The 62,988-nt window shown below is 47.2% G+C and overlaps 1 protein-coding gene across 1 annotated transcript; it reads right to left on the reverse strand.

Annotated features, from left to right (window-relative positions):
* Positions 1 to 33,890: 33,890 nt before the first annotated feature.
* On the reverse strand, positions 33,891 to 60,697 carry LOC135809284 (uncharacterized). Its single transcript, XM_065322607.1, has 26 exons — positions 60,496 to 60,697; positions 57,604 to 57,763; positions 57,092 to 57,158; positions 56,438 to 56,513; positions 55,509 to 55,604; positions 55,207 to 55,282; positions 52,670 to 52,747; positions 52,026 to 52,131; positions 51,321 to 51,387; positions 50,594 to 50,660; positions 50,168 to 50,254; positions 46,822 to 46,923; positions 46,001 to 46,103; positions 44,607 to 44,660; positions 44,103 to 44,170; positions 43,690 to 43,730; positions 43,241 to 43,316; positions 42,677 to 42,744; positions 41,719 to 41,775; positions 41,227 to 41,287; positions 39,890 to 39,954; positions 39,373 to 39,436; positions 37,712 to 37,807; positions 36,982 to 37,059; positions 36,346 to 36,378; positions 33,891 to 34,863 (listed from the first exon to the last, which is right to left on the reverse strand). Exons 1-26 carry the CDS (start codon positions 60,559 to 60,561, stop codon positions 34,793 to 34,795), a joined length of 1,983 nt encoding a protein of 660 aa, XP_065178679.1. The 5' UTR covers positions 60,562 to 60,697; the 3' UTR covers positions 33,891 to 34,792.
* Positions 60,698 to 62,988: the final 2,291 nt, after the last annotated feature.

Genomic DNA, 62,988 nt, shown 5'->3' on the forward strand with positions numbered 1-62,988 from the left:
CTTTTGCATTTTCTTTCGAAAACTGAACTCTTATCCGATCAGCTTTGCGTACACACTCTTCGGGAGCAGATACTTGCGATGAAAAAATCCTGTTTGTACAAGAGTATAAACTATGCTATAGCATTATCCTGCATAGTATACGATACGAATGTGGATGTACTACGTAAACTGCGTTCCTACTTACCTCGTAGCAATGTATCATGGTTGAGGTTCAGTCGAATCATGAAACCTCTTCCTCAGCATTTTCCACTCCTATATGTACTGCATCTCATGGAGTCGACCAGGATGGTGTCTTCTTCTCAACTGTCCACGTTGCGTACGAATTTGCTGATTTTATCTCCATCTGATACATCTCTTATGGCATCATTGATTGATGCCTATTGTTGGGAAACCTATTCACTTGATCACGTGATTCAGAACTTGCACACGTTTGACTCTGATCTTATTTCCATACTGTATCAGTTCACTAAAGTGGCGGTATCATGTAAGGAATCTTTAAGATGAGATATGATTTTGGTGGGCATGCCGCTGATTGGACAAAATGCTTTTGGCGGGTTTGATGCTGGTTGGTCAAATGTTTTTGGTGGGCTCAATGCTGAGTGGTCAAATGTTTTTGGCGGGCTTGATGGTGATTGGTTGACCTAGCTGACACATATGTTATCACTTCAACCCGCCTCCGTCTCTGCCTTGTATAAATACGGGTGGTTGTCCTGTAGTCGAGTCATTCGTTCATCGAATACAGTGCTGATGAGTTGTTCTCCCTTCGCTTCCTTGAAGATGGATAACCTATACGAGCGGCGGGTGAGGAAGAATTCCGCTCTTCCTGTTGACCCTCCTCAAGTTGTGCTCTCTTCGAAGGCAGTACCGGCTAAGCGTCGCTATGTGTCACCTGCTCCTACCAAGCTCCACAAAGAGATTGTGGTAGATGGGTTTCAGGAGGACATGCAACTGTCCTACAAGTCATCAGGTAGATCCTTCTACAAGCCTGGTTATAAGATGTACTTCCCTTCAGGAGCTCTACCAGCCTGTTGTAGTACGGCAACAGCTCGCAAAGATGCTCAAGGACAGGTTTACATCGAACTGAATGAGTCCACTGAGTTCATCATTACGAACTTGATCAAGACTTGTCCATCGCTCCGTGACACTCTCCGAAGAGGACGTGTGGAGAAGATCAAGACCAACTTCTACCCATCACGTTCGTCCTACGGTCAATGTCGGGTGTACATCAACGGTGAAAGCAAGCTAGTCCCGACCAGCTGGTTCGAACTGGATGTGGAACAAGATGTTTTCATCTACCCCGGGGCAGTCTCCCTCGACATTGACGAGCAAGCGTTGAAGGTACGTCTTGCTGTTGCTCCAATTGTCTGCATCAACGTGGACCCCAGATGTTTTCATCGTTCTCTGGACGCACACATGACACTTTCTACCACGGAAATGAAACAGCTAACTGAGAGCTTCATATCATTATGCAGTGTCGCCGTCCGACATGACGATCAGCTGGTAGAGACCTTCCAATAAGTCTTTAATGAACTGCATTCTTTATCAGACAGTTGATCATTCATTCTTATCCTATCCTATTTGACTGTATACTACTTCCTGCTGCAATATATCATTATAGTCAAAACTTCTAGAAAACAAGTATGGGTGGTGTTGTGTCGAGTAATACATCCACGGAAGAGTGCTGCCTTGCCTCTTCTGATTCTAGCATCCCCACTGATACTAGTAGGGTATGGGCTGCAGGATGTGAAAAGAATGGAGTTGGAAAAGATGAGCCAGGGTGATTTCATGTGCGCACCATCAAGGAATGCGTCAATCATGACAAGGTTCCATCATGAATGTGAAGACTTCGAGACTCGTCATGCCTTTGACATGGACCATTTATTCGTTCCAGATTCACCGTTGTTTCACGAGTCTGCTAAAAAAGTTGCTATCTGCTAAAAAAGTTGCAATGAAAAAAAATAAAAAAAAATAAAATAAAATGAAAAAATCCAAGCGCGTTTTGTACAGTCATACCTCAAAATAAGAAGATTAAGTTCCAGTATGAAGCTACCAAGTCCGATTTGAACAAGGTGGCGGGGCTCGAGTCTCTCAAGTGCCGGTGGCAATTCATGTTATTATTATTTTATTTATTTTACTAGGGTGTTTCCCACAGACCATGTGTTTGGTTACGCTGCACAAGCAGCGCAGTACTTTATCCCTTCCACTAATTGTTATCGGCCAATCAGCATACTCTCACCACCTCACATCCAATCAGCATACCCCACGTCACACTAACGTTACACAAACTTGTCTCATATTTGCGAAAAAATGGTACTGGATCATAGCAACATCCTCCTGCATAATGAACAAAATAACGATTAAAACACAACAACCGACAACAACCGACAACAACCAAAAACAACCAACAACAGCCAACAACAACCAACAACAACCGACACCAACCAACAACAACCAAAAACAACCAACAACAGCCAACAACAACCAACAACAACCGACAACAACCGACAACAACCGACAACAACATCCAACAACCAACAACAACTGACAACAACCAACTACAACCAACAACAACAACAAACAACAACCAACAACCGACAACAACAAACAATAACAACCAACAACAGCCAACAACAACCAACAACAGCCAACAACAACAACAACCAACAACAACCGACAACAACCGACAACAACCGACAACAACCGACAACAACATCCAACAACCAACAACAACTGACAACAACCAACTACAACCAACAACAGCACACAACAACATCCAACAACCGACAACAACAAACAACAACAACCAACAACAGCCAACAACAACCAACAACAACCAACAACAACGGACAACAACCGACAACAACCAACAACAACCAACACCAACCAACACCAACCAACAACAACACCCAACAACCGACAACAACACCCAACAACCGACAACAACACCCAACAACCGACAACAACCGACAACAACCGACAACAACCGACAACAACACGCAACAACAACCAACAACACCTGACAACAACCGACAACAACCAACAACGCCCAACAACAACCAACAACAACCAACAATAACCAACAACAACCAACAATAACAACCAACAACCGACAGCAACAACCAATAACAACCAACAACCGACAGCAACAACTAATAACAACATCAACAACGACGACGATAACGACGACAACAACCGACAACAACATCAACAACAACCAACAACAACCAACAACAACCAACAACAACCGGCAACAACCGACAGCAGCAACCAATAACAACATCAACAACGACGACGATAACGACGACAACAACCGACAACAACATCAACAATGACGACGACGATAACGACGACAACCACAACAGTGTCCGGTAATGTGTGGTAGAGAATGGCAGTCAGCCAGTCTGTGTACAGTTGAACATGTATAATAATAATAATAAAACACATTTCGCGTAGTTGAGCACTAAATAAAGAAATTCAGTGTTTTTTCCCACTTCTGTCTTGTGAGCATCATCAGCAAGGTGTAGTAGCTGCTGATACTGATTTGTCCTCGAGTGTCGAGCTGCACAGTTTCTTCCAGTCTGTCTTGTTTTCTGCATGTTGCCGGCACCTGGAAAGGTCTTCCATGGTCTTCATGGGCACACCCAGCTTATTCAACTGAGCGACCAGACTTGTGGCTAGTGTCAACCTTGGCCGCCCACGAGGTGCTTTGTTGTCCTTGTCCAAATAGCCGCCCATGGCTACTTAGGGTGGCGTGTCCGTGTCCATCTGTAACACATAACTGGTCATTCGTAGTCGCCTACATGCAACTGTGTCATGTATTACTACAAGAACTCAACCAAGTCCTCAGCAGTCATGGAGTAGCGGTAGGTTGGGCAAGTTTGGCTGGGGGGGGGCAGAACTGATCCACTCCTTCATACAGTGGAAGTGAAATTCATGACCGCACTCCAACTTGGATAGAGGACGGTCCAGGGTATCCTGACAAATCACACAAATGGGCTCATGACTTATTGCTGCCGAATCTACCTTAGTAGGCACTATATTGATGTACTGCAGCTCCATGGGGTGTATTGCCTGGTCTTGATGGTGGCTACCGTAATACACCCCGTTGAGGTACCACTGATAGATACCCTCCTCCTCCTGAGAGATGAAAGCAGGTCCATCTTCCCTATGCCGAAGGTTGTATCGGTACCACTCCCGTACACGATTGTTACCTTCCCTGCGTATCACCGCTGGCGCATTCTCCCTGTGGAGCCTTCCGTGGTGATACCACCGTAGAATACAGCATGTGGCGTCACAATAACTGTCTGCAGGACCGCCGGCTCTATGACGGACACCGTTGAGGTAGTACTCGATGCTACCCCGTCCTATCCCAGCAGGTTCATTAACGCGATGAAGGCGACCTCCATAGCACAAGGCGGACACTCCCCTACTATCAACAACAGCTGGTCCGTCCTCCCGATGGAGTCTACCATCGACGTGCCAAATTTCTTGCTGCGCGTTTTGATCTGCCAACTCCACAACAGTTCTTATTGGCGTTCGCCTTTCTATTAGTAAAGGACCCGTGGTGAGAGACCACGACCGGTCGTCCAAGTCTACACCGAATGTATCAGCCATATCTATTTACTGAGAATAATGTAACAACTCCTCCACAAACGCTTCTACAACTGACATCTTCTTCATCCTGGTTTTTTCCTCTTGGTGGTTTTGGATAAGAGTTGAAAAGTCCAAAAGGTCAACTGATGACCTTTGCGTTACTTGGTATGATTGGGTTTTAGCGGATGATGTCGGTATGCAGCTGGGGAGCGAATTCGACAGGAAGAAGGTAAAGGTCTTGCTTTGCGGTTCACACCTTCACTTCAGTATCATTATCCTGAAAACAGTCTGTAGAAATGACGTTCACGTGTCACTGCGGTGTTCGCCTTACAGGGGTAATACCCCTGTTTCAGCACCTGAGGCGGTGCGTCAAGCGCCGCCTCTTTCTTATCATATATTGTGATACTTGGTAAGTGTGCAGTGCTCCTAGCTCTCTCCCCCAACAAAAGAGCTCTATGACACTGTGCCTTCTGCGGTTTCTTTCGTGTTTACAGTGGAGAAAGGCTGGCGGGAGGCCCAGCCGTGGTCGCCCACCTGGCGGGTGCGGCCCATCTAACCCGTTACTGGGAGGGTCGGCAAGTCGGACTGCTGTTGCAGTCCGACTACCAGGACGCCGTAGAGCGTATTAGGACCCTGTAAGTAAGCACTGCTCTGTTTAGATGTATACTTACCCCCTCGTTATAGCGATACTTACTTGTTTCGTATCCTCTTGTCTTACCCTGCTTTCGTATTCGTGACACTAATAGTGTTTGTGTGCGCTCATGTTTGGTTTCACAGATGATGATGTATGAAGGTCTGGGGCTAGGCTGCCGTCTTCAGGATGTGCCATTTGTTTCAAAATTATTTGTAAGTACTTGTAACAGGCGTAGTGTAGTAACTGTGTGTGCAGTGTAGTAACAGTGTGTAGTGTTTTGTGATGGTCCTGAGCGGTCGTAATGTGTTTTGTGATGGTCCTGTGCTATAGCAGTCGTAATGTGTTTTGTGATGGTCCTGTGCTATAGCGGTCGTAATGTGTTGGGCTACTGAAGTACACTGCATGAAGGGATATGTGTGGGTGCTTCGACATATTCTCGTGCTTCCTAAACCCTAGATACGTGTATAGCACTATAACCTAGATGTGTGTGCGCGCGCGTGTGTGTGTGTGTGTGTGTCCGCGCATGCGTGCGTGTGCGTGCATTGTGTTCTCTTCTACAGACTCATCCAAGTCCATTTAAATAAAAGTGTATTATAGTAAACAGTATTGTGTTTTTTTACAGTGAATATGTGGGGAATGGTGGATATGCCTTAGTGTGACTGGATACCCGCGGGTTGTGACTCTTTGCTGGTCACTCTGGATTCTCCAGTATAGATTCGATGCAGTGCAGAGGGGATTTGTGGTGCGTAGCAACACTGCTTCACTGTGACACCCCTTCAATAATTGTTTTGATGCATGATACTCCGGGCGTAGCCGGTTGATTCTAACTGTATCCCGATCAAAATAGAAATATGCATCTAATGCACCTGCATGGACAGTAGGCATTTCCCAAGTCGGCTGGCCGACAAATTCGCCGAAAAAAGTGGTTTTGAAGAAATCACCCATCTTTTTGCCGAATTTTCAAATTTCGCATGTTGAATTCGCCGAAAATCGATGTTTCAGTGCTTCAACAGAGTGTGCTTGTGTGTAAATGTACATCACGTAATGGGAACGGTGACTTCAAGTACTACGTTGAGCCGAATTCTGATCTTGGGGCTCATAATATGGCCGAATTTGAACATTATCTTAACCGATCGAAAAGCCGATTAGGCATGCTCTGTATGGGCAACTTGTCAATCAGTGCACATCTACGATGTGCGAATAAAACGAATGCAAGGAACGTGAACTTGTTGCTGCACATCTACGAAGTGCGAATCAGGGAGTAGTATAATGACAAGTGTACTAGTACACCTTGTGTTGCACTGCGTCTTTTCCACACGCATAGGACCACTGAAGGTCGCACGCTCCGCGTGCGTATGCGCGCATGCGCAATATGTCACTGCATGCAATGCACATCTACGATGTGCGAATCAGGGAATAGTACGTATTTTACTACTCCCCGGTGCGAATGCACCGAACGTGCACAAGTGCACGTTCGCCACGGAAAAGAACCTTTATGGCACATTTATGGCATGCCAGGGGTCAAAGGTCAAACTCTGGGGAGTCCCGGGGCCAGACCAAGCGCGCCCGACGCAGTGTGCCTTATTTAACCCAAAGGTCAAAGGTCAAACCCTGGGGAAGTCCTGGGGCCAGACCAAGCACGACCGACACAGTGTGCCTTATTTGGCCCAAAGGTCAAAGGTCAAAAAGTGAGCCAGAACCTGCCCCGCACTAACTACTGTGGACACCATGTGGGCGTCGTGGCACACCAAGTTCTTGGCTGTCGTGGACAAGCATGCACCCATCCGCTATGTATCCTCCAACCGCAAATCCCATCCGCCCTGGTCCGACAGAGAGCTCCACAAGCTCAACCAACGTAAAAACCAGCTACACCGACGGTGGCTACGCGATAAGGGAAACCAGAATCTTCACGTACAGTTCAAGCAAGCACGCTCAAGCGCCAGAAATGCCTATCGCCGAAAGCGCAACGATTTCTTCCGAGCGCAATGTGCCGCGTCCAGTCAGAACCCGCGTAAGCTCTGGAACGTCATAAACTCCGTTACGAACAGGAAGAGAGTACGTGTGGAGCCTACTTGCCCCATTGAAGAAGTTTCGTCAGTCTTCCAGGCAGTAGTAACAGACAATGCCCGTCCTCACAGCATCCCGCTACCGCAAGGTCCACAGCCTCAGACTGCAATGTCAGAATTGCCGCAAGTGTCTTTTGGCGAAGTAGAACGGCTTCTCCGACAAATCAATCCTGCCAAAGCAACAGGAAGCGACGGGATACCTGGTCACCTTCTGAAGTGCTGTGCCGATATCCTAGCTGCGTCCGTGGCCACGTTGTTTAATGCCTCGCTTGTCAATGGCACTGTCCCCACAGCCTTCAAACTCGCACACGTTATCCCGCTGTTCAAAGCTGGGGACCCGTCTATTCCCACTAACTTCCGTCCAGTGTCCCTACTTCCCATATTATCAAAACTCTTGGAGAAAGTCGTACAAAAGAAGCTAGCCCAGTTTTTGGACATATCTGGTACCCTCCCCACGACTCAGTTTGCATTCCGCGCAGGCCACTCAACGGAGGATGCCCTGGTACTTATGCTAAATCGTATTCTTAGTGCACGGGACAAGCGTTTGTGTACTGGCATATGCCTTCTAGATATGTCAAAGGCATTCGACAAGGTTCGTCATGAACGGCTACTCCAGGACCTATTCGATATCGGCATAACCGGGACAGCCCTAAAGTGGTTTTCCGCCTATCTGTCGGGCCGTACTCAGCGTATCTGTATTGGACGGGATCAGAGTGCCATTTCTGCACCATCCTGTGGCGTGCCACAAGGTTCTGTTCTAGGACCGATCCTTTTCAGTATCTACACCCGCGAAGTTCCAACCATAGCTAACCAGTCTTCATCAGTTCAATTTGCCGATGACATTGCGCTGATCAGCAGCAGCACATCCCTGGACACGGTATCTGCTACGCTATCGGCCTCGGTTTCTGCACTTGCTGACTGGTTGCAGACCCGTGGTCTCATTTTGAATGCAGCCAAGAGCCACGTGATCCCTGTATACCCCAACAGGCAGCCTCAGCAGCCCCGATCAATGTAAACTGTCATGAAACGCCGATTCCTGTCGTTACTGCGGCCAGGTATCTTGGAGTGCTCCCCGACTCGGATCTGTCATGGACGCCCCATGTTGATCGCTGCACCGCTCGACTGGCCCAGAGGATCGGAGCACTGTGGAGGTTGCGTCGCTGCTTGACTCATCAGAGCCGAGTTCTCTACTTTAAAGCGATCATCATGTCTGACCTGATGTACGGATCCAATGCGTTTTCCCCGCTTCTTACTGCCAACCAATTGGATCGGCTACAAGTCATGCAGAATCGGGCGGCAAGGGCGGTTTTCGGACTCTCGCATCACACCTCCGCGCGTACCCTCCTGCTGCAATTGGACACCTACAGAGTATCCGAGATATTCAGGCAGAAGTTCATCGTTCTGGTCTGGAGGTCTCGGAATGAGCACGCAAGTTCTGAACTGCAAGCCCTCCTAGTTCCTTCGTCAGCTGGCCCAACTAGGTTGCACTCCACCATGGGTCTGCGCCAACCGCCAGTTTCCACCAGGTTCGGCAAGGGTTGCCTCGCGTTCCGGGGCGCCCAGCTGTGGAACACATTACCCAGCGATGTACGTGCCATCTCCACGCTCCGCCAGTTCCGCGCCAGCATGATCCCGCACACACTTACTGGCCTTAGTACCTAGAGTACCAAACGTCCTGTTTGATGATCAGCGGGCTTAGTTTTTCTCCACCTCTATCCTAATTACATCAGTCCCCAATTTCATTTATTACTGCTTTCTATCTGCATTCGCCACCTTTTCATTGGGCAGATCTGCCCGTTTGGTTTGCGAATTAAAATAAACACAACAACAACAACAACAACAACAACAACAACAACAACAACAACAACAACAACAACAACAACAACAACAACAACAACAACAACAACAACAACAACAACAACAACAACAACAACAACAAGACAGCCGGCTAGGTCATTGTTGTAACGCTGCGTTTCATGCACATAGCAAAGCTAAGGCAATCCTTAGTCAGCAATCCTTAGTCAGTTGTCTGAGAATTGCCTTAGTTTTGCTACTGTATAAGACCTTTATTCCCGTAGCTATGCAGAAGACGTTACTTCAGTAACGTCTGGCGCTAGCCAGGGTCCACACAGCTTTAATTTGGTGTTTGTGTGTTTGTGTCACGCCTGGCGCTTTCCTGTATCTGTCCCGTACCGTACGGTACCATCAAACACAGCTGGCCACATACAGCTGGCCGCACTATTCAAATAGGGCTTTCAAACGCAAGATCATAACGTGAAGCAACTTTGAAGAAAGAGTATGAATGCGAAGTGTATTGGGGAATGCATGTAGAGCGATAGTGCGGGTTCGAATCCCAGGTAATGCCTGAAAAAATAGGAGAATTGAAAAATGTATAACATCCCTATTCTTTATTTGCCGTCATCAAGGGGGTAGATGGTGTCGTACTACCCTCTACCGTACCTGTCGCGTACCTGTCCCGTACCTGTCCCGTAACTGTCCCGTACCATACCGTACAATCAAAGACGGCTGGCCACAATGCATATTTAAAGGGGAAGTATACCCTAAAATCAAATTTTCACCAGTTGTAGTCTTCGGGGTGCTGAGTCGAATGGTCTTGGTCCGAGGAAGCTGCGACGCTCCCTTCCTACTTGAATCCCAATCGAACTCGCGCACTTCCACCGAAACTGGGTGACTGCGCCCTACTAGATGGGGATTTGTATGCAAAATGTCACTAAAAGCGCCATTTCGTTCTTATAAAAGCACGGATGACCGCGATTGGCCCATATGTTGTAGTCTTTTGGACGCTGAGTCGACTGGTTTTGGTCCGAAAAGGCTGCGATGCAGCGTTCCTCCTTTATTCCCAATCGAACATGGTTGAACAAGCGGTCACGTGCTCGTGCGTACACCAGTCACCTGGTCACCGTGCCTGCAGGGTACAACTTACTAGCCTGTTTGACCTTTTTTGGGTGCAGTCCTGTCACTCGAGTTGAACTCGAGTTGAACCTTGGTGTGAAAGTTGTCGCCTGCTGGCGCGGTGACCAGGTGATTTGGGCACCCAGGAGCACGTGACCGCTTCTTCAACAATGTTCGATTGGGAATAAAGGAGGAACGCTGCATCGCAGCCTTTTCGGACCAAAACCAGTCGACTCAGCGTCCAAAAGACTACAACATATGGGCCAATCGCGGTCATCCGTGCTTTTATAAGAACGAAATGGCGCTTTTAGTGACATTTTGCATACAAATCCCCATCTAGTAGGGCGCAGTCACCCAGTTTCGGTGGAAGTGCGCGAGTTCGATTGGGATTCAAGTAGGAAGGGAGCGTCGCAGCTTCCTCGGACCAAGACCATTCGACTCAGCACCCCGAAGACTACAACTGGTGAAAATTTGATTTTAGGGTATACTTCCCCTTTAACCCTTTGTGGGTCTTACTCAATGTATGTGAGGGGTGGTCACGCAAACATGCGCACAAACAACCAGCCATAACTCAAGTTCTGTTAGTTGTAGGTATGGGTAAACTATATCTTTTCAAAATCTGTATGCCTGGACGAGTCCAGAAAACACAAATATGACTATATCCAGGTAAGGGTATGACCCGTGGTAGCCCTTCAAGTTGAGAGAAAATACAATTGCGAACAAAAAACACAAAAATCACAGCACGAAGTGCATACCAAGTTCGTGATGGAGCTGAAGTCCTATGATAAACAATCAGGTAAGCGCTACGTCTTTGTGAAGAGTATATGCTCCTAATTCCGTCCTTGAACTCGAGTACCTCGCCATCGGCGATGCACCAGCAGCAACAGTTCCACAATATCACAATTTTGGTTCGTTCACCTCAGCGCCGCTCGCGTCAGATTCACTCTCGCTCAGCTGAGTGCTCAGGTGCGATGTCACGCATGCTGAGATTCTCACGGCCAGGCGAATCAGCTGATCGCACCTGACAAGACCTTGTAAGAGTTGCTGTTGCTGTGCTTCCTCGCTGGTTGGTAAATTTGATTTCTTCATTCGGGGACGATTTATTTGAGCTAGGAGCCCTCAACGCGGCTCTCTTTCTCACCACATTACACTGGAAATCCTCCAGGGACATCCAGCCTAGACTGGTTCCGTCAGTGTCCTCAGAAAGCTTTTCTGACACGGCCTTACGAGACGCACTCCCATTCTCGAAATGCGCGCATGGCGGATGGTCGTCTTTTCCAATTTCACCAGACTTCAGTCGATCGATACTGCAAAAAATTGTATGGTAAGTATGGTTGTTTTTTACACCGTTGGAAAGCCTTGAACCTCGGGGCCGGGGATGCATGCAGCGCGATAGTGCGTGTTCGAATCCCAGGTTATGTCTAAAAACAAAAAGTAGAAATTTATAAGAATTTAAAACATCCCTATGCTTTTTTTGTCTAAGTCATCAAGGCAAAAAAGCATAGCGTAGGGCTGAGCTTCCAAGCTCTCTCGTTTCGGTGTAATGTAAATTTCGGTAGCTTCGGTACTGGTCCTGGATCACCTAATTTAACATTACACCTAAATTTTCCGAAATACCAAAAATATGTAAAAAATCATGAAAATCACTGTCAAATAAAAAAAAATCAACTTGTACAATCATGGTATACCGGTAGTACATTGTACATACAGTGCTGGCAACTGAAATCCGACCCCCCGGGCGGCGTGCCGTGCCGCCCGGGGGGTCGGATTTCAGTTGCCAGCATTGTACATAACATGTATTCATATGTGGAGCCTTGGCGGACAATCATCGCATTACATTATTAGTGCAAGAGCGTTTTTTATGGTTTTTGTTTTTTTTGGTGCCATGCATACCGAATTTATCCTTACACCGAAAGGTCAGGGGGTTGGCTTTAGGCCTCGACCAAATATGCTTGCGCATATTTCCGCATATTTTGTGAGACAGTTCATATACATGTACCAGTATGGCATATTGAGCGAGAAAGGGAATATTGGAATTAAGCCAGCATATAATTCAAATATTCTGAAGAAAATGAGGAAAAAATATCAATGGTATGGACAAAATGCGTTCAGAAATGCCTTTTATGGATGAATTTGGAATGGTTGAGGCGTTTGCTACATTTCCCCAGGGATGAACACTATCGCTACGGTTGCTGGGGAAAAACTTTTGGGTACGATGGCGGGCGGGAGCAAATTTGTAGCTCCTGGCTCAGCAGCATCTGTTCTCTTCCCCAAGGACCCCAAGGACCACGTTTTCTTCATTGAGGAGCTATCCAAGAATGGAGTGAAGCCAGAGGAGTTGCTTCTAGTGGACTTACACGGAAAGCCAGGTTGTTGTGTAGCAACGTTGTCCTGCCCAGCTGTGAGAGATAGGATCGTGGCAAGTGGAGTCCGGATCGCCGGTAAGGATGTGCATGTTATTGTTGGAGGCAGCCAAGTCACTGTGGTGTCCTTGTTCGGCTGTCCCTTGCATTTACACGATGGAGCGTTAATCAATTCTTTGGAGGCACATGGGAAAGTTTTCGGTCAGCCGACAAGGAAAACGGTCAAGCATGGAGATTATGCTATCAAAACAGGAACCAAGCAGATTCGAATCAGCTTGCAGAAAGGAGTACCGAGTACGCTGAGAGTAGGTAGTGTCACTGTACGTACATGGTACCCTGGCCAAGTACAGACATGCTACCTCTGTACACAGACTGGCCACGAGGCAAGGTACTGTCCAACACGCAAGAATAGCAACCAGGCGTACGCAGGGGCCGAGGGTCAAAACAGTCAGACCCAGGCAACCCCAAACACGCATGCAGGAGAGAAAGCACTGTACTCACAGGTCACACAAGGTCAGAGCAATACGCAAGAACGGCATGGAAATACCGTAGCGAACACAAATGAAAGTGCTGAAGGCGGACAACAGGAAAAAGACGCATCAACCCCAGGCCGGGGAGAAATACACCCGACCGAACACAAGGGAAAGCACCCCCTCGACGGGATCTCAGAAACCTCACAGCAGGAAAACGATACCTCCAGCACAGAGCAGAATGAACAGGCCGCGAGCCAAGATACTCCACCTCCCCTGGACCAGGAAAGCGGAGGGATGCAGGATCTCGACACATCAGAAAGCCCACGAACCGAGAAAACCATGGACACGTGCACTGGTAATGACAAATCTAGAGAAGTAGACCTAGACTCAAGTAACGACAAGCCTAAAGAAGCAGACCTAGACTCGAAGCCCAATGACCAACGAATCAGCGAGGATGAAAGCCTCTCAAGTGCATCTAGCCGCAGGCCAAGCAGGTCCGCACAGAAACCAGCGACCCAACGAGCCACACCTGGCAACGCCAAGAAGCCTCCCAGAGGAAGTACAAGCAATACGACAGTACCCAGGAAAACCCAAATGTAATGATTCGGTCTCAATCCCGACGCAGCGCCCTTCTACCCTCAGACCCCGAACGCATGCCCCCACACAGACCTGTGACGGTCCTAAACCCTCTCGCTGCGCCATTTACTGTCAACGCACAAGCATTTAACTTTTCATCTCTCCTCCCCGATATAAAGCCCCATTCCCAAATACGCATTGCAACTCTTAATACATGCAGCTGGCTTTCTAAAGCTGAAGAAGTATCTAATCTATTCGCTACAGCCCACTTGCACGTACTAGGTATAACCGAAACCTGGCTCCAACAACACGTACCTGATGCCCTTCTTCTACCATCCCCGCATCACCACATCCTCCGTAAGGACCGAAGCCAGGGTACAACCCGTCGCGGGGGAGGCGTTGCCTTCCTAATCCACCCATCTGTACGTTATTCCCACCGGCCAGACCTGCAGCCTTGCGATCCCAGTGTAGAAATTATTTGTGTTGAACTGTTCACTGGCCGCAGTCGTACCATTCTCTTCTGTTGCTATAGACCCCCATGGCAGGACCCTGCCCACTTTTCCCGCAATCTGCAGGCATGCATCGAGCTAGTTCAAGACCCCGCAGCGACAGCTATAGTAATTGGTGGCTTCAATGCGCGGCTCAGCCGCTGGCTACCATCTGATCCCAATAGCCCTGCTGGAGCACACCTTTCCAATGTGTTTGACTCCACAAACCTTACACAACTGGTTCGTCAGCCCACTCGATAGTCAGTAGCTGGACAAACCTCTTCTCTTCTGGACCTTGTCGCAACTACCGACCCAACAGCAGCTAGGAACCAGTGGGTACTACCTCCAGTATCCGACCACTGCCCTGTGATTGTAGATTTTGAGTAAAACTTGAAACAGAAGCACGTAGCGAGCCCTAGGTCCTCGGCGTTGATATACGATTATTCAAAGGTGGACTGGAATGAACTCAATCATGCCATTGCCAATCTAAACCTACTCAGATCAGTCACAACATCGACTAGTTTCGAAGAGGCTTGGTTAAAGTGGTCTCACAAAGTTGAAGAAGTGGTAAAGCAGTATGTACCGCAGAGACATGCCCTCCATCCTCGCAACAGCCGCCATTGGTTCTGTGCAAAACACCACCGTCTCCGTCGACACCGTGACCGCCTTTTTACTACAGCTAAACGATCTGGCAGAGCAACGGACTGGGTAGTCTACCGCCTTGCAAGGAATGCGTTCACTGCCGAAATTCGCAAAGCAAAGCGACGTTTTTACGCTAACATGTCGGCCAGTCTTGAGGAAAACCGTGGCGGACACAAGTGGTGGCAGAGAGCCAAACAACTATGCAATCTTACTAAGCCTCGGGCTCCGATTCCTGATCTGTCAGATGGAATTTTGACGACTACAAGTGATCTAGAGAAGGCTGACTTGCTAGCTCGCCTATTCTCTCAGTATTCTTCACCCCCTGCTAAGCCCCCGGACTGCACACAGCTACCCACAGTCACGGTTGTCGAGCCCTTCGAATTTCAGCAATTGAGTACCACTAGTGTTCTTTGGACCCTATCACACCTTCCCCGGTACAAACGCACGTCTGGACCCCTCCCTAATCGAATCCTTCGAGAAACAGCTCCCAGTATTTCTGATTCACTAACAGCTATATTTAACCTCAGTATCACCTCTGGCATGGTTCCATCAGATTGGAAAACCTCTATTGTTATCCCAGTATACAAAGGTTCAGGAAGCAAAGGCAGTCCTGGCTCTTATCGCCCCATTTCCCTGCTCCACGGAGTTGCGAAGGTGTTCGAAAGCATGATGAGCAAGAAACTGACTACATTTGTGGAGGCCAATACCCTCCTCCGTACGCACCAGTTCGGGTTTCGCAGGCAGCGGTCTACCACTGACCAACTAGTCCAAATGACGTCCTCAATAAGAAGAGCCTTTGACAGCAAAGCTTTGTGCGACGGACTCTACCTGGACTTATCAAAGGCATTCGATAAAGCCAGCCATTCTGTCCTGTTGCATCTTCTCTCCTCATTCTGCTCATCATCTTCAGTCAAATGGCTCGGATCCTTTGTCTGTGGACGCTCTATTTAAGTTCAAATTGGTGATCAAGTTTCATCCCTACATCCGTTGGGGGCAGGAGTGCCGCCGGGTTCTCATCTAGGCCCACTCCTATTTAACATACTGATCGACAGTATCCAAACAGTGACTACCAACACCTTGAGCCTTTTTGCGGATGACTCCAACATTCTGTGCATTTCCCCACCGACTACCACAATTACGGCTCACTTGTCTCGGATTGAGACTGATCTAGCAGCGTGTATCTCTTGGGCTGAACATTCTGGATCAAGTTTTAACGTAAGTAAGTGCGCCCATATTGTATTCCACTAAGGCAGGACCACGGCAGCAGAGCGAACTGTTCAGATGAATGAAGCTAGCCTATGTCGACCTGAGGCTCATCGCCATCTTGGAGTCATATTAACCCCCTCCCTAGATTTCCGTGAGCACATTCGTTCCATTATCTCCAAATTTCGTAGCAGAGTGTTCTTGCTTAGTCGTATGGCTCTTTTCTTTCCTCCATCGATCATTTCTATCTTGTATAAGTCATACGTTCGCCCTACCCTAGAGTACTCTATCCCCGTCTGGTTTTCCTCTCTGACGGTCCAAGACCAGGATAGTATGAGTAGGCTCCAAGCATCTGCAGCCAGAGGATATCTTGCCGCTAAATTAGGGAGGAAGCCAGATTGGATGACTCCAAAAGAAAATCTTAACCAGCGTGCAGGCTGGGAAGCTATAAAATGGCGATTACAGATCCTTTCATTATGCTATTTTCACCACATTGTCTACACCTTTCCTTCTGTTCTCTTTGATTTCAAATTTCAATTTTCATCATCCTCCCGACACCCCAAGTCTCTTGTCCTTCCACCAACTGGCAATTACTTCGCTAAATCCTTCCTTTTCCTTATCGCTGTTGCTTGGAATAAACTTCCTGCTGATATACGTTCACTCGATAGTCCCACGCTATTTAATCGCCAGGTAAGGAAGCTGTATGAAATTTACCGCTTCTCAGTTTCCGGCATACCTAGTTTCACGTGTTGAACAATTATAGTCTAAATCCGCTACTGCAGTTTTTGTTTTAGTGCCTTTCCAGTGTTCTATTAGCACCCCTGGTTCTCAATCTATTGTTCTTCCTCTCATTTGACTTAGAAAATCTCAGATTTTGAGTTTTTTGCGCTCCATACATAATTTTATTTTCATTATTTTATTGGTTTGGTGAGACTCCCATGATAGGTATCCATTTACCTCTGGAGAATCCGTAAACAAACAAACAAACAAACAAACAAACACACTAGCCATACTATTCTGCATGTGTTTTGATTTGCACCATAAGCATGGTAGCCGTGAAGCCAATGAATATTCCAAGGTTGTAATTTTACTGAAATGATCTACACTTTCTGCTTATGTCGAGCATATTTTGGCTATCTTTTTGCATATCTTGCTAAGCCTTTGGCATATTATGGCCGTTTTCCCTGATATGCGACGAGCATAATATGCTCTTTTTTTGCATATTTGGTCGAGGCCTAGTTGGCTTTTACCGAAATTTTACAACACCGAAAATAAGGTGATATACAGTATGTGCATAAAACGCAGCGCTACAACAATGACCTAGCCGGCTGAGCGCTGTCTCTGTTGCCTTTGTAGTACCAAGAGTATAATAACCCCCATGACTCTTGCTACTACTAGTAGCTGTGCGCTAGACGAGTAGCAGTACTGTATACGTGTACATGACTTGTATACAGTCAACTTCGCTTATACATGTAACGACACTCGGCGAGGCATGAGAAAAGTGTCGTTATTCACAAAGTGTCGTTATACCCGAAGTCTCATTATATGTATTACAGTTGGATGGGACTTTGCTCTGGGCATAGAAATTCTGTCGTTATTCGCGAATTGTCGTTATATCCGCAGTCGTTATTAGCGAAGTTGACTGTATTACTGAATGAGTACAAATTTTCGTTTACGAAACCTTTCGTTACATCACTCCACCAGTAGGGGTAAGCGGATTATGCTCAGATAATCGTCATGGGAAAAGGACTCAGACGTCATGATGTGGACTGGGAGCTTTGTGGAAGTACAAGACAATAATACCGATATGCAAGAGGAATACAAAATTCACAAGCAAACGCTGAACCTTCGGGAGATGTCCTATACTATAGTGGCTGCTAAAATATTATTCCAATAAGCGCTATGTATTGTCCTTCAATAGCAGGTGTGTATATAACAGCCTCATTGGGCATCTGTACCTACCGTCCGCCCTCAGTCAAAACCACGGAAATAGACCACTTCTGTGATATGCTAGCTAGTGCTTTGGTAACCGTTCCCATGTCATCGTACCATGTCATAATGGCTGGGGACTTCAACAGTAAGCACAAACGGTGGTGCCCATCGGATTTAACGTGTCCTGCTGGGGCGGCACTTTTTCGCACCCTTACCTGCTTCGGTTTGGATCAGCTGGTGCAGAGTCCAACGCACACAACATCTTCCGGAACACAGTCATGTCTAGACCTTGTCTTCACGAACCAACCCCTGCTGGCGACGGACGTTCACACAGCTTGCGCTCTTGGCTCCTCGGACCATCTCATGGTTTCATGCCAGTTCGCCGTCTCATTGCCCTCGGATCCAGACCTGCCACTTCCTTCTCGCAAACCGTTCCCATATCGCTTCCGTCGAGTTCCCTCTCAGTGCTGGGACTCTATGAACGCTGATTTCTCCTGCCACGACTGGTCGTTTCTGCAACCAGAAGGCTCTCCAACTGTTGACGCCGCGGTAGATCACTTTGCAGCCGTCCTTGAACGAGGGTTCCAACAGCACCTCTCTAACTTTGCTATCGGCTACAACAACCGGAAACATTCCAACCCAACATCCTCGACATCTAGTCCCCTGGGTGACACGGTCCCTCGTATCTGAAGTGAAGCGCAAGCGTGATCTTTTCAGCATCTACAAGAAATTCCCAACGCCGGTTAACCGGGAGGCTTACCGAGTTCAACGCAACTTCGTCAAGCACCTTTCTCGTACCTCACACCGCTCCTTTCTAAACTCTCTTTCTGCAACACTCTCCTCCCCCGATCGCCCATCACTCCACCAATTCATTCGCAACCAGTGCCGCGGGACCTCCCGCGCGCCAATCCAGTACCTGACGGACTCCCATGGCAACCGCCAGCACGATGCGAAGGCGATTGCAGACACACTGAACAAGCAGTTTGTTTCATCCGGCATTCCGGAAGATCCGAATTGGGTCATTCCATCGCTGTCCCCAGCCCCTGAACTTAGCGCACCACTCACACGCGTCGTTACCACGACTGCTACCGTCTGTAAGCACCTCAAACTCCTGAAGAATTGTAAGTCCCCTGGCGAAGATGGCATACCCAATGAGGTTCTCAAATGGCTTGCGCCATCTCTGTCCTATCCCTTGTGCCTGCTCTTTAACATGTCATATCGTACAGGAGTATTTCCGTCCGTCTGGAAATCTGCTGTTATCGTCCCGATCTATAAGAAAGGCCAACGCTCTCAGGCTGGCAACTACAGACCAATCTCTCTCCTTCCCGCTGTGTCCAAGGTCTGTGAACGTATTTTCTTTGAGTCTCTGTACTGCCACGTCACCCCAGCGCTTTCACCATCTCAATCCGGTTTCTGCCGTGGAGACTCCACAACTTTCCAACTAACACGTCTAGTACAAGACATCTACACCCAGCGGAACCTCAGGCGGCATGTTGGCATCGTGTTCTTTGACCTAGCGAAAGCTTTTGACACCGTCTGGCATCGTGGTCTGCTTGCAAAGCTAGAGTCCGTCTTCTTGGTACACGGTCCAGCCCTGCAATGGCTCTCATCCTATCTTTCCTGCCGCCACCAGACTGTCAGAGTATCTACCTCCCTATCAGACCCATTACTAGTCGTGTCTGGGGTACCCCAGGGGTCCATACTTGGGCCGCTCCTATTTCTACTGTACGTTAATGACTTGCCAGCCCTTGTACCAAATGTAAGTCTTTTTGCTGACGACACTGCTCTGATGTGCTCCGACAGCTCGGCAGACAACCTCACGGCCTCCATGCAGTCCGGGGTCAACGCTACAGTAACATGGATGGAAACCTGGAAACTGAAGCCTAACCTCGCCAAAACCGAGGCCATGTTCTTCTCTCCCTCGCCCCCCACTCAACTTCTGTATTTTCCTGGTCTAAATAGTACACCTATTAAAGTTGTTAACGAGCACAAGCACCTGGGCGTTATTCTCGACCGCCAACTCTCCTGGTCTCCACAAGTCCAGTCTGTGTGCAAGCGTGCGAGTGCGTCCTTAGGTATGCTACAACCCCACTGCCAACACTTGAATGATAACTGCAGAAAATTGTTCTTTAAGTCGTACATTTTGCCTGTATTTGACTATTGCGATATAGCTTGGTGCGGGTTGTCTCAGACTTTACTCCACAGACTGGAGGTACATCAACGCTTGCTTCTGAAAATTCTGTTTCGAAAAGACCAAACATTTGCCTCCCTTTGTCTTTATAAACTTGCTTCCACGCACCCTCTTCTTGCCCGACATCAGCAGCATCTTTGTATCCTTGTGCAAAAAATTTTCCTAGCCCAAGTCCCGAAACATATTGCCAAGTACAACTGGTTTGTTACCACTAGACCAACACGCAATGCCTTATCACTGCCCCGAGCTAGTTCCTCTCTGTTTTTGAAATCCCTTTCTTCTCAGCATACTCCCTTTGGTCTAACCTGCCTACTAGCATTAAGACATGCCAGGATATCAGGAAATTCACAGTCCAGCTTTCCACACTGTCTCATCCGAAGTGATCCCATGTATTATTAATGTGCCTCCCTTTCTTTTTCTCTCCCTATCTCCTTTCCCTCTCTGACAGCATCTTTCTTTTTTTCCCTTTTAGCTTGCCGTGGTTGGCTATCACCTGACCTCTCATGTTTATTGGCAGTCTTCGGACGGGCCAGGAGATGTTGAATAAATAAATAAATAAAATAAATAAATCTGCCCTTGTTTTTCGCATGCCATTTTATGGCCCTTCTAAAAAAGGACCTGATTATGCCAAAAGATATGCCTTCAATTATGCCTTCCATAGCAGGTGTATATAACAGGTCCAATGATATTGGGCATCTGCCCTTTTTTATTTTTTATTTTATTTTTTTTATTGGGAACACAGCCCTACAAAGAGACATGTGGAGACAAACACAAGACAAGACACAGGGGATGTAGCCCCCTTTTTTCGATTTCGATGCCAGGTTGCAACGCTAACGCCGAGACCCCTGGTCGGTCGAGTTGCTCCCTGTACATCGGCACGTCGTCCCTACATCCCCTGTGTCTTGTCTTGTGTTTGTCTCCACATGTCTCTTTGTAGGGCTGTGTTCCCTTGTTTTTCGGATGCCAGTTTATGCTCCTTCTCAAGAAAGACCTGATTATGCCAACAATTATGCCGGCATAATCCGCTTACCCCTAATTCAGAATTCAGACTCATTTCAGAGAAACAGTAGATCACCAGTAGTTACGATAATGTGCATTCCCTTTTCCGTGCGGCACTGGAATGATGTAGGATACATGCAACAGGCTACTGGCACGGTGTAAAATGGTGGTTCTTAGACGAAAGGTGTGTACGAGTTTTCTGTCGCTGCACTTCTGCTATTTCTGCTCCTTTTCTTGGTGGTTTTGGCACGATAACTCTCCAAATTTAAGTTGCGATATTAGCAACTTTTGAGCTTTTTCTGAAAATATGGATGTGATTTCCGCCACTAGCACTTGTTTTGGCACGGTTGCGAAAAGCATAAGTAACGTTAGTTGCAAAAATTATGGCATTTTTGGGAAAGGGCTACTTATCGAGGGGGGGGGGGGGATACACTGATCCTTCCCGTTCGGCCGACTCACAACATGGAATGCTCTACCCTCTGCCATCCTGAACGCTGCCCCATCCAAGGCAGCGCTGCAACGCTTCAAAGTACTAGTAGTACGGTCTTTTCCTGTTAGCTCTGTTTGTCCAGTACATGAGATACAACGTATTTCTTGTTGTTTTTCCTTCTACATGTAGCTGCTTGCAGCATGGTAAACGACAGTACCATGGCCTTTTCAGATTTTCATTGTACCTATTTGTAGTACCTGCCGGGATCAGTATTTCCACTTGAAATAATATTCACCTAAATGCCTCATTCTTAGCATTCTTTTATTCGCTTCCATGTAATTGGGCTTATTCAGTTATTGCCCGTTTGGTATTGCGAATTCAAATAAAAAGAACAACAACAACAACATAGTAGCAGTGTACAAGTACCTCCTCGAGCAAACTTGTGGGACTGCTGTCGACGTGTACACCACAGACTAGCATACTAGCTGATGGCCTAACTCTTTCTTTTTTCTTTCTTATCCCCCCCCCCCCCCATCCTGGTGCGCGTAGCGTGCAAGTATACGGAGACCTTTTCATGTGCCAAGCATGAGGGTGAGAAGCGCCGACACTATGAGGAGCGGGTGCGGGAAGTCAAACATGCAGCGTTTACCACTCGTATTCAGCGCCACTGGAGGGCAGGGAAAGGCCGCTAGTGCACTTTACAAGCGCCTCGCCACAATGCTTTGCGAGAAGCGGAAGGAGCCGTATTCGGTAGGCATATGCGGATAATGCCGGCAGAAAAATTGGCAGAATTCGGTACTTTTTCTGGTAAGTTTCATGCATGTTTGGTATGTGGATAAAGTAATGGCGCAGAATTCGAGGAATTGCCCGCCATAAGGTTTGTGTGGTTCTGCCAATTTCACTGCCCAAAGGGCTTATCCTCAACACCGGAAAGACGCAAGTGCTTGTAATCAAAGCTGGACGGCAGGCACACCTCGACCTCCACATTACTTGCACTGGCACGCCTCTTGCCCAGACCAGTACGGCTCGCTACCTCGGAGTCACTCTGGACGAAAATCTTCGCTGGTCACCGCAAGTCACCTCTATCGTCCGACGCACGGCTATGAAGCTGCGGGTCCTCCGCCAGATCCGGCACTGCCTAACAGTGCGGTAGGCGATGCTGTATTACTCTGCCCTTGTCACACCGGACATTCTCTATGCGTCGAATGCGTTTCTCCCAGGACTGTCCGCTGAGCAGCGGAACACAGTAGCCAAACTGGATAAACGTTGCATCCGTTGCGTGGCCGATGAGCACCTATAGCCATTGGCATTGGCCCACACTCTTCCCCTGGACACCAGGCTGGGTGTCCGCCCAGTGCTGGAAAGAGGGGAATGCAAGCTCCGACTCCTGACATTTAGAATCCGTTCTGGAATCGTCAATGAGCTATTGTCGTCCCGAATTGTATTGCAAGGCCCGCCCACAGGCATGACCACTCGAGGTCAGTTGGGACGCAACCTTCCCCTCCCCCTGGCCCACAGTGCTTCTGGCGCATGCCGACCGCTTCTAGCCAGCTGCCGACTCTGGAATGGCCTGCCCGACTCAGTGTATGAAGTCCATAGTATCTGTCCGTGAATTCAAACGCATGCTACGCGTATTTTACTTCGGTTAAATGTAATAGCTTTCGTAACCTGCTGATGAGGCTCGATAGAATCATGCTACGAGTCGATGACCCGACTTGTAAATTTGAGATCCATTTTTTCTGCTCGTCTTGACCCTGCCCCCCCCCCCCTCATTGCTACTTCCATTTTCGTACTTTTTTTTAATTATTTTCTCTTCATTTCTGACTCTTCTTACTACTTCAGTAGTTGTCATCGCTTTATTGTTGGGCAGAACTGCCCGTTTGACATGCGATGTAAAATAAATAAACAACAACAACAACAACAACAATTGCTTTTCGAGCAGAATCTGCCACCTGTTCGAGCATTATCCGCACACCCCTAGTATTCGGTCATGATGGCTTATGTCCGGTGTCGGCTTGGCTTTGCGCTGATTCGCTCGGCCATTGCGTGCCTGATCAGAGGTCACCGCGGTCGCCCTCACACTGTAGCATCGACGGGCTCTGCATCGCTGATGGTCTCCGAGTGCTGCTGGCCTTGCTAACCTTGGACATCCTGCATGGCACATTTATGTAACTGTAGTTCTCCACATTCTTGTGATGTGATCTTTCGTTGAGTTTGCAATTTTGCCACATTCTTGTGACGTGATCTTCAGTTGAGTTTGTCTTACACATTTTAGCTATACCGATAGTATTTGCCTTCATCACAATAATTCTTGTTTATTTTTCCCGTAGAAGAGGCTTTTGAGGGCCTTGGTCGGAGGAGTCCACAACGCCCCACCTACACAGCTATGCTAGTGGATACTACTGTCGTGGACATGGAAATCCGGTCGCACGTCTAGCGGCCCCAGGGCGCTGGCCATGCAGCCTACATGTAGTCGTGGATAGCCAGAACACACATGGTGCAGCGCCCTGGTCGCATCGGATCAAGCACTGTTCTGTAACCGCTGAGGGCGCCGGCCCCGGTCAATCGACTGGATTTCCATGTCCACGACAGTAGTTGTGACAGTTCTCACCTCATGCCTACATGTAGCGCCTGGCTGAGCTGAGGTGCACACTAGATCTACGCTTTTGACCCGCTTTCACACGTATTCGTCATACATAACGTGCTGGGTTAGCTTGATGAAGATGATTATTCCATGGAAACGGCCTTTCCGTTACACTGGTAGCTTGAGGATGGTTGTCCTCGACCTGTGCGATTTGTTGGCCGATGTTGTCCTACAAGTCACCGTTTCCTTCATAACACTAGTATGGGTATACCAGCTACTTGTGAAGCGCTGTGGGATTTCCGCGACTGCGTCTCCAGCTGTTCAGCCTTCGGCTAACGCAACTCCCTTGCAGACATCCAGTCTTCACCGGTGCAGCCGCGGAATTCAGACAGTGGGTATTTGCAATGGAGCTGGCAAATGGGAGCGCTGCGTCTTCAAATCGCGGAAGACAAGGTGGCCTATGCGGGGAGTCATCTGGCAGGAAATGCACAGCTTTTGCTAATGTCATCTATCGACGCTGGCAAGGTGTTCCCAGACTGGGATACATAATTGAAGGAAGCCCTTGGCAGTGCGTGCACACCTAATCTTGAGCAAGAACAAGCTCGCCTGGAGTTGTCGAGCGTTTGCCAGGCTGGGTCCCTGGACGACTACATCACTGACTTCACTTGCAAAAGTCTAATGGTTCCGGACTTGGACGAGCACACGCGAGCGGTATTGTTTGTCAAGGGATTATCAGATGCGCCCCGTTTCATTGTGCTGAGGGAACACCCCAATACAGTGACGGAAGCTATCCGAGCAGCGAGGCTGAGTGCTCTACCCTGCGAAAGGCGCACCGCTCCACGAAAAAGCGACAATGTGGCTCGTGGCGGAAACTGGCCGAGGCAAAGCGCTAGCCCGGAGAACAGGAAGCGTGGTGAACGCGCTCCTCAACATCAAGATGACAAGAATTCGTGTGCTTCAACTGTCGTCGACCGGGTCATATTGCGCGAAATTGTCCGCAGCCCGGCCAGCAAATTCGGCACCTAAACGCTTCGAGCCAGTAAGAGGAGGAGTGCGCTTGCTGGCTGCGCGTGAGGCACCCAATCCACCCCCACTTGTTGTGAGTAATCGTTTTAGCGACCTGCCATGCGAGGAATCGGACCTTGCATGCTGTGGAGGCGATGGAGACATGGGGTCACCTGCAGCACCGCAGGACGTTCAAACGACCATGCCAGCACACATCAGTATTGTAGCCATTGATAACGACCATGAGCTGCTGCGAGTTGACGGGAAAATCAATGGTCATCATGCTACAATGTTAATCGACTCTGGCTGTACACACGATTTCATTTCGCAGAGCTTTGTGGAACGACATCCAATTTTCAACCGCCTCCAGCACAGTGCTTCTCAATGTTACCCTGGCTGATGGGACCTCCAGCACAGAGCTTCTCAATGTTACCCTGGCTGATGGGACCTCCAGCTCAGTGCTTCTCAATGTTACCCTGGCTGATGGGACCTCCAGCACAGAGCTTCTCAATGTTACCCTGGTTGATGGGACCTCCAGCACAGTGCTTCTCAATGTTACCCTGGCTGATGGGACCTCCAGCTCACGCCCTAATGACTGTCGGACCAATCAAGCTCGTGGTGAAGAATTTTGGAGAGGATCAGCACTTCACTGTGTTTCCCTTGGCGAACTCCGATGCTATTCTCGGGAAGCCGTGGTTAACCCGGAATAACCCGAACGTCTACTTCAGGACCAACCAGGTGCATGTGAAGAGCGAGACTGTCGTAGCGAAGGCAAGTCATCCCTCTATCACCAGCAGCAACGACAAACCAATCGAAAGCCTGTTCATATCTGGTAGCTAGTCACGCTCTTCGTGCTGGAGCACAAGGATACCTGGCGTGGGTGTCTTTCATGGATGACAATAGTTCGGATGTTGAGCAACGGACAATGCTGGGGAGACCCTCATCATCTCAAGAATTGGAGGAGCTGCTCAAAAGCTATCAAGATGTCTTCCCAGATGAGCTTCCGGTTGCGCTACCAACCGAACGAGATGTCGACCATGATATAGAGGTCGAACACGGAGGGAAACCTCCATCAAGACCTGCCTACTGCCTGCCTAAGCCTGAAATGGACGAGCTCCAGAAGCAAATTTCGCTGCTGCTTCAAAAGGGTTTCCTGACACCAAGTAAGTCACCATATGGGGCCCCAGTCTTTTTTGTTAAAAGAAGGCTGACCGTCGCTTCGTACTTCAGCAAGTTGGACTTTCGTTCTAGTTATAATCAAATCCGGATTAAGAAAGGATATCCCGAAGACCGCCATAGGGCTTGAAAGTGCTAAGTCACAGCATAGCAACAATTTCAAAAAAATAAAAAAACTGGATCCACATGGATTTATTTATTTATTACAGCATCTCATAGCACAGTGAGAACACCGGCCAATACAAAGAGAGAGGGTGTTAGCCAACCACGGCAAGGAAGGGAGAAGGGGAGGAGAAGAAAAAAGGAACCGGCATGGATAAATAGTGATTGCTACAAAATGAGAAACACAAAACCAAAGTCAAGGCGCGACAAGGCTCTTAAAAAGGCGGAGGGAAGAAAGGTCCTTAGCTTCTTGAGGAAGTGCCAGCCACGCAGCGTACGCAGTGAAAAAGGGAGAGTGAAGTAGGAAGGAGGACTTAGGTTTCGGAAGAGAAAGGGAGTTTCTCGTGCTACGGGAAGAAAACCAGTTGAAACAGTGGAGGTGAGGTGGACACAGATTGAGTTTGAGAGAATGGATAAGGGTGACAAGATGTGAATTACGTCTCTTAGACAAAGGGGTAGTGTCAGCAAGGGCATAAAGGGTGGAAGATGGGAGCATGCGGGGTTTTCGGAGGAGGATTTTGAGAACTTTTTTGTGGTAAATTTCGAGCTTGGCGGGTTGTGGAAATTCCAGCCCAAGCAGTATCTGCATAATCAAAAATGGGGCGTAGGTAAGCTGAGTAAAAGAGGAGTTTACAAGAGATTGGGAGATGGTAACAGTGAGAAGAGAGGATTCCTAAAGATGAACTTGATCGTTTACATAATATGTAATCGATGTGGGGTTCCCATGAAAGATTAGAGTCAATGAAAATGCCAAGATGCTTATGGCTGGAGACTATGTCTATAGGCTGGGGGAAAGTGGGATGGAGGAGGGGCGGAACATCGGGCTGAGAAGGAAAGAGCATGATTTTAGTTTTAGACAGATTGGGCGATAACCGCCAAGACGACATCCAGGAAATTACTCTTTGAATCCCGTTAGCTAGGTTACTCATCAGGCCAGTGATGTTAGGAGATGCCCGTAGGTGCGTTGTGTCGTCTGCGAACAGTGATGTGCCCGGGGCAGCTGCGGGCAGATCATTGACATATAAGATAAAAAGAAGGGGGCCGAGGATGGAACCCTGGGGAACTCCGGATAGTACTGTTGTGTCGGCTGAGGACGTCCCATGTACCGTGACGTATTGCGTTCGCCCAGTTAGGTAAGATGTCAGCCATAGCAGGGGATTGCCGTCTACAGTAAATGATCCACGAAGCTTGGCCAAGAGCCCCCGGTGCCAGACGGTATCGAAGGCCTTGGCAAGATCGAAAAAACAGATCCCGACTAGATCTCCAGCATCCCGATGTCGACACACTAATTGCACCAGGCGCGTCAGCTGGATGGTGGTAGAATCGCCTCTCCGAAATCCGGACTGAGCTGAACTCAAATGTAACGAGACATGACAGTACAATTGGTCGTAGAAAACGCGTTCACAGAGTTTGGAAACACAGGACAGTAGAGATATCGGACGGTAGTTTGATGCTTTGTGGCGGGACCCTTTCTTGTAGATCGGTATAACATTAGCTGTTTTCCATGCAGAGGGAAAACGACCAGTGCGGAATGATAGGTTGAAAATCAGACATAAGGGGTATGCTATTGAGGGCGCAAGGGACTTTAATACCAGATTAGTGATGCCGTCTGGGCCTGGCGCCTTGTCAGACGGGAGCTTTCGAATGTAACGTCGGATGGCAGCAGTCGTAGTAAAGACAGATGTGAGGCGGTCAGCCTCACCCGACTCCTCGGCAATGGGGGGAATGGGTAGAAAAGGGTCATCAGGCACGGCCACTGAGGCGAACTGAGAGTTCAATGCAGTGGCTTTACCTGAAGAGGTAGTAGCCTGCTGCGTAGAACTAATGGTGAGTGTCGGGATGTCACGAGATGCTTTATGATTTTTTATTTTGTTCACGAACTGAGACAGTGATGGGCGGTTTTTGTCCTGCAGCGTAGCTTGTACGGACCGAATGTATCCCTGGTATTTCGATCAAGTCAGACTCTTCACTAAGTTCCGTTGAGAGATCAATATACATGCATGTTAAGCTGGGTTGGGTATTTCTTACACACACTGTAGAAATCGTGCTTTGCCTTAATGGCGGCACGGAGGGGGGCATCAACCCAAGGTGGCTGACCTAAACGTCGGCATGAGGAGGAGAGTGGACGCAGGGAGAAGTACCCGAGGTGCTTCTCCATGGCCCTGCTAAGAATAGAGTGGAAAGATGAAAGAGCGTCATCCACGTGCGAGCTGCGGAGGTGACATTTCCAGTGGACATCAGCAAGTTCAGCATTCAGGTCATCCCATACGCAACGTGGCACCAACTTGAAATTATAACCTGGGGGTGTAGGGGTAGATGTTGGGAGGAAGTGATGTTGTAGGGTTGGATATTTGGACGTGACAGGGAGACGGACTCGACAGATGAGCTGCACGTGGTCAGAGCTACCCAGTGGAGCGGCTGAATCAACGGAGAGGAACTGCTGGGGTGAATTTGTGACGATGAGGTCCAAGCAAGATGACCGGCCACTTGGGCTCCAGTGCGTAGGGAAGTTGACCATTTGCTCTAATCCGAAGCACCTGAAGGCGGTTTCAAGGCACTGACCCACTGGGGTTGTCCGATCACCAGCCAACCAGCTCGAATTATGGGCATTGAAGTCACCGGTGAGGAGTAGTGTGGATACAGATAGATTAAGCGACAGAAGGCAGTATTCCAGACCATCAGAATAGGCCTGGATATCCGCCAGGGTACCACCAGGAGGTCGGTAGGTGGTGCAGACTATGAGTGGACGTTGGGGTGAGTTGGCTGTGCGAAGCTCAAGCCAGATGGCCTCCAAGCCCGGTTGCTGAAGATTCGCCAGAGGCTTCACCGATGTAAAGGAGCCATCTTTCACCAGTATGGCTACCCCACCATAACCTCTGGTAGGATTGGCCGATCGAATATTAGAGGTGGGACGATCCCGTCGATGAACTGTGTAGCCTGCCAACAAGAAGAGGTTGGCAGGGGACAACCATGTTTCACACAAACATATAACCTCCGGAGAGTAGATGTTGCACATAACAGTGAGTTCCGCTACTTTGTTGACCACTGAGCGGCAGGCGAGGGAAAGGATGGTAAGGGCAGAATGGATGGGAGGATAAAAGGGACGGGCCAGTGGATTCAGTGTTCCAGTAGTGTTGGGGAAGACAAGGTTACTATTCATTGTGAGAGATATTGTCCGGTGGGCTGGTCAGAATAGAACCGCCATTCCCTCACGGTATGACCCATTGTGTTTGGCCAGAAGGTGTGCCGACATACAGTATCGGCATCCTTACCCTCGACAGTCACTCTGGCGGAGGCAGTTCGAAAATACTCGGAGGAGTATATTAAGCACTGCACTATTTCAACACCGCGTTCCCTGCACCAGTCTGCTATCCTCGCTGCCTCACAACCAAACGGAATATCTCCCAAGTAGAAGACCTTTCGCGGACTGCGGGGGGCCGCATCCAGAGACGGAACAGAACCAGGGACATTCTGGTTCGGTTTGGCGTAACGTGATGATACCTGGCGACGGATGGGATTTCTTTGTGGTGCTTCTTCCTTTGGCTGTTTGTTTGCAGGGAGTCCAACCTCTTCTATTTCAGTAGGGTGAGGTTGGGTCCGTGTCATCCTCCTGGCTTGACGGCGCTGATTCCTTGACATGACAGGCTAAAAGGATACGTCGTCCTTATCGGCAGTACTGGCACTACTAGAAGTTTCAGCCATGAGCCCATTTGCTAGAACTTGGGCATATGGTCTAGGAACGTCTGGTGTGTTGGCTAGCTGTCCATTCTCTTTTACTGTTGATGCTTTGTCGCTTTGGAGGAATGACGTATGTGAGCATTGAGCTGTTCCAGCCAGATCCATGGTCTTCTGAGTTCTGCAAGGCTGGACTAACAGACCACAGCCAACAACGCTCTCCAACTGGTCCACCTTTTCCCGTGTGGATAGTAAATCATTTCGCAAGCTCGTTAGCTCTGCATCTCTGGTTGCTGAAACTGCAGCAAGTTCACGTGTTAGACTGGCGATGCAATCCTGAAGTTTCTCAAGGAAAGGTACCATTGATGGCAGGCACTTCTCACCACAGGCAGGGAATTGACTGGGCGCCGAACCTGGGGGATAAGTGCCAATACCATTTTCGCGCAGAGTAGCAACCAAGTCTGGGCGTGCTAGGTCACACGAATTAGGTATGTCCTTCTGCTCAGCTAGTTTCTGAAGCTGCGAAAACTCCAGGATCGCCAGGTCAATATTGAGATCTAGCGCCATCACGTGACTGCCTCTGAACACCACTGCAGCAGGAAGTGTTCGGGCGTTGGCTAGCGTTGGCTAGCGCCAGCAACGCCTTCACGCCTGGGACCGACCTCGGTAGCGCAGGAGGAAGAAGACACAGCAAGACGCAGCAAACAATGGCCACCGAAAAGCCAAACCAGCCTCTTTCACGCTGCAATATCGAGGGAAGGAAATAATCCACAGCAATGGCGTGTCCACAACTGGCCGGGTAGTGGTCCACAAAGCCAATATCCAAAACTTCAAATCAAAATCGGCTCTCAATCTGCAGAGAGACACCTCCAATCCAGAGCGATAAAATCTCTAAGGGATCCAGTTTTTATATGGATCCAAGCACATTTCAAGCGGTCTTACTCGCAGCAAGGTGATGTTGCCGGTGAAATTGACTGGGTTGGCTAATGGGAGTGGGGTGACAACTGGTGGCGAAGAAAACGTCACACCTGCATACGACATGAGTGGGTTGCTATGCACCCACATACTGAGGCAATAGCAAAGTCATTCCTTAGTGGATCCAAAAAGTAGAAATCTGATGTGAACTTGCTACTCCCTGGCCATATTGACATCATCACTTTCAAGCCCTATTAACACACCATTTGAACATTTCGAGTTTAGCGTAATGGGGTTTGGCTTAACAAGTGCCCCAGCCATGTGTAAATCCCTGATGAATTCGATTCTTCAACCACATTTTATGTAACTGCGTCGTGTTTCTTGACGATATCTTGGTTTTCAGTAGAACCTGGGCAGAACATGTCGAGAACATCGGGACTGTTCTAGAGACCCTAAAGACGAATCAGTTGTACTGCAAGAAATCCAAATGTGAGTTGGTGTGAAGGAAGTGCTGTTCTTAGGGCATCAGATAACTGGACCATCTATCATCCCGGGCCCTCGCGAAATAGAAGCCGTACAGGATTGGCCCCCACCATCTTCCATAACGGAGGTAGGACAATTCCTCGGTTTCGTGCACTATTTCAGAAGGTTCATTGCATGACCACTTCTCAAGTCTTTCATCTTCATTGGAAGAAATCACGGGGAAAATGCCTTTTCATTTGGAACACTGAAAGGCAGAGGGCATTCGATTCTTTGAAGAATGCACTTCTATGCACACCAGTTTTGAGATTGGCGAACGTTGACGAGACATTCCGTGTAGAAACTGATGCCAGCGATTTTGCTGTGGCAGCCGTACTATCTCAGAAAGTGGACGCTGGTTCGTGGTTACCCGTTGCCTATGCTAGTAGGAAATTGTGCTCAGCTGAGCGAAATTACACGGCTGCAGAGCGGGAAACTGTGGCCATTGTGTTTGCCCGCAAGTCATGGAGGGTGTATTTGTTCCAGCACTTTGACACTGGTAATACGGGCGTTCTGTACCTTCCGACTAAGCCCCAGCTGATGAAACGGGAGGCCCGCTGGGTGCAATGTTATCGCATGAGCTGATTGTAAAGTAAGAAACTGGTGGTGTTAGTGGATACTATAGTGTAACTTGTAGCTCTTTGGTCCTCTTTCTTCTTATAAATTCATGAGGTTGAGAGATAACTATTTCTATATTACTTAGGAATGGTTATGACTGGCTTGGTTCCTTTGAATGTGAGCACCCATATGTGAACCATGTCACCATTCACCCGTATGTGAACCATGTCGCCACTTCGTTTACTCTTCTTTTATAATTATGTTTTCATTCTTTTCAGGCAGTGATGCTATTCCAGCAGGTGGCGATGAAGTGGGTAAGGTGCCGGAATGTAGGAACTAGTGTATTGTATTATCGTTTACCCTTGCTTAGGAATGTTTGCGACAGCCTTGGTTTCTGTGAATGCAAGTACATGCCTCAGTCCGTGGTTGGTTTCACCCTCACTTCCTTGTATTGGCTATTTTCATTATGTGCCATGAAGTGCAAACAGTAAATAAATAAATAAATGTAATCATACTTGTTTTACCAGAGTGGATTCTGTGGCCATTTCTGGCACTATTTAGTTACTCAGCCTAGTATACCTACTTGTGAACACATTAATTTAGTTAGCTCTTCCTTTACCTGTTCTTTTGTTCTCTTCAGGCTACGATAGCCATGATGAGGGTGAAGGCAGTTTCGACAGTGGATCGGACTAATTCTACATATTGAGCTCTGTAAGTGGTAGGCTGGTGGACCGCACTATTGGTAGGTTTCAACTCTGCGGCAAATGACAAATAACTACTGCGCTATTATTTACAACATCTTCCATACAGCTCGGTTGCTAAGATTGGCTTATGATTGCTATCACCTTGCCGTTTTCCGGTGTCCTTTGCTTCGCTCGTGCTAGCGGTCTTCCGCTGGTGTTGTCGAGATAGTGTCCCAATAGATGAAATCCTCTCATACAAAAGATCCGTGTTTTGGGGTTGATTTTCCTCAAAATTTACAAACAAATCACTGATCTCTGCCATTTCTAATCACCATCAATAGAAAATGAACATTCGGCAAAGGGCAACCATGATCAGCAAATCATCCAAAAACAAGAACAAGATTTCGAATTTTCAATGTGCACACTTCCAGTGGTGATCACAACTCCTTCCTAATATCTTTTCAAATCAACGCGTTTGACGTTTGCTACCAACTTTGCCAACGTACGATGGCTGTAAAATACATGCCAGAACGACTTCCTCGTACAAGAACAACATTCTGTTCATGCAATCGACGAATTTCTTTTCTAATAGGCCATTCACACGACGTGCAAACATTTGCATGCGTGTGATCAAGATAACACGGGCAAACCGTGATCCAGTTCACACGGTGCTGGGCAAACTTTGCAACCGTCAATGTATCCATAGTGACCCCCTGAAAATGCCGGGAAATGTTAAATTTTGAATTTTCCTTTGTTCAAGCACTGCATTTGCAGTACGCACTTTCAACAACCGACACTTTTCCTGGCGTGCAAAAAATAATCCCGAGCAAAGGGGCCTCGGCCAAAATAAAAAATCAGTTGCACGCGTGAGTCCAAGTTTATCGTATCCGAGTAAATATCCTTGGAGACAGTACGATAAAAGTGAGTTTGCACATCGTGTGAATGGCCTATGAACACCAACCGTCCAAAAATGGCGGCGACAGCTCAAACTTCGAAGATCATGTCAGATCAGCCAAAGTGTCTCGCCGGCCAAGATTTCTTAAAATACCGCATTCGTTTAGCCTATTAGCACCGCAGAATAGATCACAAACACACCTCGAACACTTGTGCTATAGCTAGGAAAGGTGAGTTTATCCCACAGATCAACCTCGCCCGAAAGATTCGGCACAACTGGCAAATGTGAGACTACACGCATCTAGATGAATAGTGAAAATCGACAATGAAGTCAAAAGGAAGCGGGGTCCCTTAAAGCTAGAAGAGAAAAGAGAAAATGGTCAGTGAGTAAAACACACAACTAGTGGGTAAAAAAATACACAGCTTGCGGGTGGCAGCTTGGTGCGAACTGTTGAACAAAGTTTTTCCAGCTATTTTCATGAGACTTTATTATGCTTACCAGCCGGCTTGGAAACGATACATCAAGTCATAATTTGTAATATCACAAAGACAACCGATAGCTGCACTATTCAAAGGGCTATCCCTAATTAAACTGCCGCTGAAAGATTGTAAAAAAAGAGGAAATGAATGGATCGGAACCATTATGACTATGCATAATCAGATCAACGTTGCAAGGGACCTGCTAGAGAAGTTCATCGATATAATCCTGAAGGCAAATGTATCATCACCTGCTGATACTTAGCTATATACAAGGAAGTCAGCTCAATATTAACGGTATGGGATATCTATAATTATGAAAAACCCTACTACACAAACCATCCTGGCTAAAGGGATATCTATAGGGAAGAAAGGAACAAGGAACTACAAGTTACGAGTTGGATATCACCGATTTTAGATAAATAATAACATTCGACCACACCCAAGAATTTCAAATTCCTAAACACTCTCACAAGCCCATGCATTCAACGCACCAAGCAAAATACACAGTATGTACTTGTATACACACTCGCAGACAACACACACACACACACACACGCACACGCACACACACACACACACACACACACACACACACACACATGTAGGCACACTCGCACACATGCAAAGTGGCCCTCCATTCAGATGGCCAACATATCTTCAATATCATCAAACAGAGATTCCAGTTCTTGCTTGCTCTTGCCTGCTGGTTCTGTATCACAGAAGGGAAGAGACAAATCAGAGGTACTGCTGGAAAGCCAGGTTGCCGCGTGTGTTTTCGAAGCTGCAAGTTATATCGGTGCACCACTCTCGAAAACGTCATGAAGTTTGAATACAAAATGGAGAGGGATACACGACATTCTTATAATTATGGGCAGAAAGTTCAACAACTACTATGTAGGCTCAAGTACTTAGACATTCAACCACCTGACACCTGACACTTCCGTCGGTCAGTGTCGTGCAATGTTATCGCACGAGCAGATTCCAGCATTCCAGGAGGATGGTGGTCGGGGTTTAGGATGGCTAGAAATTTCAGATTCGGTGGTCGGGGTTTGGCTAGAAATTTAAGATTTTCTTTTCTACTAGAAACTTGTTTCTCCTTCCTCATGCAGAAACAACAAGAGCGTTCAATCACTTCAGGTGCGAAGTTCTCACATCCAATCAGAGTTCAGCAGGAGACAGCCAGCCAGGATGGGCTATAAAAGTAATCATTCCAGGAGGGGATGGTGGTCGGGGTTTGGGATGGCTAGAAATTTTATATTTTCTTCTTTAGTAGAATTTTCCAGCTTGTTTCTCCTTCCTCATGCAGAAACAACAAGAGTTCAGCCATCAGCGCTTAGATTTTCTTCTTTAGTAGAATTTTCCAGCTTGTTTCTCCTTCCTCATCCAGAAGCAACAAGAGAAATTTTATATTTTCTTCTTTAGTAGAATTTTCCAGCTTGTTTCTCCTTCCTCATGCAGAAACAACAAGAGTTCAGCCATCAGCGCTTAGATTTTCTTCTTTAGTAGAATTTTCCAGCTTGTTTCTCCTTCCTCATCCAGAAGCAACAAGAGAAATTTTATATTTTCTTCTTTAGTAGAATTTTCCAGCTTGTTTCTCCTTCCTCATGCAGAAACAACAAGAGTTCAGCCATCAGCGCTTAGATTTTCTTCTTTAGTAGAATTTTCCAGCTTGTTTCTCCTTCCTCATCCAGAAGCAACAAGAGTTCAGCCATCATCGCTTGCTGATGGCTGAACTCTTGTTGTTTCTGCATGAGGAAGGAGAAACAACTTGCGGCTGGAAAATTTCAGATGTTCTTTTCTAGTAGAATTTTCCGGCTTGTTTCTCCTTCCTCATGCAAGAGTTCAGCCATCATTGCTTGCTGATGGCTGAACTCTTGTTGTTTCTGTGAACTCTTGTTGTTTCTGCATGAGGAAGGAGAAACAAGCCGGAAAATTCTACTAGAAAAGAAACGAGCCAAGAAGAGAACACTAGTTTTGATTTTTTGGGGATGGTTAGAATTTAGAATTCTCTTCTTCAGCTTGCTGATACATCAACCCCAGCAAAGCAACGTAGTACATCTATTGGGGATAATACGATGTATTCAGGAATTATAATCTGTCAAAACCTGGCGCCCTATTTCATGTAGCTTGACTGGTTGACGGTGGATAAAGAAGGGCTACACACAAATGAAACATGTAATTGTCAACATACCTTGGTATAGATACTCTTCTTCCTTGGCAGGAGCTGTGGGCGCAAATAAACAAAAAGTCAGTAAAAATCCTATTGTAATTTCATTATTCTCTTTAGTCACGAATTCCATTGATAATTGTGACCAGAAAATGTTCTGGAATACATTATTTGTCCCCATGGTTGTGATATGAGTGCGCATTTAGTTATATTCATTGCATTATTAAGATTATTGTCTCCACGTCGCTTGTTTATTATTATACGTGTGTATGTGTGTATGCTGTGTGCTGTGTGCCTTGATATCGTCTACAGTGCTGCTCAATGAAATCCAATCAAGGATGTGAATGCCACGCCGGGCGCTGTGCAGCCCTATTACTAGTACCTGAGGGTAGTGGGATGTTCAGCTGGCGCAGGGCACAGACTTTGATTCAGCTTGATGCAGCAGTGTACATTGCACTTTGGAGCACAATCAGGAGACCTGCACTCGCGCCGTGGATTCACACACAACTGTGCCAGTGAGTGTGATTTTTCATCATGTGAGCACGCATGCAGTCCGATACTGCACATCACGTGGACGTGGATGTGTCACGGCTCACTCTGTAGGGGGTCGAATTACTATCATTGGACCTCACCAGAGAGTTACTGAAGTACTGTACTTACTGACACTTGTCGGTTGCGATGCTCTGAGGAACTTTCCCTGCGTGTCCAGACAGTGCACCTCCAATAGATAGCGACCGGCTAGAGGAAAGACCGGCCGCACATGCAGAAAGTCACACCAGCACACAACAAACAGCAGGTCGACACGGCAGCGTGAATACAAATACTTCATTCCCACAGCTCGCAGGTGAAATATCTTTCATTAGAGAGGTTTCGACTCGCGTGATTTGTGCTCTTACGTGAACGTCAATTTTTGCGTCGACGCGAGCTCAGAAAGAGCTTTCGTTTCACGTTGCTTGTGAAGCACGTCGTTTCGCTGACGACAGGAGCGAAAACTGGGAGCGAAAACTTCAAAAAGTGAAAAATAGTGATTTTTGGTGAGGCCAAAGTCGCACAAATATTATTTATAGCTAGTTTAGGCAAAAATCGACAAAATCAAGTCAATAATCCCAACCTGATAGCAAGGCTAAATTTGAAAAACTCGCGTTCACGTCGAACGTGAGTTGACCTCAGCTCACGTCATGAACGGGAGTTTCGACGCCAAAATTTGCCACACCGACGTGAAATTTCACGGTGTAATGCAGAAGAACGTGAAGCGAAACCTCTCTATTATGAAAACAAGCCTACACCGCTGTGATGAAACACCAAGGATCCCATCACTACGTAAGCCTGGCCAGGTTTCCACTGCCTCTACTTCGGAGCATACGTTCCTGCATACACACGTAGAGCTTACGAGGAGATATGCTGATTCCTTGGAAATCCACTGTGGCCGGGTCATTGCCATGGATCATACTGGACACACGGAAGTTACCTGCCAAGTTGCCACCACCTACGTACAAAAACAAAACAGTCAGAATTGTCCAAGCACAGAATGGTAATTGTAACATGGAACTTGAAAATGTGGGCACATGTTACGTGATCGAGTCTACCAACTAAACCAGATTTTTGAACAGGCAGACAAACACAATCTAGCACAAAACTGACTCGATGGCACTGACCTTCCCCTCTTTGGAATTAGCACTAATATCCATGAACCTTCCAAGTTGGAAGGCAATTGGTTGGCGCTATCGAACAGTGCTCAAGCAGACTTTAATGCCGTGGAATGTCCCAGTTCTCCTTGTCAGTTTTGTGCTAGGCTTGTGCACGTCTCACTGTTCAAAAATCTGGTTTAGTTGGTAGCCAAGACTGCATATCACGTGCCCACATTATTCCATGTTACAATTTTTCCTTGGCTCACTATCTGAGTACAGAATCATAAAATTATACTTTCGCCATACTGCATTCAAAAGGTGTAACTGCAATTTCAAATTGGGACTTCACGGAGAAGTTCAAAGTATTAGGAAATTGACTGGGAGGCCACCTGCTTCTTACTGCTCTTTTTTCTCTTTTCAGTTTCGGTGAGAAAAAGAGGAGTACAAGGCAGGTGAGAAAAAGAGGAGTAGAAGGCAGGTGGCCTAACTTCCTAAAGCATGTAAGCGTGAATCAAATCTTTCCTTGTCAGTACGCACATAAACGTTTCTATCAGGGCTGATGCATTCAGTCTCGCAAATAAAACCTAGAAAAGAAGGATGCAACGAGAGAGAAAGGGAGATGTGAAGGTTGGTGGCTGGGGCTAGGGAGGTTCTACATTTAAGCTTTCGCTACTGTTCTACTCCCTGGCTTGTCAATGGCCAAACTCCAACACAATTTCATCGACACCAGTTTCCTTTCCCTGAGTCCAAACACAATCAAGTATGTACATGTACTATTGTGGACATTAAACTTGAATCCGTTCTAGGAGGGTGTCAACGGACATCTCCAGCGATTCGTGGGAGTGTATGAGTCGTCGGCATGCAAGACTCCATGTCACACTGCTACAATGGTGGTATGCTTTGAATCTCTCTCCAATAGCTGGGTGTCCCATGCATAAACCAAACCAACAGCCCACACTTGATGCCCAATAGAAGATGAGATGCCACACATTCTGGGCCTGCAATAGTGGGTATTTCCAAACCCAGGCACACCAGTTCACACAGTTGTCCGCACACGAGGCCGATGGCGTTTTTTTTGCTGGGCATGCTAAGAATTCGCTCTGCAGCTTGCATATAATTATGCATGATCCATGGTGGATATAGTAAATATGACATAGCATAGCTTCCATGTGATGTCTTTATCGTTCGGTTGTACAGGATTAAGCAATTCTTCCTTGACGCACATAGCATTCTCTAACCTTGTACAATGGCCAGACTATTGTTCAGCCTCTCTGTAATGTTGTTATTGTGCAGTCAGCAGCTAACTGAAGTTGTCCAATGTGTTGCAGCATGACAGGTGTATTCTGACTGTTACTAGCACTACTGAGCATGTCTTGGAGTCAGGGTAGTGCACGTGCATCTATATCGCCACTTAGGCACTTACCAACACATTTTAATTCAAAATCTCTCTCTATCATCGGGTCTAACTTGATCTGGAAGTCTGGCATCTATAATCGAAGCAAATGAGAAGACAACACAATCCGCCACAGACGTCAGTTTGGCTGGGTTATGTAACATAATGGGGCCCGATGGAAGCTGACTTTCAATAACCCATGCTAGCCAGGGGAGCCACCCGGGGTGCAGGATCACTATTCGCAGCACTTATCGCCCATGCAGCAGTCAGGCTAATGGTCTGTTAGCAAGATACGGTATTTAGCAAGGTGCGCGGCGACATTTCAGCATAAAACCGTACCTCAAATGCTATAAATTCCCACGCACAAAGTAATACCAATGCCCTCTCTAAATGTTACAGGTTACAGGTGCAAAACTGCCAAACTGTCTACAATACTCTACATGCAAGCAATGCCTGATAGTCGTGGAATAGCTAGCAGATCATAGCAGAGTCATGATGTGCAGGTCAGTATAAATCTTAGTCAGTTAGTCAGTGCAGTGGCACTTACCACCTCTCCGGATACTGTCTCAAAGACCGGCTCCTTTGCCCAGTACATGCTCTTGAATACAAACACTACATGGACACACACACACACACACGTGTACACACAAACCATGTACACACAAACCGTGTACACACAAACCATGTACACACAAACCATGTACACACAAACCATGTACACACAAACCATGTACACACACACACATGTACACACAAACCATGTACACACAAACCATGTACACACACACACACATGTACACACAAACCATGTACACACACACACACACACACGTGTACACACACACACACATGTACACACAAACCATGTACACACAAACCATGTACACACAAACCATGTACACACAAACCATGTACACACAAACCATGTACACACAAACCATGTACACACAAACAATGTACACACACACATGTACACACAAACCATGTACACACAAACCATGTACACACACACACACATGTACACACAAACCATGTACACACAAACCATGTACACACACACACACACACACACACACGTGTACACACACACACACACATGTACACACAAACCATGTACACACAAACCATGTACACACAAACCATGTACACACAAACCATGTACACACAAACCATGTACACACAAACCATGTACACACAAACCATGTACATGTACACACAAACCATGTACACACAAACCATGTACACACAAACCATGTACACACAAACCATGTACACACAAACCATGTACACACAAACCATGTACACACAAACCATGTACACACAAACCATGTACACACAAACCATGTACACACAAACCATGTACACACAAACCATGTACACACAAACCATGTACACACAAACCATGTACACACAAACCATGTACACACAAACACACACCCACACACACACATAAAACAAGGGTGTTTTTTCATATCATTCACTACTTTATCTCTCTTCTCTGTCTCTGTCACGGACGCATCCACGCGCGAGCACACACACACACACACACCTGTCCTATAGAGCCACTGCCGTATGGGTCACATGGGCCCTGGAGGGGCATGAGAGAGGAAGATGGAGCACGGTCATGACGTCGGAGATTGTCTTCCTCTCTTCTCTGCAACAAATTTCGAATTTCATCGCACGATGTTCTAAATCCACTCGGGGGCTTGTCAGACCTCCGCGAGCGGCAACGTCAGGCACAACTGAAAGCGACTCAAAATTACTTTCAGTTCTGCGACACACACACACATTTTCTCTCTCTCTCTTTCTCTCCCTCTTTCTCTCTCTTTCTCTCCCTCTCCCTGGCTCAAGACAAGATGATATGCCCAGTACAGTCTTTCTCACCATGTTGTCTTATGATCTTCACAGCAGCTGTCATCCTTTGTAAATCATCAGGTGCAGGTATCTAGTCATACACACACACACGCACAAGTGCGCGCAGACACGCAACCACGCACGCCCACACACACACACACACACACACACACACACACACACACACACACACACACACACCATACAGGTCAACCGAATAAAAATAAAAACAGTATAGAAAGGTGCTGATGACTTGACAAGCTCAAGAATCAGCTCCTCCCACAGGGTTTTGGCCAGCCTGGAACCGTAGTGAATGGCCCATGGAGGCTTGGCCAGCCTGAAACTGAATGGCCCATGGAGGCTTGGTCAGCCTGAAACTGAATGGCCCATGGAGGCTTGGTCAGCCTGAAACTGAATGGCCCATGGAGGCTTGGCCAGCTCCTCAGTACATGTACATGGTCACTAGAGGGATGCAAGGAAGGAGGGACGGGCGGAGGGATGGAGGGGAAGAGGTGAACTCACCAGTGACTGCAGCTGTGCAGGTGTCAGAGTGGCAAGCGAAGGCACTTGGTTGTAACCCTATTCCAATAGTGTAGCAAAAAGCAAACACACATACACACACATACACACACATATACACACATACACACACACACACACAAACACACACACACACACACACACACACACACACATACACACACACCACACACACACACACAGACTACATATGCGTCATGAAAGTGCTAACTTGTCAATAACTAATAACTTGAACCCGCCCTTCTAGCAATTTGCTCACAAAGGATTGTGGCCACAGTTCCTCTATAGCCTGTCCGTGACTTGCTGCTGGAAATATGGGCTGAGCTGAACATGTCTTTTTCCTTCTGTTATCGAACACCATGTTTATGTAAAGAGTGAACCTACAAGCATGTTATTCAGGTGTGAAAACATGATAGTTCCAACAGTGCCTGAAAACACTGCAACTATACTAGATTAGACTTTGGCATGTGCATAATTGTTCGCTAGCCTGGCTTGCATCAAAGAGCCATTGCCAGCCATAGTTCACAGCACAAAGGGCACTGCAGAGGCTAACGGAAATCGAACATGACACTCTCACTGAAGGGTGCGGAATGTTAGGCATATCGGTTTCAGACCCGTTTGAAACCCGCGTCCCTACCCTTTCACACTGCTGCCAACATTGTTACTACTAATATGCCACTAGCCATGGCCATCAATTCAGAACTTCGCCTGGTCCAAACAAATTCTGATCATGGTGTCGGCTGCTGGGAAAACACATCAAGTTTTGCAACAAAGTGAACAAAGTGAATCTTTCTGATTGCACTGCACCGGCTCAAGAACACATAGCTGTCTCATAGTCTAGTCGAACAATGAAAATTGAATGACAGCTGCCCATACAGGGGCCCATCAAAACCTAACCAGACTACTAACCAGACTACTACTACTACATCGTACTCAGTACCTGTGACATGAATCGTTCGTAGTACTTCATCAACATGTTGTCCTTGAAGAAGCCGATCAGTTTTGAATCTGCCGGGCACAGAAAGAAGTGCGGACGCAAGAACAACAATTTCAGCTGCAGCATATTTTAGGCCAAAAATGCCAAGGCCGAACATAGTCGAAAAAATGAATATGCGCCGAATATGTGTTGACCTACTAGTACATGTACATTTGTACCACCAGGCTGTTGTAAAAGTGGCAGCTTGCCTGATAACACCATTATATTGATCTCTGTTGGAAAGGTGGGAATGTGATGTGTGCACTGTCATGCGCAAACTGTGTGGAATATTCCAGGCTGCACCTCTAGTACGGTGTAGGTACAAGGATATTCCTTGTGACACAGGATTCAAAGCGACAGGGTAGTCACGGATACGGTTATGTGTACAGTCACTGTGACCTACAGTGTGTACAAGACAAGTGTCCTCGGCTACCCTAGTTTGTAGCCGGTGAACTGGCTAGGCACACACGTGTAGTTCTAAAGCTCTCAGTGCTGTGAAGGTGCAATGTTACAACACTCGCGCCTTACCCATGCCAAAGAAATCAATGCCGTGCAAGCTTGTGACGTCCTCCCCATAGTTGTCAACAAACACGATCTTCCAGTACTAAACCGCGAGAAAGAGAAGGAGAGACATCGACTCGATCAGTGATCGAGCATGGTATCGAGGAAGGATGGACTCGAGGACCTGCTACCAATGTTTAGGCTATTTCTCACTACCTGCAGCCATCTGCCAATCCACCAAGACAACATCCATGAAAACACGCCAGCACCAACAAAGCGTCAGCGTATAGATCTCCTGCATGAAGTAGCAGTAGCTAAGAGAAAGTAGATTCGCAAAGCCCAGCCTGGACTCCAGTGGATTCGGATACCGTGACTGAGAAGATAGATATAAGCTGGTAAATAATCCTTTCAGGGCTCTTAGGTGAAGTTACATCACACTACCTAGTGGGTGTATCTTCAATAACAACACAACTAACCTGGGATGTGTCATAGAAGCCCTTGAAGTCCTGTGCCGTACCTACCATGGAGAAAAGCATATTTAAATACACAACGAAATTCATCACTAACGCTACAAGCCCCAGCAAGCAGCACAGCATTACCTGTAAAGATAATATACAGAGTCAATACAACGGAGCAAGGAAAGTCTACTTGAAACTTCATCAGACAGCACAGCACTCTACCGCACATCACATCTTTTTTTAGATACAATTCCACGTTTTAACAGCTTTCTGGCACGCAACGCACACCTCAAAGCTCTGCAAAGCTCTGCATTGACACGATTAAAATGCTCCTCTCTCCCTCTCTATCTATGTACTTCTGCCACCATCCATCCATCCATCTTTCTCTCTCTCTCTCCCCCCCCCCTCTCTCTCTCTCTCCTTAGTCTTACCGGGATCAGTAGGATCGGACGACCCTTCCATATCGCATTTGAATGACTTGACCATGATCCATGGGCCACTGGACAATACCAACAATATATCAATCAGACAACACAGTGCATGCACATTAATTTCGTCAATCAAATAGCACAATGCCAATGGAGTGAATGGACCCGTTGCTGCAGACTACAACGGGGGAGATCACGGAAGCCAGATGATCCGGAGGGGAAACGAGGCTGAGCACACACCATATTCGGTCTAATGAGGCCAATCAGAGTATTAAGTGGGTACAGTCAACCTCATGAATAATGACCTCGGGTATAACAACAACTAATGAATAACGACACTGTCTCCACACCTAGTAAGCATAAGACTGCATACGTTCAACCCACGAATACCGACAGCTGGCGAGTATCAAGACTATTCTCATTCACGATCAAGGGTTGTCATTCACAAGGTAGACTGTGTATATTATGTAGCAGGACCATGCCATGCCTTGTTCACAGCTACCGTACCTGAGCGTGTTGCCGACGTGAATCTGAACATTCTTTGGACACTGGTGACTGTGCCTGAAACGATAGGTGAGTATAGACCAGACATTGCATACATTAGACATGTGCGTCATTGCATACATTAGACATGTGCGTCATTGCATACATTAGAGTGGATAAGGCATGTGTACACACAGTACAACCTGTAACTAACGACCACCCGTTGGGGCCAGAAAAAGTGGTCTTCAGTGGCAGGTGGTCCTTAGTTAGAGGTTTGCACCGCATAACCATACATGAATGTGAGACCGTCCGCGGCAGGTGAAGTGTTCCGTAGTACCAGGCTAGTCGCTAGTTACGGTGGTCTTTAGTTACAGCTTTTACTGTACTTGCCCTTAAACACCTGCTCTTGGAGCCCATTGTACTACCACGAACATGTACCTGTAGCAGGCACACCGCTTGGGATGGCTGATGGCACAGAGGTGCTTACAGTGTAGAGGAGTGTGTGTGTGTGTGTGTGTGTGTGTGTGTGTGTGTGTGTGTGTGTGTGTGTGTGTGCGCATGTATGTGTGTGTGTGTGTGTGTGTGTATGTGTGTGTGTGTGTGTGTGTGTGTGTGTGTGTGTGTGTGTGTGTGTGTGTGTGTGTGTGCGTGTGTGTGCGTGTGTGTGTGTGTGTGTGTGTGTGTGTGTGTGTGTGTGTGTGTGTTAGCGCATTCTCCAATGCGGAGCCTGCACCGGCCTACAAGTAGCCCGCTGCTCGTCCTGGCGGTCAACATGTTACATTCCAGCTCGCACTGGTATGAATTGAATGTTCAATGTACAAGCCACAAGAGTGATTTTGGCAGGGTTTTCATGAGAGGTGGGGGGGGGGGGGTTGACCCCCAGAAGATGCAGTGATAACATCGTGCATACACCAGGGTGACTATTAGGTTGGTAGGGGAGTGCAATGGGGAATGGGGAATGGCCCTCAGCTATCATAGGCACCAATGGACTGTGTCAATGATGGTGGTGATGTACCAGGTCCACAAATACAGGATCATAATTATATAAACAGACACACAGACATACACACGTACACTTGTACTTGCTCACTGCCAAAACTAGTCATGTGGGTCTCCCCAGGAGAGGGGGAGAGAGAGAGAGAGAGAGAGAGAGAGAGAGAGAGAGAGAGAGAGAGAGAGAGAGAGAGAGAGAGAGAGAGAGAGAGAGAGAGAGAGAGAGAGAGAGAGAGAGAGAGATTCAAAAGGAATCTTGGAAAGAGGATTGAAAATTGGTAATTGAACCACCCAACGGCTGACATACTCAAACGCACGCATACCCATACACACCGTGACACACACACACACACACACACACACACACACACACACACACACACACACACACACACACACACACACACACACACTACCGTGCTAACCATGTCCACAGGCGCATGCCAGTCAGTGTAAAGACACTACCAAAATCGAAGACAACCCAGTTGTAATTTCCACCAGGTATGATGTACAGTGATGACTTGTCACCTAAATAGAAGACCATCAGAACACAGAACACAGAACACAGAACACAGAACATGTGCATTGCCCATTGATCTTTCATTAACACACCAATTACTAGCAGTAACCATGGAAACCCCATGGCAACCAGTGCATCCCACTAGGATTCTTTCCTGCATTAGCATTGCACGGTACAAGCTTGATTGCACCAGTGAAGTACATGTATTATGCAGAGCATGTGGATTATCTTGGCAATGTGGATTATCTTGGCAACTAGTGTAGATTGTCTTGGCAATGTGGATCATCTTGGCAATGTAGATTGTCTTGGCAATGTGGATTGTCTTGGCAAAGGGTGTGAAGGCACTGTGCATGCCCTAAAGCATCCCAGCCAACCATGGAATACAATTCGGTGCATGGGTGAGGTCTGGGGGTGAGTATGAGCTGGTCACCTATCCCTACTTCGGGCACCGCCGGGAGTGTTTCCAGCAAGTAACACTTGCACAGAGAGACAAACCAGAGCATTACAGAGGGTCAGAACCGGGTCTAAGACCCATATGGTTCGATAGTCGCAACCGACCGGAGCTCTATTAACCGTGGATGGTTGTAGAAAGGTCACTGTTTCCGAATACGGTGTCCTCCACCTTGTTTCATGCTGTCAACCAACAGCAAACCAGAGCATTGCAGCAACCTGCTATTCAGGCTATAGGCTATCTAGTATCTATTTATACTATTATAGTCAGCTTACTGTCAAGAAGGTTGGTGTTGGGGTGCTTGTCGGAGCTTCGGCTGCGATACTCGGGATGGTTGTGAGTCCAGTTAATGCGTGATTTCAGCAGAGGGTATTCTCCTGCAGTACCGTCACAGTCACAGCAGGAACAAAGAGATACAATGAATACATAATATGGTTCGTGTCAGAATCAGCCAGACCGACGTTTCCGCATCTGCAGGAACGTCATCACCGTCGATGATCAAGGTGCAATGCAGCTCCTCAAGGATAAAGGTGCAATGCAGCTCCTCAGGGATCAAGGTGCAATGCAGCTCCTCAGGGATCAAGGTGCAATGCAGCTCCTCCGGCAAGGATCAAGGTGCAATGCAGGGATCAAGGTGTAATGTGGCTCCAGAAGCAGTGGTAGGAGTGTAGACCAGTCCCACCAAAGAGTGTTCAAAGACCTAACTCCCATCTACCGCATCCGTTTTCGCAAACAAATAAGTGGTATTCTTCTTTCAACACAAACACCATCACTACCTGCATCATAACTGCCCTGGTACAATTGACCATGATTAACCAATACATGTAGTAAGGTTATATGGCTATGGTCTATGAAATCTGACCTCAATACTAAGTTAGCTCAGTACCAGCTGTGTGGCTCCTGTACAGCTAGTACTGAGCTGTGTGACTGGGAGCATGGTTCAGCCACGTGTCGTTAGATATCACCAAGTGAACTGTAGAGCAGAGCATTATCTATGACCTCAATCAGATCAACTGCTTGCACATACATGGCTTTGCACATGTACTGTACATGCAGACTAACAAGGAAACAAGGTACTTCCTCCGCCCAGGCAAAATTTTCGCTTATCTCCTTCAGCCCAATGACAGGTGTCTGACAGCAATTTTTGCATCTTGTGCACTTCACCATCACACAAATCTGCTCGTTCAGGCGTACCAGTTCCAAACAAGTCGGCGAAGTCGGCAAAGAGTAAATAAACATCTAGAGTAGAGCGCATTGAATGCGAGTGAACTGGTAAAAAAGACACGAAATCAGTCACTAGTCAAGGTGGGTGCTGCTAGAGTACCACTGCTGGCACTGGAGTACAGAGCAGAGGTGTCATGTTGCCAAAAGCTAGTGTGTTTGATTGCATCCTGCTCAAGGTGTGTGTACGGTAAAAATGCACGCGAGCTTGAAGCTGAGAAAGCCACTCAGCGACGCTCCCCCACATACTGCAAAATGAACCAGAATCGGCACTGGGCAAAACAGTTGGAAAAGAAAGGCTTCGATGACAGGGTTGTCACTCGCCCAGCTCATTCGCCTGATGTCAACGTGAACGGTCCAGCAAAGCGACGCTGACTGAGCTCGCCAGCTTCGGCTGGAAAGAAACACAACCGATCGTACTCGTGAAGGAGGTGAAGCGCTTGGGAAAAAAGTGTCGATAGAAAATATTTGCGCTTCTGGAAAGTGCGAAGTACTACCCGACAACAAGTGCTGCGTCGGCTGATGACAAAGGATGCCTTCTACATTTTTCGACTTGGAGAGTTTCTCTTGATGTTCAACGACTCCTCAGCTCATTCTGAGTCGTTATAAGCCGTTCTGAGAACCTGGAATGTATCAGTAAAAACTGTAAAGATAGGCGAAAATTTTGCTTGGGCGGAGGAAGTACATGTAACATCAAGTATTCCGGAAGTGGCTAGCCGCTCAGTTTTTTTAACACTTCATAGTAAGAAAGGGTTTGCTCCCCACACCGGAGCTCGCGCTATTCCGCCTAATTTACTTGACACTTGACTGACTCACGACTGCCATCCAGAGCACACGAGAAGTCCATCGAACCTTCGACAGCCTACTCAAGCTCAACTGATGAGGGGTGAGTTCCCCGAAACACTGTGTATTGAGCAGGGAGTGGCGCTTTCTTGCAGGTTTGCCGAGTCAAAGGTTCGATGGACTTCTCGTGTGCTCTGGATGGCAGTCGTGAGTCAGTCAAGTGTCAAGTAAAGTCGGCGGAATAGCGCGAGCTCCGGTGTGGGGAGCAAACCCTTTCTTACAAATCATTGCCGAAGTCGCAACCACTACTTCGTACTCCATAGTAGCAAGATACAGTCGACTCCACTTATAGCGAACTCGCACATAGCGAATTTCGCAATATAGTCAGCCATTGTCCATGTCCCTGTTTGAACCCATACAAGACTGAACCTTTATAGCGAACAGTTTTCGTTTATAACGAACCAAATCGTGTAGGGCCGCGTGTAAACCAAGTGCACTCGTACTATCATGGGCCACTTGCCAGTCATCACTTGCTGCTTGTATGGTGTGAGTGCATTTCTGTTATAATGAACTTCGGTTATAAAGAACGGATTCTGGTGCACAATGGTATTCGTTATATCCGTCAGGCGAAATTACTGGTCAGTCGGCGACACGCATTTTTCACAAAAATTTGCGTTTCACCTGCTGGGAGAGTATGCTTGTACTCGAGTCTCATCCTGAGCACGTTTTTTTTCTTCTTTTTTTCAGCTCCAGTATAGCTGTATTTTTCATTGCAAAGCCGTCCTCGATTGTTGTGTTCATTGTTCAAACGAAGCGGACATTCAATCATGAAGGCAGAGGACATAGGAGCCTGATTGGAGTTTCTCGTGGCATAGGACGGCCACACAGAGACACTTTGGGATTTTCTGAATATAAAATACCGTACGCACGATGCTGAGATCAATTTGTGCGATATCAAATTGTTTGTGATCTACCACATCGAGCAGAACGGGATCCAAACACAAGTTTACCGACGGTTAGGCTGCCGACCTGACTGGACAAATGATCCCTGGCTTCACCAGACGCCAGAAGTCGGACACCATGTCCTTTGCCGCGACGTCCATCTCCAAAAAGAACTCCATCTTCGTCGTGAAAAGGCTTGAAATACTCAATATTCAACCGAGATTCGCGGACTCGCGCTTTCTCGGATCGATTAATTTCCTGTTGGAACAGTTGCAGGGCAGCTTCCCGCCACTGTTTCAACAGGCGATGGCTCCAAAGCATGCCTGGAACAAGCCATATCGAGGTTGCAAGCCACCCCTCTCAGCAAAAAATTCGAAGAAATTCGAAATTTCAATGGTGGAAGATATACTATGAAGAGAATTTCAAAAAGTATGTTTCGCAGAGCGATCGCTCAACCTACGTCATTCAAACTTTGCAGGATGGTTCAGACGTACATGCTAGGCATGGAACCACAGGCGATGATGCCATAGCTGACACACAGAGTAACACACACAGCAGATTTGTGTGCACAGATACTAAATTAGTGGACGTCGTCATCTTCTTCCCGCTGATCTCGAATGTACTATGACGTGCTATTTCGCCTGACGAGGAGTCAAATGTAAGTAGTGGACTTACTCAGAGGTACTACTTCTTGTTTGACCTCCTTTGCCTTCTCACGTTCTATCTCGGCTTGGGGACGAACCAGGTCCTTGTCTTTGTAATCTGGATGGGTGACCGCAATGAAACAAGTACAGATTTGATCAGCTAACTTTTATTAAAGTCATGACAAGCACCACTATGGTCCAACTGGAGTTCCCGTTGCACCGTCATCAGAGAGTGAGCTTGATGTGAATTGTTCTTTAATAGTGTAACTAGACACAGCGATAATCTTGCCTATCGCACAGTGGACACATGCAATCGTATAACTATTGAATCTTGGGCACTATGATGAGAGCACTATAGAGCTGCACGCCGGGTTGAATGGCTCAGTGAGAGTAATCCTGCACAACACAATATACGCAGTACTCAGGGTAAACGAGGTGTCGAACTTCTCGTGCATACCTTCAAACATCTTCAGGAAATCTTGCCCTTTGCCACCAGGTAACTCATTTGCAAGTGAAACGCCAGTCTAAGCAAACAGAGGAGGACACCACAATACACACAGGATATCACTACACGTTTGCAGACCTCATACGCCACCAGAACCACTACTAGTTGTCCATGCCATGACTACTGCTAATGCCAAGTATCATTGCTACTGACTCACGCACTCCACAAGAACAGTGAAACCTGTCTAAGACGACCGCTCAAGGGACCTTCAAAACGTGGTCTCTCTTGCCAGGTGGTCTCTTCGTCCAGGGTCATTAGGCTGGAAAAAGCATTCCTTCGTCATGGTTTCAGTGGTCCTTTAGGAGAGGTGGTTGCCTTATCCGAGTGGTCGCATTGACAGATTTTACTGTACAATCTCAACAATGGGATAGAACATGGCTAGCAGGGGCACAGAAACATGGCTAGCAGGGGCACAGAAAGTCATTAGAAGCCGCTGCCTAGGAAGCTTCTTACAGCTAACCACTGCCTATGCTAGTGAAATCTATGTCTATCACTTGAAACATGCCACAACCCAAGACGGCGGTACAGGAATGAACAATGCCACACACACCACAGCCTATTACAATGACGTCAGTGAGCTACACATACAAACACTGCTAGAGATAAGCATGCCTGGCGGACTGAGAAATATGCCCTGTGCACCACTGCCGGTCCTCAGAAAACAACTGAGCACACTAACCTCTTGTTGGCGGTTGGCAATCTTGGAGTCCGCTCCAAACGACACAAGCAGCTCCGCAATCTTGAATCTGGGAGTACATGGACAGTTAGAGATTAGCGTACGGCAAAGGATGTTGTTGCAAAGACAGTGGAGAGGAGTTACACATGGCACTCACAATGTCAAGCTCAACAAAACAGGATGTCTCTGACGCCATCCCGTCAGGTCAGAATTGATGTTCGGGTACTGCTAACCCAGAAACCGTTGCGATCCTGAAACATTCGCGGTTTTCGCGATTGGTGTGAAATGGCGAAAGTAAGTGACGCGAAACTGTAGACTTGAGTCAATCATCAAATCATTTAGTTGACTCCAATCGCAAACACTTGCAGGCGCAGACGGTCTGTCATCGCAAATTGTGAACAAAAACGGGTGAAAACAATTCTGGGTTTACAGTACTTCTTTCCTGTTTTACACCATGCTTCTTGCTCCTGTGCCTTCTATTCTGGAAATACAGGCCAGAGGGGGGGGGGGGGGGGGACTTTCATGAGACTCCCACTGAGTCCCAAATTGAAGGCCCAAGGTGCAAATTAACAATTTGTAATTTTCAGTACCGAAGTAGTTCTAGAATCAAAAAAGGTAAACTGGTGAAGAGAGCATCTGTGCAATATATACAGTCATGTGCGAGGCAGCAGCCACCCACAGTGATGTAGGAACCAAAAAGGTGCTTACCGATGGAACCTGACAGCCTCCTGAAGTGGCCGCATGCCGGTCGCATCATCCATGCCATTAGGATCGACGCAGTTGTCGAGCAAGACTCGGCAAATTTCCAAACGACCTGCACGCGGGGGAAAACGGAAGACGTGGCGCCGGCTAAACCAATGTGCAACATGCAACATGTACTGCATCCTACTACTGATCATGGCCATTAAGAACACATAGCTAACTGGAAGATCTACAATAGTTGAAGTTGCCAAAGAGAATGGTTCCGCTCATCCTCTACAGTGAGGCTTCAGTAGAAGTTACTCCGGATATAACATACTTGCCTCTTTGTATTGGATACAAAGTACTTCTTTGACGAGCCCAGGTATCCTTTTCCAGTTATTTCACCTTGCATGTAAGTACTTTGACTATATAGTACGTATCTTCATGTCCCTAAGTTGCACGTACATTATACTGAACTTTCACTCTACACATGTACCCTCATTGCTGCCAGGAACCAAGGAGGGGCCATTATCGAATCTACCGATACACAACCACACACGGAACACACCAAGAGTAATAGTGCATATCAGCAGTGCTCATTACTTGACACGGACAGAGTTCTGAGATGACCTTCCAGCTCAGCAGGCACACGGAATGCATGCGTAGCTCACCTGTGCGGGATGCCTCGATCAACGGCCGTACGTCTTTACTGAGCTCCGGCACTGCGTCAACCAGCAACTGCACGGCCTCTGCTTGGCAATGGGACAGTGGGACAGTGCACACAAGATACAATTCTACAATCACATAATTGTTACCAGTACCCTCAACACTATCAACACCGTTACCTCTTGCACAATTTGCTTTCAAGAACTGCCCTCGCATTGCAGCATTGTTCGCCAAAAGGCTAGCACTCCGGCTCACTTCTACGACTTGGTAAGAAGGATGTTCAAACGTACAACAATGCAGTCTCTTCAAACGTACAACAATGCTGTCTCTTCTAATTTACAACAATGCTGTCTCTTCAAACTTACAACAATGCTGTCTCTTCTGATGGATATAGTAATTTGTGTGACTTCAAAGGCAAAAATGCAATCAGACTAAAGAACAAGAAAAACACAAACTTTAATTGCCTTCTTGTCAGATGGATGAAGGCAGAAAAAACCAAAAAGCAGTACAATACATACTACACAAAGTGAGGGGGGTAAAAGCAGCAGGAAGAGCAATGGTGAGGATATGACACTACAAGCTGTGCAAACGGAAACAGAGCACATTCACCCTTAGTCTGGTAGGTAGGACATGGCACGTTGTTAGCTCTGTCCATGGATTCATCTGCGGTCTATTGTTATCACAATACAGTCATATCACACCCATAGTATCACGCTGACCTCTTCACATTTACACCACCGGTGCATGGTTATAGGAGGTTCTGTGTCGATACGCTTTCATCAGAATCAACACTTTCCTCAACATAGGTTCGATTAGGTAAACAGTTTCCTCTGAGACAAAAATGCGATAATACTCATAAAAAGGACACACTTCAGGCTCATTACAAACATCTTGAAAGTTTTTGTCTTCACAACTATACTTTCAAGCCTTCTCGTCAGGTGAAATACAGGCAAGGGAAAAGGAACAGGAACAGTGGATTAAATACAGTAAGAAGGTGGTAAAACAGCGCAAAAAAGAAGATAGCTAAAGTAAACAGCGAAAATTGCAATAATGACACAAAGGTGCAAATGCGAGAAAACTCAATAAGCGTGACATGTAGTGCGACAACAAGAGACAACCACTGGACATACATGTAACTAACGAGGTTTTGACAACCTACCTAACAGCCTAAGTGTGAATTTGATTTGTTTCTGTTTGCAAAGGTTGGGTTTCCTTGTGTGGATGTATACGGCGTCCAAAACATTCAGCAATCTAGCACTGCGTACACGTGACACAATCGAAAAACAATCATCTGAATACACAGCACGACAATCAGGATGCTCAAACAAATGACTAGCAATGGACGACTCATACTTATCAGAACTAACATCAGAACAATCAGCATGTGCGGTGGACACATCCGATATCACATGGCTAGTCGAGTGGACCCTAGCCGTTGCCTCTGTCTGTGCTTTAGTCGCTGCCATCGCCGTCGTTGCCGATCTTGTCATTCTTCTGGTTGATGCGGTTCCTGTCACTGCCACGCCAGTAGGTGTCTTGTCTGGTTGTTTTTCTGGTGGTCTAGTTAATTGTGAGGTGACGTTGCTTGGTGTTGATGCCGCTGCGTTAGACCATCTTGTACCAGGATGATTCTTTGCTGGACGTCCCCTCCGTGGTCGAGTGGATCGTGCGTGTTGTGGAATAAGGTGTAGCGATGCGTGTTGTCGGATGCGTGCGTCCAGATGTTGAAGAGTCCTACCGACATATCGGCTCTCACATTGCCGACACTCGAAGTGATAAATCAACTTGGATAATTGGCCTGTAGGTAGGACGTCCTTCCTCACCGTGAACGCACACACCGTGGAGTAGATGAAGCGAATATGAACATTATGGTAATTGGACTCCACGGCAGACTTAATCCGACGCTGAACCATACGTGATACTGACTCTCCCTTCCACGGTAAACATAGGTATACTGGATTAGTGTTTGAGCATCCTGTTTGTCGTGCTGTGTATTCAGATGATTGTTTTTCGATTGTGTCACGTGTACGCAGTGCTAGATTGCTGAATGTTTTGGAAGCCGTATACATCCACACAAAGAAACCCAACATTTGCAAGCAGAAACAAATCAAATTCACACTTAGGCTGTTAGGTAGGTTGTCAAAACCTCGTTAGTTACATGTATGTCCAGTGGTTGTCTCTTGTGGTCGCACTACATGTCACGCTTATTGAGTTTTCTCGCATTTGCACCTTTGTGTCATTATTGCAATTTTCGCTGTTTACTTTAGCTATCTTCTTTTTTGCGCTGTTTTACCACCTTCTTACTGTATTTAATCCACTGTTCCTGTTCCTTTTCCCTTGCCTGTATTTCACCTGACGAGAAGGCTTGAAAGTATACTTGTGAAGACAAAAACTTTCAAGATGTTTGTAATGAGCCTGAGGTGTGTCCTTTTTATGAGTATTATAGGTTCGATTCTTGCCATTTTTCTTACTGCTGGTGCTATCACTGCTATCACGCCGGCATGCACACAGAACACACCAACATGGCTTAGTTTGCACAAACCTTTCTTGTCCAGCCTGGCAGCCAGCAACAATGGCGTGTCACCCTGATTGTTTTTCAGCTGACCGTTCGCACCCGACTGTGAACACATGCCAAACGACAGCAAAAGGAACCATGGTAAACAGTTTAGCCCGGTGCAGATTGCTGGGTGGAATTTCGCACAAACTCATCAAATTCTGGCCTTATTGTAGTGCAAGCAGAGTAAGCATACATCTAGCAAAGCCAACACTGGGTCTAAGATGGCTAAACTAGGAAAACTTAGGGACTGCAGAGAAGAGTGCAGTGAACAGTGAATCGTCTTTTACCTGCAACAGCTTGACAAGCACGTATGGCTTTCCCTGCTGGAAGTGCTGGACGGCAAAATGGATTGGCCGGTTTCCCTCCATGTTGGCTTCATCAACCTTTTACACACAGACAAGTGATGATAAATTGAGAGCACACGCTGTGAGTTTTCAGTACAAAAGTGAAACCAACCCCACGTGCACATGTATATGACCAAGAGTACATAAACCAGAGTGTGCAACTCGGGATGGTTCCTGTGGGAGCGTAATTCGTGCAGTACGTCATTTCTGACGGCATGGTAAGCCACAGGTACGGTGAAAAGTTGCGTAACCAGTCACAGTGGTGCAGGTCACTGAGTTTGTCCTGATTTCGGTTTTTGAGACGGATAGCATGGTGAATTTACTTGCCAGCGCATGTACACAGCGTATGCAGTCACACAAAAACACCGAAATCTTAAAACAGGACGTCTACATCATGCAAACTTGGCTGATTTCCGGACTGTGAAACATGAATATTTGAGCTGTACGCAAGTCGCAGCTTGGCTGACCTCATCAGGGTGATGTAGTGCACGAACTGCGCTGTTTCAGATCTGATATGCACAGTTGCACACTCTGGTTTATGTACTCTTGATATGACTGCTTGAGAGATGATGCAATGATGACATCACTGCATAAGCTATGTATGGAGTGACAAACACACAGGGTGCGTATGATGCCACTCCATACAACACGCGTCAGATACCGACGTAATCACACAGCCCCGTTATATAAGACCACAAAACGATAGTTAAATGCGGAGATTTCGCAGCGGCGAATACACTATATTCAATCCTTGTCAGGCATTGCAACCGGCATTGATGCGGTTCTAGGATAGTGTTGACAACCATGGTGATTGCAGTCAGCCGTGATTGCTAGTATCAAATCAGCAAGCACTCTGATCAAGTACCACTCACCGGTGCTCCAGCCTTGATCAGCACCTCCACTAGCTCCAGGCGATAATGAAAGGCAGCGAAATGCATGGCTGTGTTCCTGGGACACGAAAGCAAAATGGGAATTTTAGCCGCCAGCCTCGCAACCGCTATCAACCATCCAGTGCTACCAGGGAATTAGCAATACAACCCATGCCAAGTAGCATGCCCTTGCAAATATAAGATGACACACAGCACCACATCACATCAACACGCCCACGGACTAATACTTACTTCATAAGAAGAAAAGAGGACCAAAGAGCTGAAGTTATGCTATAATATTCACTCACACCACCAGTCACTTTACAATCAGCTCATGCAATAACATTGCACGACACTGACCAACGGTACTGATGTTCTACACCTAACTGGCGACTTACTTCACTCCTGAATATTCCAGTAGCAAAAGGGGCAAGGATTAGAGATGAAATTAGAGTATGCATGAAACGTTCAAAAGACGCAAAAGGCAAATGTAAGAACGGCAGGTGAGTAGAGTCTATCAATGTCTTAGTGAAACCATTCAAAAGAAAAATCCTCGCAACGTCACACAACCTCTTACACATTTGCAGAACGTGGTCTGCTAGCATGTAGCCATAGGTGGACACCACATCAGAAATAGTCATCCATCGGCCAACTTACCCTTGACTGTCCCGGGCATTGATATCACACGAGTGCATGATGAAGTAAGCTGCCAGATCCCGGTGACCTGCATGCCAGTGAAAGCAAGGGAAATTCAAACAATTCCAGACACGGCAGCGGCGAGGCAATACAATCATGTACATGTGACCGTGGCTGGGGAAGCGGGCATGGAAACCATGGAAACCATGTAGCATTGTGTACACAGGCCACTGTCAGGAATAGAAACACACATAGCAGTGCTTCTGGGAAAATGGGAAGATGAAGCCAAAGTGCTCAGTGCGGATTTATTCACCTACCTTTTTCACTGCATGATAAAAGTCATCACTATCCCCTCGCTTGGCTACTTTTCAATGTTCACATATTTTGCACTTTTCATCTCGTTCTCATTATTCCCGTTTTTCTTCGCCTTTCTTGCCTGAGATATCAACCATCTCCCAATTCATTATGCATTCTCGATATCAGAGGGGGGTCTCCTTGCACACTCTACTGTAACGCTCTGCACAAGAACTCACCGTTTAACACAGCCAGTGTCAGTGGGGTATTGCCCGCAGAATCGCAACAGTCCACATTGATGTGAGCCACGGAAACCTTCATGCGGAAGTCCTTGATGTCCGCTCTCTCCAGCTGCAGGATGGCGGCACTGTTCTTCCTCTGCTTGGGATAGAGAAGTCTCTGCAACATGCACATACAATGGACATACCCGAAGGCCGTAGACTAGGTTCAAGAGTTGCTTCTAGATTTGGACAAGTTGTAACCAGAAATGATTCTCTGACCTAATCTGAATCTTGCTACTGGCATTCCCTTTTGGTATAATGTTGATTCGACCGGTCTGGACCGTGGTGTGTGGAGTGTAAGATTCATACAACAACGGATAAAAACCTAGGATAGTGCGTCTCAGGCCACCTGTATAGCATTGCCCTCACGAACCCCAGGGACGTGCCTGTCAGGGTCGATTTTTCTACATGAGTGGCTGGGACAAGCTAAGGGGTCGTCGCAAAAGTTTTCTGTCGTCCCTGAAACGAACATCGTTCATTTCGTACTCAGACCCCCTCCCCTCCCTCTGAAACGAACACAGCTTGCTATGCTGGACGACGAAAATCGCATGCATGTACATGTCATTATGTACAGTGTCGGTCGACTTGCGATTTTGGCTCGCACCCCCTCCCCCCCCCCCCCAAAATGAATCATGTTCGTTTCAGGGACAACAAAAAACTTTTGCGACGACCCCTTAACCATACGGCCTTTGCTGCAAAAAAAGGTCCGAATTGCACTTCGTATCACATGTCGCATTGAAAGTTGAGCCAAGCTCAGTTTCTGTGATCAGCCAGTTGCGACGGTGGTGTGAGCTGCGCGATTGGTGCAATCTGGGGATTTCCCGGTTTCGTGCCGGTTGCATCTCGTCGCAAAAATGCTTCTGTGAATACCGTTTTAGTCATTTACTTCGAGAAATTATTGTCCAATCTGTTGTCAGTGCTAGTGTCCTCCATGATAGTGGAGTAAATATTTTTTTCTCTTTCAAGAAATTTCAACTATCAATGAGCAAAGCCTAGGCAGCAAACGACTCGATTCATACGTAAACGTAGAAGGACGACTATGATTTTTAATTTTGCTGGCATTTACGAGTATAAACATTATTAATTTTACTAGTTATTAAAATAGACGACATGGAGGCAACAATTTCAAACATGGCAATAAATAGGATAAATTCCGCCGTCATCACTACACACGTACACATCAACGAAGTCATGAAGGTTTTCCAAAATCGATTTTCACGCTACACTCACCAGCGGAATATCGTCGGACATACACCATTTTCCCGACAGCGCTTCAAGAAAACAATATTGAACGATATGCTTCTAGCTATGTAGTGCATGCGCAGAACATTATTCCGGATGTCGACCTGATTCCTAGAGTATCTCCGTTTAAAATACTTGTAGATAAATAGACGACGTGGAAAATTCAACTCGGATGGTGAGCCAATTAAATTATGGTGAAAAAGGAAGGACAAAATGTTACGAGTTATGACTAATTGTCCACCAACGTAACCAGATCGTATACAGTCAGCGAGTGCGACAAAATGGCACAACACTGACAAGGCTGTCCCTGCGGGAATTTGCGGAAAAAACTCTCGAAAACTTGCGCAAGAAATTGCGGCAGAAAGTAACAAAAAATGCGACGAAAAGCGCGGAATGATGCAGAACTTGCCAGGAATTCGCGGAATTATTTGCAGAATATTGCGGATTTGGGCCAAATCACGAAATTTGTTGCATCGTATATCTACTCGGGAGTCGTACTGTGCAAATAACCTACAGGATCATGGAAAGAACTGCGTGAAAAGTTCAGAAAAATGTGAGATATAGTGCAGAAAACAACAAAAAACGCGGGAAATCGTGGATTTTGCTGAAAATCGCGGGTTTGGGCCAAAATCGCGAAATTTGTTGCATCCGTGGAATCGCAATTTCCTGGAGGGAGAGACAAGGAGTACCGAGACATTCGGCGACCTGACACCTAGCTCCAACACTTCTCCAGGGCAATAGACGACGTGGAGACAATAGTTTCAAAATAGCAATAAAGAGGATAAATTCCACCATCGTCACTACACATCAACGAAGTCATTTTGGAAAACCTTCATGACTTCGTTGATATGGATGGAATTTATCCTATTTTAATATGGCCATTTTGTAGTACCGGTACCTGTAAGTTGTGGCCAAAGAAATACAACCCACGTGCCGAAAGCAGCGCCAAGGCTCATGCGGCCGCTGCGGCCCTCGGATCGGCTTTGAAAACATGCATGACGTCATTGAACTGGACATGCGGCGCTGCTTTTGACTCGCGGGTCGGATTTCGTTTGGCCACGACTGCCACGACTGCCACGACTGCCACGACTGCTACGACTGTACTTCGAAACCGCCGCAGCCAGGGTATTTTAAATCCCAAAGCACACAAAAATAAAACGGTTTTCAAGAGCAACAGAAGCACGTCCTGGAGCCTCGGATAATTATGCTGCAGACTCAGAGACACTTTGCGCATTGTCCTAACCGCTATAATCTACATGTTCTTCGCAATCTAAGTAACACAACAGTTGAATTGGTTACAATCATCTCGTGTTTTAGCGAGCTGTCTCAGTATTGGAGGAGACGCGTCGAGAGCGGCGGACAAGTGCCCAGCACCTAAACTAAAATCTATTTCTACACAAACAACAAATTTCTGCAAAAGTAGACATGAGGACCGTGAAAGAGCAAGAGCAAACAAGCAAATAATTATTGCTCCATGATTGTGTTTATAAAACCACAAAATATCAACAGTAGGCAGATCACATTTCTGTATACAGGTACTGTTGTTTCAACGACTCTAGGCTAACTTCTCGCAACGGTGTTTACCCATTGATATGGTATCAACATTACCTCAGCCCTCTCTTTGTCGCCTTTGGAGGCCGCTTCAAGGAGTTGCTTCTCTTCCTTCTTCCCCATCGTTGCCAGTTGCAATTTCCCCTAACAACGATCCAGGACTAACCAGAAATGATGGAGTATGACAATGAATCGTTGTCGCTAGTGACTGCGTTTGCAAGCGATAAAATAGGAATTATTAATATTATTGCTAAGTAGTCAGAGTAGATTATCGAGTACAATCATTGTACAGTCATGTACTGACGTAGGTCTGCAAGTACAAGACAGCCGCGACACGACCGGAACGCAGTGACACACAATCCGAACCAGCCACGCGCAGTGTCAACTAGGTATGCCTCTGGTCACTCGCGTCTAGTCTGTGTCAGTGTGTGCTCTCTGCCCCACGCACAAGTCACCATGCATGGTCACAACACATACACACAAGGCTACAAAAGACTCAGAAGTCATGTAGATTACAATCATGTAGATCTACATGACTGTGTAGGCTTGACAATGACAAGCTCTCTACTCGATCTAGTCTAGCGCTGCGCCCGCCGCGCGCGGCCGGGAGGGACCTAGCACGCGCGCGGTCGCCTTGGTGACGGAGATGCAGTAAAACTTCTATAAATACCGGACACAACAGATAAGGTTGTGGAGTCGCTGCAAGAAACGAATCTCAATATCTACTCCAAGTCTAACTTGTTTCGTGCTCCGGGCGTCAGTCGTATGGGTTGATGCCACTTTCTTTTCCTTTCCATCGATTCAACTTCAAGCAAACAGAAAGTTAGTTGGTGCACAAGCCATTGCCATTGGTTAGAAACTCTCATTGCAATCTACGCTGGTCTCTTCTACTATTCTTGCAATCACATCCCCCCCCCCCCCCTTAGTGCCGATCACCATCTTTCACTTTCTTCACCTGACACCTGACCCCACACACCACCAAACCTGACCTATGATATCTTGCACACCTTGCCAACAATGCCACTTCTAACTAATTACTTGTCTTCCTTTGACCTTTGACGCCCAAGGCCAGAGCTGGCAGAGGCGATGATAGCGATGCTACGACAGAAGCCATACCAGTTACCACGCACACCAACACCTATTGCTGATCTACACTCCCACCTAGTAGACGTCCTCCCTGGCCCTCTCCCTCACCTGTATCGATCAGCAATACTTGCCTTGCACCACTCCTCCACCACCAACTAAGAAATTATTATTTCCCACCTTCACCTTCTAATCTCATGGCTAGTGACACCAAGAATACATAACCATGATAACTGGTAGTATGTATTCTTGGTGACCTGGTGAGTGGTGACACTCATCACTATTAACAGGCCCCAAGTCGAACCCCAGAAACTACCGACCGATCACTACTGCCCATAATGTCTAAGTGTATGGAGTCCATCGTGAACCGCAGCCTGTCCAACTTCCTGAAGAAGAATGACATCCTTTCTCACAGGCAGTTTGGCTTTCGCACTGGACTGGGAACCTCTGATCTGCTGATTGCTCTTCAGCATGAGTGGAGCCTTGCAGCTGCCAGTGGAGGCCTCGTCAGGTACTCGCAGTAGATATTGCCGGGGCCTTCGACAAGGTCTCGCACAACGGCGTCCTCCACAAGGCTGAGCGGTGCGGCATAAGTGGCCTCCTCCTTGCCTGGCTCCGGAGTTACCTGACAGACCGCCACATCCGTGTCGTCATAGGTGGCCAGTCTTCACCGACCCACCGAATCCAATCTGGCGTGCCACAGGGCAGCATCCTCGGCCCCACCCTCTTCCTTCTGTACGTCAACGACGCAGAAGACCACCTGCCTGATGGGGCGAAGCTGGCTGTATACGCCGACGACACAACTCTCTACAAGTGCATCACCACCCGACTCAGACTGCCAGAAGAGACAGCAATCCTCCAGCAGGCAGTAGACTCACTGGCAGCATGTGGAAGCAGGTGGAGGATCAAGTTCGAGCCCACAAAGTCGCAGGCATTGACCATCAGCCACCACCGCTCGCCAACCCCCCCCCCCGAACGCAATACGCTTCCAAGGAGCAGTCGTGCCAGAAGTAGAGGAGCTCAAGCTTCTTGGCGTCACCTTCGACAGGCAGCTGGCATTCCGCAGCCATATCCGACAGCTTGCAGTACGCGGAGCCCAGCGGCTCGGCTTCCTCCGTAAGGCATCGGCTGTGCTAGACCCAAAGCACCGGGCAATCGTGTACCGTGGCTTTGTCCGCCCTGTGCTAGAGTATGGCATGCTGGTGTGGATGAGCGCAGCCCCCACCACCTTGGCCCGCCTCACTGCCATCCAGCGCCGTGCCCTGCACATAATTGGAGATGGCTCATACCTCCCGAGCCTCGACATTCGCCGTACCGTAGCAGGGCTCTGCTTTCTGTACAAGCTGCACTTTGTGGAGGGTCCGGAAATGGTGAAAGCCATTCTGCCACCATCAGCAGCCGCACCACAATGCCGCATGTCTACTCGTGAGACAACCAGATCTGCAACACATCATCCATCGCAACTCA

Source organism: Sycon ciliatum, chromosome 2 (genome assembly GCF_964019385.1).
Source record: "Sycon ciliatum chromosome 2, ocSycCili1.1, whole genome shotgun sequence".
Classification (NCBI taxonomy): Eukaryota; Metazoa; Porifera; class Calcarea; order Leucosolenida; family Sycettidae; genus Sycon; species Sycon ciliatum.

Excerpts from the sequence above, each read along its gene's own strand:
- LOC135809284 (XM_065322607.1), bottom strand. The coding sequence starts at position 60,561 with ATGGGGAAGAAGGAAGAGAAGCAACTCCTTGAAGCGGCCTCCAAAGGC. Across the intron at positions 44,171-44,606 it reads CACGTCGGCAACACGCTCAG|TGGCCCATGGATCATGGTCA; the intron begins GTACGGTAGCTG and ends GGTATTGTCCAG. Across the intron at positions 41,288-41,718 it reads CTGCACAGCTGCAGTCACTG|ATACCTGCACCTGATGATTT; the intron begins GTGAGTTCACCT and ends GTGTATGACTAG.